This window comes from Peromyscus eremicus, chromosome 3, assembly GCF_949786415.1.
Source record: "Peromyscus eremicus chromosome 3, PerEre_H2_v1, whole genome shotgun sequence".
NCBI lineage: Eukaryota > Metazoa > Chordata > Mammalia > Rodentia > Cricetidae > Peromyscus > Peromyscus eremicus.
The window spans coordinates 65063259-65135117 of NC_081418.1; the positions used below are offsets into that span (position 1 = coordinate 65063259).

The window sequence follows — 71859 nt, forward strand, 5'->3', positions numbered from 1 at the left end:
GGTCCCATTTCCTGGAGAATTAGTTGGAGGACAATTGGCAGAAACATTGGGGAATGGTGGACACTGGCCATGAGCACCCCCCGCTTCTCACCCCTGATTAGATACATGAAGTGACCCAGGCTGATGACTGGAAGCCTTGGCTGTGCCTTTGGTCCGAAGTCTGCTTCCAGAGCTTCATTTACCTGTAAACCATATGGTCATCCTCAGTGTCAACACTGACCCTGCTGTGACCCTGGGTCTATGGCCTTTGTTTCCCCGGCTGTAAAAAGAGTTAAAGGATTTATACAACCCTCTACCTTGCTTACAGCACAAGGCCACTGAGTAACCGTCAGCAAATATTTGTGGAATTCAGTTTGCAGCCAGGAAACTAAGATGGGGACTGTCGATTAGGGACCACTGCTCTTTGAGAAAGGCTTATGGACAGCCCAGGGTCTGGAAATACCACAGGTGGGAACCACAGCCACATCTCTCCCAGTGAATCCCAGTGGACCCACCCTACTGTGGCTGTCACTCAATGGTAGAGTGCTTTGCTTGCCCAGCTATGCAGCAAGGCTGGGTTCAACCCTCAGGGGAGGAGGGGACAATGAACAGATTTTTTCCCCCTTATTTTAAATAAATGAGAAAAAATTGCCTCTCATATCACTCACTTTGTGCAATCAAGACATTTTATAGAATGTCCTAAAAAAGTACAAGAGAGGAAGGAATTACTATGGGCTGACACTGGGAGACCGTGCATGGTGGAGAGAGGGAAAAGAGAGTTTATGAGGAAGGCAAAGAAGCAGAAGCGGTCCCCTGTGAAGTGTCCCTCTGTCACAGACCACTGTCCTGACAGAAAACGGTAAAACAACTCATCTTCACAGAAGAGTTCCCTCTGTGTTCCATTTTTATTTAGAAAATAAAGTTATTGCCATAAAACAATTTAGAGTGAAGATAAATGCACACAAATAATAATCATCAAATGTCAAATGACTAGGTGGTCAATAATGGGGATGTTTAAAATTGCTTTTCTGCTTTCATTAGTTTTTTTGTTTTGTTTTTTGTTTGTTTTTGTTGTTGTTTGTTCATTTTGAGACAGGGTTTCACTGTGTAGCCCTGGCTGTTCTGGAACTCGATCTGTAGACCAGGCTAGCCTCGAACTCAAAGATCCAACTGCCTCTGCCTCCCGAGTATACCACCAAACCCCCGCTTTCCATTAGATTTTTAAAGACATCTCTTTTTATGTTTTAATTCTGTAGAAACTATGGATCATTAGGAAAAAAAAAAAACAAAACCTATAACCTGTTGAAACCAGTTGAAAGATATTCTAGTGAAAGCAAGTCTCACTGTGTGCTTAATTTTGTTGTTGGTTTTTTTATCTTTAGATTTAGACTGTAGGTATTGAACTTAGAACACTATAGTACTCAGGATAGGTACCTGTGTTCACTTTATTCTTGCTGTTTTCTTAAGCATGACTTGGTAAGAAAAATAGATATAGAAAGTTCATCTGTTTTAATGCCAGCACTCAGGAGGCAGAAGCAGGTGGATCTCTGTGAGTTCGAGGCCAGCCTGGGCTACAAATTGAGTTCCAGGACAGCCAGAGCTACACAGAGAAACCCTGTCTACAAAAAAAAAAAAAAAAAAAAAAAAAAAACAACAACAACAAAAAAAAAAACAAAAAACAAAAAGGAAGTTCATCTGTGAATCAGTGAATAGCTCTGGCTTACCCTGTCTTCCTATAAAACTGAAACGTTCATTGGAGCAGCATTTAAGAAAGAGTCAAGACATTTTTCATAGAGTTAGAGAATTTCGGCACAGTCGCTGCTTCTAAGTAAGTTTCACCAAAGGAGCTCTTGAGAATTGCGAGAGCAACGGAGGAGCAGGGCGCTGTGAGGGAGGAGATCCTGCAGGGGGCTCAGACTCGGGGTGAGTACAGTCATCAGCGCTCTGACCGAGGGGGAGCAGAGCACAGCAGAGCGCAGGTGATTCGTTCTCAACGTGAAAGCCCAGCGTGATGGAGAGAATGGAACGGCTCAGGAGCCATCTCTTCTTCCTCACTTGCTTAAAACTAAAGGGGGAAAAAAGCAGATACTGGAACTTACCGGAAGTGATTCAACTGCTGGTTTCACCAGGGATGTTTAACATTTTTGGAGGGACTAAAATTTGCAGAGTTTAGGCAGGCTGAGAAGAGATTTCGTTAATGCCAATTTTATTATGCAAATGATAAGAAAACGGTGAGTTAGTAGAAAAGCTTAATTAGTTTATAGCCCCAAATGCCAAGTAAAAATAAGACACTTGGCTCTGCTACCTTGGAGTTATTATTAGTAATACAAACAGAAAAAAGAAAAAAATATTCTATAAAACTTTTATTCTACCTCAAAAACAAATACTTTGCTGCTTTTTTTGTTTGTTTGTTTGTTCTGAGACTGGATCTTGCTATGTAGCGCTTTACGTATAACTTGTAAGAAAAGAGTCAGTATCATCTAAAATCAGAAATAATAATGAAGAAAAAGACAACCAAACTTGTCTTTACTTCGCCTTAATTATTAGAGCTGACAGTTTTTGACTTGCTAGATATTTCAAACTGAAAATCTTTCAATTCCGTGACCAGACTATGGTGATATTTTATTTGTACTGAAATGTGATTTTTATTTGTATGTTAATAAATAAAGTTGCCTGGGGGTCAGAGCTAATAGCAAGCCATAGCAGAAGCCAGGTGGTGGTGGCAGAGCTATGCGGGTCTCTGTGTGTTCAAGGATACAGCCAGCATGGAGACACACGCCTTTAATCTCAATACCAACCATAGAAGACCTGGAGGTCTGTACAGACAGGCAGTGACGAGGAGGTCATATGGTTGGGTTTACAACCAATGAGAAAGCAGAACAGAAAGTCAATAAAAAGACAGACACACAGGAAGTAGGTCTCTTTCTGAGGGGAAGGACAGCAGCGGCAGTGAAGGGTAAGAAAGGGTTTTTAGCTCTTAGCTATTGCTCTGACCTCTTGGGCTTTCAACTCTGCGTTTGGCTCTGTGTTTCTATTTTAATAAGACGGTTACATCTACGCCAGACAGATGGTGCACCTGCAACTTTAAGCTCTTTATTTTGTAGCAAAGGACTATAAAACCAACTAAGCACCAGTCTTGCCAGCCTGTGTTTGTAGGAATGCCTCAACTGAGTCACTCTATTGGAACCTACACCGTCTTTTTCATAGGTAAGTGAACTCAGTGAGAGATTTTTTTCATCTAAGTTCTTAACTCCTAATTACCCGGTACTTTAAATGGTGCTTCATGTAAAGTATATGCCTAACAAATATTTGTTGAATGAATGTGCGATGTTATTTAATAGCCACCCTTCAATGTATAAATTCTCATTAAAAGTGGTTGGACATCTAATTGCTGGTGTATGTTTGAGTATGGCAAGTGCATATTCCCCTGCCCTCTAAAAGCTATGTGGTGCCTTTTAAAATGGAAGCCACGGGGTGGCATGTGTCTATACCCCAGCTACTCAGGAGACTGAGGAGGGGCTCTCTTGTGCACAAGAGTTTGAGCCCCATAGAGAAACCCTGATTCAGGAGAAATTTTTTTTCACTTTAAGATTGAGGATACAGACCAACTTTTTCAACTCAAAATATACTTAACTTTTGTTTTTGTTTTGTTTTGTTTTTGTTTTTTGTCCCAAAGATACCGAAAACCTTAGTCCTGACAGTGGTACCACAGAGCATCATGCTGTTTCATCATTTCCTAAGTTAGGCATCTTCTGAGGACTGAAGTCAGAACTGAACTGAAGGGCAGGACAGTGTAGAAGATCTCACCACACTTGGATGAATGCAAAGATACATTTGTTTGATATATTGAGTATAATCCAGACTGTATTTCAAGTCTACAGTTCTCTCTCTGCTGTAATAAAAAAAAAATGATGTGCTGTTTACTTACTTATTCAACAAATATTTGTGTCCCCAAACTGCAGCACTTTGGGGGTAAGAAATGGGAAGGTTTGGTTAGACCCCGACGCTCCTTAGCATGCTTAGAAGGGGGCACTCTGCCATGCTCGTTATCTTAAAAGACATCAGTGATGTGCCCAAGAGGCTCTTAGCTTTCTCTCTCTCTCTCTTTTTTTTTCTTTTCTTTCTTTCTTTTTTTTTTTTTTTTTTTTGGTTTTTCGAGACAGGGTTTCTCTGTGTAGCTTCGTGCCTTTCCTGGATCTCGCTCTGTAGACCAGGCTGGACTCACAGAGATCCACCTGGCTCTGCCTCCCGAGTGCTGGGATTAAAGGCGTGCGCCACCAGTACCCAGCTAATAGTAGCTTTCTCTAATGACCCCCTTTTTTTTTAATTTTTAAAAAGATTTATTTATTATGTATACTGTACAGTGTTCTGCCTGCATGTATGCCTGCAGACCAGAAGAGGGCATCAGATCTCATTACAAACAGTTGTGAGCCAACCGTGTGGTTGATGGGAATTGAACTCAGGACCTTTGGTAGAGGAGCCAGTGCTCCTAACCTCTGAGCCATCTCTCCAGCCCCTAATGGCCCATTTTAAAGCTTTTCTTTGGTGAGATTTATCTAGATCCTCCCTTTCCCCCAAAAGTTGTGGGACCGGTGCACACCAATATGCACATGGAGTCCAGTAGAGGGTACAGTGTCCTTTGGAGTTACAGGCTTGAGGGTAGACACCTGGCTTGTTCCATGGATGCTGATCATCATGACTGTGCTGTCCTAGAGGAACTGGTAGTGAGGAGCATGGGAAACTCCATTACCACCTAAAGGACCTTTTCCCTCCCTTGCATCTGGACTGAAAGCCGGTTTTCTAACTTTAAATGCAGGATTTGGTGAACAAGTTGCCAATCATCCTGTTTCCTGTCAGCAATTTTGAGCCTCAATTATCGACCCTTTGAGTTCAGCTTTCCAGATTAACCGTCTTGATTCTCAGTGTGGTTTCACAAAAGGGTGCATTTTATCGGAAAACCTGTTTGTCACCTTTTCCCAGATTTTTGTTTTCCTTGTGTTTTTCTGGGTAATATTCCACACCCAGGCATTATAGGGGAGAGAGAGAGAGAGAGAGAGAGAGAGAGAGAGAGAGAGAGAGAGAGAGAGAGAGAGAGAGAGAAAGAGGAACAAACACTGTGGAGGGACAGTCCATTTCCTGATAAGCGTCTCCCAGGGAGATCTTTCTGGCTGCTGATTGAATGTCATACTACAGAACTTCACCTCTCTCTCTCTCCCCCTCCCTCTCTCTTCTCTTGTTTTTTGTTTTTCCAAGACGTTTCTCTGTGTTGCCCTGGCTGTCCTGGAACTCCCTCTGTAGACCAGGCAGGCCTTCACAGAGATCCACCTGCCTCTGCCTCCCGAGTACTGGGACTAAAAAGTCTAGCACCACCAGGCTTGGCTAGCAGTGAACATTTAATCTGATTGTTCTTTTACTTTAAAGTGAGGTGGAGTGAGTAACCTTTGAGAAGGATCATCTGGCCTCTAGCTCACACTCTTCCTGCATCGACTTCCTGAGCACTGGGATTATAGTGTGTGCCACCACACTCAGCTGGCAGAAACGATAGGAGGCAGGAGGGGAGCAAAGAAGTGGATAGAGGCCAGTGGAGGCGGCCGCGGGGCTCTGATGGAGCAGGTCAGGGGGTGGAACAATGGCTGAGCTGCCTTGTAGGGTGTCCCCGATGACTGTGGTTTTTTTTTTTTAAGCCCTTTCCAGCTCTAAAATTTGGATAATTCTGAATTTCTTACCTCGGAGTTACTCTTTTTGTGGTATGTGTGCACGTATGTATGTAGGTGGGTGCCTGTGGAGAGCCAAAGGCTGACTTTGAGAATCTTACTTGGTCACTCTCTGTCTTCTTCATTGAAGTAGGATCTCTCAGTTGACCTGTTGACCAACATGATTCGTGTAGCTGGCCAGCTTGCTCCACAAGTCCCCATCTCTGCCTTAGGAGTGCAGAAATTGTAGGTAACCTGCCGCATCCTGGTAGTTAAACGGGAGCTGGGGATCCGAACTCCAGTCTTGCACAGCAAGCCCTTTACCTGCTAAGTCATCTCCACAGCCCCGCTTTTTCATTTTGTTTTTGAGATAGGATTTAGCGTAGCCCTAGGGTAGCCTTGAATTTCTGATCATTCTGCCTCTACTTTCCAAGTCCTGGGATTACAGGCATGTATTCCCGTGCCTCCAGCTACTGCTTTTAAAATATGTAAACAGGATCTAGCTAGCTGTGTTGCCCTGGCCAGCCTCGGAGTCTCAATCTTCCTTTCTCAGCTTCCCAGTTAGGATTATATACATGAGCCACTGTGTCTGTCTAACTGGGGGCCGGGGTTGGGGTGGGGGTGGTGAACCAGAGGTGGGCATCCAGTTCTTCCTCTATCAATCTCTACCTTATCACTGGAGACAGAGACTCTGCGAATCTGGAGCTTACTGATTAGCTAGACTGTCTGATCAGCAAGCCCCTGGAATCCTCCAGGTTCCTCCTATCAGTGCTGGAATGAGGGCCGGCCACGCACTTTGACTCGCCCTGCTAGTTTTCAGGTGGGGGCTGGGGATTTGAACTGAGGTCCTCATGCTTGCACGTCAAGCACTTACCCACTGAACCATCTCCCTAGCCCCATATCTAATGTTTTCTTTTTACAGATTTTTGTTTGTTTGTTTGTTTTTGTTTTTGTTTGTTTCAAGGCAGGGTTTCTCTGTGCAGTTTTGGTGCCTGTCCTGGATCTTGCTCTGTAGACCAGGCTGGCCCTCGAACTCACAGAGATCCGCCCGGCTCTGACTGCTGAGTGCTGGGATTAAAGGCGCGTGCCACCGCCGTCCAGCCTCTTTTTACAGATTTTTAAGTGTGTGTGTGGTGGAACTGAACTTGGGTCCTCAGCAAGATCAATATGTACCCTTAACCACTGAGTAATCTCTCCAGCCCATCTCCTTTTTTTTTTTTTTTTTTTTTTTTTTTTGGAGGCGGGGTTTTCAGTGTAGCTTATTACTTACTTACCTTACTTACTTCCTCCCCTTGCAACTACCCTGTGTTTGGTTCCCAGTGCCCACATGGAGGCTAATGGTCAGTAACTCTAGTTTCAGGGGATCTAGCACCTTCTTTGTCCTTCTCACACAGTAGGCATACATACAGAGCAAAAACATACATGAAGCAAGACATTTGTACATATAAAAACAAATCCTCTGTAATCCCAGCACTTGGGAGGCAGAAACAGGTGGATCTCTGTGAGTTTGAGTCCATCCTGGTCTACAAAGTGAGATCCAGGACAGCAAGAGCTGTTATATAGAGAAACCCTGTCTCAAAAAAAAGAAATCCTTTGAGGTTTCAAAAGCCCAAGTCAGGTCCTGTCCCTCTGTCTCTGTCTCTGTCTCTGTCTCTCTCTGCTTCCTGCCCGTGGATCAGGATGTAAGCTCTCAGCTACTGCTCCAGCACCATGCCAGCCTTCCTGCCTGCCATTGTGTTCTCTGCCTTGATGGCCATGAACTAACCTACTGAAACTGTAAGTAAGCCCTCAATGAAATGTTTTCTTATAAGCTGCCTCGGTCATGGTGTTTCTTTATAGCAATAGAACAGTAACTAAGACAGCGTCAGAAGAGGGTATCAGATTCCCTAGAATTGGAGTCACAGATGTTCTAAGACATCATGTGGGCTCTGGGAACCAAAATTAATTCCTCTGGAAGAGCAACCAGTGTTCTTAACCACTGAGTCATCTCTTCATCCCCACAACTAGCCTTGTTTGTTTGTTTGTTTGTTTTCATTTTTTGTTCTATGCTCATAGGTGTTTTCCTGTGTCTATTTGCGCACCCCATGCATGCAATGGCCTTGGACGCCAGAAGAGAGCATCAGATCCTCTAGAACTGCAGTTACAGAGGGTTGTGGGCTGCCAGGTGGGTGCTGGGAATTGAACCCTGTATGTAGCCCAGGCAGGCTCTGAACTTTCAATTCTCCTACCTCAGCCTCCCAAGTATCTCTAACTACAGGTCTGTGTCACTGGGCCAGGCTTTTTGCTGTGTAGCCCTTGTGGACTCACTTCCTAGTATTACAGTTGCCTCTCTCTTGCTGATCTGTTTCCAAGCCTACGGCAGGTGGTGACAGGCTTCTGTGAAATCAAGTCTCATAGAGGAAGGTGGCTCAAATCCTGGATGGGAAGTGCATTCAGTATCACAGAGTTGGCGTGCCCCAGATACCAGCTTGCAGGACTGAGATGTGAGCCTTGGTGGGCAGCAGAAGGCAACCACAATTGAGGGTTGGTATTAGTCATGAGCTACTAAGCCCAGCTTAAAAAATTTAACACTGGGGGCTGGAGAGATGGCTCAGAGGTCCTGAGTTCAATTCCCAGCAACCACATGGTGGCTCACAACCATCTGTAATGAGATCTGGTGCCCTCTTCTGGCTTGCAGGGATATGTGCAGACAGAACACTGTAGACATAATAAATAAATCTTTAAAAAAAAAAAAATTTAACACTGACTGAAAGAAGAAATTGTTTCTTTTGTTTTAGTGAGACAGGATCTCTTAATGTAGCCCCAAGCTGACCTCAAGTTTGCCAAGTAGCTAAAGTAGCTAAGAATGACCCTCCAGCCTCAACCTCCCAGTGCTGGGATTACACCCACTTTAAAAGTTGAGAAGACAGGCCGGGCGGTGGTGGCGCATGCCTTTAATCCCAGCACTTGGGAGGCAGAGCCAGGTGGATCTCTGTGAGTTCGAGGCCAGCCTGGTCTGCAGAGTGAGATCCAGGACAAGCTCCAAAACTATACAAATAAACCCTGTCTCCAAAAAATAAAAAAATAAAGAGTTGAGAAGACAATAAAAGACAGAGAAAAGATGTTCCATGCTCATAGATTGGCAGAACATTGTGAAAATGGCTATATTCCTCATAACAATCTATAGAGTCTGTACAATCCCTATAAAAATTCCAATGACATTCTTCTCAACGCTAGAAAAAAAAAAAAGTCCTAAAATTCACAGGAGAGTGGGGCTGAAGAGATGGCTCAGAGGTGCTCTTCCAGAGGTCCTGAGTTCAATTCCCAGCAAATACATGGTGGCTCACAACCATCTGTAATGAGATTTGGTGCCCTCTTCTGGTCTGCAGGGATACATGTAGGCAGAACATTGTATACATAATAAATAAATAAACCTTTAATAAAAACAAAGTTCACAGGAAAGCATAAATGTCACCAAACAGGCAATAGCATTCTAAGCAGAAAGAGCGATGCTGGGGGAGTGTTGCTGGCTGCGCAGTATCTGATTCTCAAGTTACATTACAGAGTTAAAAAAATAAAGCAGTGTAGAGTTGACACAAAACAGACACATAGGGCAGGCACAGTGGTACATACCTTTAATCCCAGCACTCAGGGGACAGGGGCAGGCAGACTGAAGAGGGCAGCCTGGTCTACAGAGTTCTAGGTCAGCAATGGCTGCATAATGATACCCTGTCTCAAACAAACAAGCAAGACACAGACTGAAGAATGGAAAGAGAAGACCCAGATGTGTCCATCAGAGAAAAGACAAATGATGCTGAGAAAAACTGGATTCCAACATGTAGAATGAAATGGGATTCATGTGTGTCCACCTACACAATGTCAATTGAAAATCAATCAAAGACCTTAGTGTAAGACCCCAAACTGTTAGGGGAAAACACTTAAGATATAGGCAAGCTGGACATGATTGCACATGCCTTTAATTCCAGCACTCAGGAGACAGAGGCAGGCAGATCTCTCTGGGTTCGAGGCCAGCCTGGTCTACATAGAGAATTCTAGGCCAGCCAGAGCTACATAGTAAGACCCTGTTTCAAAGAACCAAAAATAAAAATACAGGTATAGATAAAGACTTTCCAAAAAGTACTCCAATAGCACAGTAAATAATTCCAAGAATCTTTTTTGTTAAACATTTTTATGCAGTGAGTGTGGTGTCTCACGCCTCTAATCCCAGCACTCAGGAAGCAGCAGCAGCAGGGGGATCTGAGTTGGAGGCCAGCCTGGACTCTGAAGCAAGTTCCGATAGGCAGGCTACAGAGTGAGACACCCTGTCTTAAAAAAAAAAAAAAATCAAAACCAACCAAACAAAAAACATACAATCAATAATAAATGAGCTAATGTTCTCAAAAGAAGAAATGCCAATAAATACTTGAAAACTTGTTCATCATCCTTTGTCATCAGATAAATGCAAATTAAGAGGCCATTGAGGGGGCTGGAGAGAAGGCTCAGTGGTTAAGAGCTCTGGCTGCTCTTCCAGAGGGCCCAGGTTTGATTCCCAGCACCCACATGGCGGCTCCCAACGCCCTGTACTCCAGTTCCAAGGGGTCAGACAGCCCTTGCTGTCCTCTGCCAGCCCTGCATGCCGGTGCACAGGTATAAACACAGGCAAAACACTCAAACATAGAAAATAGAGATAGAGAAGTCTAAGGCCAGGAGGGTGTAATCCCAGCACTTGGAAGGTGGAGGCAGGCAGATCTCTGAGTTTGAGGCCAGCCTGGTCTACAGCTCTAGCTCCAGGACAGCCAGGGCTACACAGAGAAACTCTGTCTAGAAAACCAAACATAAACAAACAAATAAATCTAAACTAAAATGCCCTAAAGGGTAAGGACGACAAACTGCGTTGAGATTCTGTCTTGCCCCGGTCAGAATGGCTGTAACAAAGGGGGAAACTGACGAGAACGTGAAGAAAGAGGAAATATCGTGCATTGCTGGTGGCATGTAAACTGGTGCACCACTGTGGAAATCAGCATGGAGGTTCCTCAAAAAACCTAAAATAGAAGCACCATGTGATCTCGATGTATGACTTCTGAGTATATACCCAAAGAACTCCGAGTCAGCATATCACAGAGATACCTGCACATCTGTGGTTAAGGCTGTACTGCCAAGATATAGACTTGTCCAGCTGTTCACTAACTCATGAATGAGCAAAGAAAGCAAGGCAAATGTCCACCCTTAAAAGAGGGTAAATCTATATATCTAAATCTATACACACACTTATCTCATACACACATGAGCCAGGAAAGCAGAAGAGGCACTAACGGAGCAAAGAAAGGGACTGATGGGGGTGGGGAGGAAAGGACAGTGGGGGAGGGGCAAACAGGAGCAAGCTACGATGATGTAAGCATGGTAATGTCATAATGAAATGATTTTCATTAGATCTTAATTTTTTCAAATACAAATTATCATAAACATTTTAATAATCCCCACACACCTTAAAATCAGCCTAATTGTATTTTACTTTGGACATTGCTGAACCTTTAGTACATTTCTGCAGACTAAGGGCCATAGAATAAAACTTCTCTAAATAATGTTCTGTTAGTCACGTTGCTCGCTAATTCTTTTGTTTAATTTCTAAGATTGTGTGTGTGTGTGTGTGTGTGTGTGTGTGTGTGTGTGTGTGAGTGCAGGCTCATGAACGCCATAGTGCACACGTGGAGGTCACGGGACAACTTCCAACTTCCTCGGGAGGCGGGTTTTACTTCCACCTTGTTGACACAGGGTCTCTTCCTTCTGTTGCTGAAGCCGGGTCTCCACACCCCGGTCTCCACACAGCAATGCCGGCATTACAGATGCCCACCACGGAACCCGGCCTTTACTTGGGTTGGGGGATGGAACTGAACCGACTTCCCAGCCCTTCCCTCCCTGTCCCCACCGTGGGGAAGCCTCCCTAGCAGCCCCCTGCCCATGTCGCGTGCCTCTGGAACTCCTGCTGCCGCCGCTGAGCAAGGAATTCCCTGGGTGCTCTGACTTAGCTCAAGGTCCCCTGCTGGGATTCGAACTGCTGTGATACAGTCCAGCCTCTTCCCTAAGGTGGCCCGAGCCTCTCTCAACTCCTGTTTGACAAGCACAGGACTCAGAAATCTGAACACCCGTTCCTCCTTTGTGGTATTTTCTGTTAGCTTCTGCCCCGACAAGAATGTACTCAAGTCCTGGTCTAATTGTTGATTCTCCACTTTTCCCTGCAGCTTCTTTCGGATCTAAGCTACCTACCCTTTCTGGCCCTTCTCCCCCTTATTAGCCTTTTCTTTCTTTTTCCATCCTTCTCCTTTTCTTTTTTCTTTTTTCTAGACAAGGTCTCACTAGGAAACCCTTTGCCCTAGAACTCTGTGGACTGTTTCAGCCTCCAGAGTGCTTGGATTAAAAGCATGCACCTTGAATCACTGTGAATTCAAGGCTAGCTTGGTCTACATAGCCTGTTCCAAAACAGTCAGAGGTGTTGGAACTCTGTCTCAACAAACAAACAAAACAGTAACAACAAAAGCATGCCCTTTGCCACAACCACCTTTCCCTGTTTTTTAATTTTTCTTTTCTTTGTTTCTTTTTCTTTTTTCTTTTCTTTTTTGGTTTTCCGAGACAGGGTTTCTCTGTGTAGCTTTGCGCCTTTCCTGGATCTCGCTCTGTAGACCAGGCTGGCCTTGAACTCACAGAGATCCGCCTGGCTCTGCCTCCTGAGTGCTGGGATTAAAGGCATGGGCCATCACTGCCCAGCTATTTTTTTTAATTTTTAAAAGATTATTTTATGTGTGTGAATGTTTTGCCTGTATGTATGTATATGTCTGCATCAGCCACATGCCTGGTGACCTCTTAGGTTCAGAAGACCTTCAGATAGTTTTGAAGCACCATGTAGGGCTGGGAATTGAACCCGGTTCTCTGTGCCCCTTTTCTTGGTGTTTAGGACAACATCTCACTCTTGAGCTCAGGCTGGCCTTGAAAGCACGGTGGTCACCCCCGTTCTGCCTCCCAAGTGCAGGGATTACAGGTGTGAGCCAGCGTGCTTAGCCTTGACTTATATTCTCATCTATTTATCACCTAAAACTATTAGTAACTCTCACTTTACCAAAGGCTTAAGCCACTTTTACTTAAAATAGAATTTAACGTTCTTTTCCCCACCAATTCAGTTGATCTTAAAATTCACAAAATTAATTCAATTCAAATGTAGTATTACAGAAGTTCTGAGAATAATGAATGTGAAACGATTTCTGCCAATGTAAACATCAGAATAGATTAAAATCAATGTAAACCCCAGCTGTAAACATTTCATCAATGTTCACCAAAATATTTAAAAGGAGGTCAGGGTGTGGCGGCACACATCTGTATTCCCAGCCTTTCGGCAAGGGAAGCAGGATTTCCTGCTCGACAGAGCAAGACCCTACTCAAAGAAACTTCAGCAAAACCTCACCATACCTCCCTCCCCCATTTGTCTGTGTGTATGTGACAGAACACATGTGTTCCAGGGCTTGAACTTGGGTCATGGGCTTGGCAGCAAGTACCCTTACCCCTGAGCCATCTTGCTGGCCCTGGATGGTGGCTTTTGTATCAACAAATTGTACTTCAGTACAGGTGGCTTTCCGAGATGAGGGCTCCAACTCCTGAGTCATGAAGCCTTTGCTTCATTCTTCTTCCTTATTTATTTATTTTGTTTTTTTGAGACAGGGTTCCTTTGTGTAGTCCTGACTGTCCTGGATCTCGCTCTGTAGACCAGGCTGGCCTCGAACTCAGAGACCCTCCTGCTTTTGCTTCCTGCCTGGCCCTTATTGTTTTTAGTAGTTTAGTTTAGTTTCTATGTATGGGTGTTTTGCCTGCATGTATGTCTATGCACCACTTGCATGTCTGATGCCTGAAAGGGCCAGAAAAGGTCATAGGATTCCCTGGAACTGGAGTAACAGATGGTTGTGAACCACCGTGTGGATGCTGGGAATCCAACTCTGGTGCTCTGGAAGAGCAGCTAGTGCTCCTAACTGCTGAGCTATCTATGCTGGCTAGTTTTATGCCAACTTGACACAAGTTAGAGTCATCAGAGAGAAGGAAACCTCAACTGAGAAAATGCCTCCATAAGATCATGTGGTAGGAAAGCCTGTAGGGCATTTTCTTAATTAGTGATTGATAGGGAAGGACCCAGGCCATTGTGGGTGATTCCATTCTTGGGCTGGTGTTCCTGGGTTCTTTCTATAAGAAAGCAGACTGAGGGGCTGGAGAAATGGCTTAGAGGTTAAGAGCACTGACTGCTCTTCCAGAGGTCCTGAGTTCATTTCCCAGGAACCACATGGCAGCTCACAACGATCTATGAGATCTGGCGCCCTCTTCTGGCCTGCAGAGATACATGCAGACAGAACACTGTATACATATAAATAAATAAATCTTTAAAAAAAAAAAAAAAAAAAAAGGCAGACTGACCATGTCAGTAAGTAAGTACCCCTCCATGGCCTCTGCATCAGCTCCTGTCCCCAGGTTCCTGCCCTGTTTCAGTGCTTGTCCTGACTTCCTTCGATGATTGACTATGATGTGGACGTGTAAGCCAGATAAACCTTCCCTCCCCAAGTTGCCTTTGGTTGTGGAGTTTCATCACAGCAATTGTAACCCAGACTAGAACACCAAAGGGTGATTTAAAAATGCTTAAGTTTATTTTACTTTTTCTTTAATGTATTATGGTTGTTTTGCATTTATATATGTATGTGTATATATGTATGTTTGTGCGCTATGTGCATGTATTGCCTATGGAGGCTAGAAGAGGGCATTGGATTTCCAGGTACTGGAGTTAGAGGGTTATGAGCCACGTGTGCTGGAAATCAAACCTGGGTCCTCTGCAAAAGCAGCAAATATTCTTCACCATTGAGCCTTCTCTCCAGGTCTATGAAAGGTGATTTTAAAGAGAAGATAGAATAATATCTAATAATTAATAGTATTATTTCCTATAATAAAAAAAAACATTAAAGCCTGGCCTGTGACACAGGCCTGAAATACCAGCATGTTGGAAAGCTGATACAGGATTACAATTTAGCAAGATTCTGTCTCAAAATAGAAAAAGGGTTTGTGATGTAGCTTAGTTGTAGAACACTTGCCCAGCATGTGCAAACCCTAGGTTCAATTCCTAAAACCATTTTTTTTTTTTTTTTTAGGTTTATTTATTTATTAGGTATGCAGTGTTCTGCCTGCATGTACGCCTGCAGGCCAGAAGAGGGCACCAGATCTCATTACAGATGGTTGTGAGCGGCCATGTGGTTGCTGGGAATTGAACTCAGGACCTCTGGAAGAGCAGCCAGTGCTCTTAACCTCTGAGCCATCCCTCCAGCCCCTAAAACCATTTTTAAAATTTAATTATTAATTTTTTGAGACAGGGTTTCTCTGTGTAGCCTTGGCTGTCCTGGAACTCACTCTGTAGACCAGGCTGACCTCGAACTCAGAGGTTCACCTGCTTCTGCCTCCTGAGTGCTGGAATTAAAGGCGTGTGCCACTACCACCACCTGGCTCCTTTTAAAACATTATTTGAATTTTAAATTATTTTTTATAATAATTTACTTATTTTTAAAATCATAATTGCATCATTTTCCATTTTCCCTTCCTCCTTCCAAAATCTCCCATGTATCCCCTTACTCTCTCTCTCAAATTTGTGGTCTTTTTCATATATGTATACATATATACCTAAATATATAAACCCAACTTGCTCCGTCTGTCTAATGTTAGCTGTCTGTACATGATCTCAGAACTGGATAGCCAGCCCTTGGTACTGGATAACCAGTTGGGGGCTCTTCTCTGGAGAAAACCATTTCTCCCACTCCTATCATTCCCCAGTTCCCATGGTTCTCTGTCTAGGGTTGAGCTCTATGAGCTTTCCTCTTTCCATGTTATCACATCTATTGGCGTCCTCCGTGTTCAGGTCTTGTTTAGGCAGTCATGTTGATGAGACTTGGTGGGTGTAGTCTCTGACATTTCCAGATGACACAATCGCTCAGCAAACTTTCTGTTCCTCTGGCTCTTAGAATCTTCCACCACCTGTTCCACAATGATCCTTGAGCCAGCCTTAGGTGCAGGAATTTGTTGCAGATTTATCCGTTGTGACGGTACCACATGATCTCGTCTTCCTTTTGATCAGTTGTGGTTCCTTGTAATGGTCTCCATCTGTATCTTTAATGAGTGATTTAGATATAGATAACTATACTTATCTGTAGCTATAAGAGTAAGTAAGCATTTAAATTGGGCAGTGGTGGTGCACGCCTTTACTCCCAGCACTTAGGAGGCAGAGGCTGGAAGATCTGTGTTCAAGGCCAACCTGGTCTAGAGTGAGTTCCAGGACAGGCTCCAAAGCTACACAGAAAACCCTGTCTCAAACACCAAAACCAACCCCAAAAACCAAAACAAACAAAGTAGTTAGGAATTATGCTGGTTTAGTAAAGTGGTGGTTGTAGCATCACCTCCAAGATCCATGTCTTCACTAGTGGGTAGTTGGCTAGGTTTCCAGTAACAGGCATAGTTTCCCCCTTGAGCGGGCCTTAAAACCAGTTTGAGAGCTGATGACTGCTGCCAAGGTATGAGTGCCAGGACTGCACTCTTTGGATCATCATGCCATTCTGGTGGTTGTGATGGTCCGTAGGCATCACAACTAGTTAGGACTATTGGTTCCTTTCCTCCCTTGGAAGATTGCATGGTACCTTCTGGTACTATGAAAGGTAAACTCACGGAGACTTTCAGGTCAGAGCCAGCTCGGGTCCTCTGGGTCCTGTGTCCAAAGTACATGTGTCTTCGGCAGCTGGGACTTACCTTCCACCTCCAGGAGGTAACCAAGGGCAACAGCAATAGCCCACAATGCTTTGGGAGTCCTTTGGGCAACCCTAACCAACAACTCAAAAGGCAGCTTTCCATGCCCAATGTTGGGGTTTTTGTTAAGAGTTGATGGCTCTTGGGGAAGCACTGACAGCCTAGATGGGAAATTTTATTTAAACTATATATGTATAGGTAGTTTATGTGTAGACATATATGTATTGTATGTAATTTAAGGTAGATATATAATCGTATTGATTTTTTCAGATATTTTACCCAATTCCTCCTTCTGTATTTATACCCCCTAATTAAAACCATCCCACCTTCCCTACTTCCCCCTTCAGATCACTTGTACCCAGCTATCTCCCTCCATTGCTCCCCCCTCCTCCTGTGGCCCCTTTTTACTCCAGGTTATATATTCCTGTGAAGACTTGGAGCTAGGAACTACAGGTGAAGAGAACGTGTTCCGGGTCACCTCACTATTATCTTCCTGGTTCCATTCATTTATGTGGTTAGGCCCTGGAGAAAACTGAAACCATCTAAGTCATAAACTACTAGACCATGGTTTGCATTGTTTGTCATGTTTAGACTCTAATTTGGACTGCTCCTCAATCCCCACGCCCCATTTTTGAAGGGGTCCTGCTGTTAGCCAGCAAGCTGGTTTCTCTCCTGGGCTCAAACAATTCCTACACTCCACCCAGCTTCCCGTTAGGTGAGATGATGGGGACGCTATGCTGCATGCTAGGATACCCTTCTATTTTCCCTTCATCTTCAGGTCTGTCCACCTGACTTTTCTGATGATTCTCTAGTGTGGTGGAATACCACAGTGATGCTGTCCTAAGTGTTTCTTGGGAAGCACAGTGTTGTCTCATCACTTGGTCATTTAGTTGTCTACCCAGTTTCTTCAGTCTAAAACTCTTAAGATTTTCCCTTTGTAGTTAGTACCCTGAGTGGGACATTCTCAGAGCATGTTTTAGTATGGACACCATCATTCTCACCTTGACTATCAGGGCAGTAAAATTTACAGCTTTGTTGTTTGAAACAGGGTCTCACTATGTAACACTGGCTGACCTGGAACTCCGTCGTGTGTATACTAGGCTGGCCTTAAACACAGAGATCCCCCTGCCTCTACCTCTGCTGGGATTAAATGTACCACACCTGGTTATAACTTTACTTTGTATGTGTGGTCTATGTACACATGTTCATGCATGCATACACCTATGAACTCAAGGATGTTCAAAGAGGACACTGGGCTTATTATTCTATCATTGTTAGTTTTATTTCCTTGAAACAATGTCTTACTGAACCTGGAGCTAGGTTGGCAGCTAGCATGCCCCAGCTATCCTCGTCTCTACCATACACAACTTTAGGGATACAGGAGTGCATGTCAACATCTGTTTTTTTACTTACATGGGCAAGTGGGGTTTTGAATTCAGGTCCTTATGCCAAGCACTCTTATCTACTGAACCAATTTCACTGCCTCCACCTTTTATATTAACCCAAATGTAACTTATACTGTTCTATTTCTATTTGACGTCTAGTCTAAGTCAATCATACAAAGACATCTTACTTGCATAAACCTAGCCCTATGACAGTCAAGGATGAGAAGGGACTCATGGGGCTCTTCTACTCAAGTACCTCTCAACTGTTAACTGACAGACCCTGGAATGGAGAGATTACTGTCTTAGGTTGTGTAACCACTGCAGAGCCCCCCAGGCTCCAATGGAGAGCCCCAAACCTATGATCACACAGATGGCCCCGGTTAATCTTGGTGGATTATGGGGCCTGGAGAGAGGCTCAACAAGTTAAAAGAGCACTTGGCTGCTCTTCCAGAGGACCCAGGTTCAATTCCCAGGACCTACATGGCAGTTCCCAACTGTCTGTAACTCTAGTTCCAGGGGACCCAATACCCTCTTACAGACATACATGCAGGCAAAACATCAATGCACATAAAAAAAAAATTTATTTTATTTTTATGTGCATTGATAAAAAAAAGATAATTTAATTTATTCTTTTCAAGCAGGGTTTCTCTGTGAGTCCTGCGTGTCCTGGAATCACTCTAGACCAGGCTGGCGTTGAACTCACAAAGATCTGTCTCTGGAGTGTTGGGATTAAAGGTGTGTGCCACCACTGTCCAGCACCTTTTGAGAAAATGTTGAGTCCCCTCCCCTCCCCATGTAGGCTTCCAGGGGACATGAGCCATCTATTCTTTCAACATGTTGCTTCCACATACTCTTGGCTCACAGACAAAAAAAGAACAAAAACACAGGTCTCAAACTAGGGGTTTTAAAACTCAAAATACAAGTCCAAGAAAAAAGTACTAGGAAAAAGTGAGGAAATAGTAAGTTGACTCAGGATGAAATTTTTTTTTGTATAATTATTATATATTACAAAAATGTGAGGACAATAAAAAATTGGTTTCCACAGGGCTGGCGAGATGGACAGCACTGGATGCTCTTCCAGAGCACCTGGTTCCACTCCCAGCATCCACAGGGTGGCTCACAACTCTGAACAGTTCCAGAGGACAAGGTACTGCATGTACATACTGCAGATAAACATGCAGGCAAACAGTTATAAAATAAAAATAAATAGCTTCCAATACAGTTGCATTTTCCATTGTTACCAAATAAAGAGACAATCACATTTTCAAATTAACTTTTATTTGAAATTACTCTTCCCCACATGAATTTTAGGATCCTATCCAATACAATAACCCACGAAACCAATAACCAACCAATACCAAAATTTCTAACAGCAAGTTATACAATTGTTCTAGGTAATAAATAAAGGTTTTCCTTCAGTGATTAAGGGAATACTTAAGTTTCTGTAAATTTAACATAAAAATCACACTTTAAGTTTATAAGGTTTAACATGTAACTTCAAATATAACAAGTTTTATAGGAATCTACAAGCTTTTAATTCCTAAAAGGTAACTTAATTTTTTAGGTTCAAAGTTACATTCTTCATATTTTTCTCCTACAGCTTCAAACTTTCTACACTCAACTAATCCTGTTCCATGCCACTCCAGACAAACTTGACATGACTGATCTACTTCAAGTGTTATTTACCTTTCCCCAAAGAAGGTTAAAAAGCAGTTTGTTATAACTGCAGATTTCTAATAAAAGGACATCTACTACAATATTCGTCACAAAAGCTTTCAAAAGATCATTTTTTCCTCATAGTAAAGGCAGAGAAGAACCACAAAGTCTAACACTGGGCTCCTTTTTACTCAGATGTTCAAGGACTTACATGACAATTACACCTTTAAGAGTATAACGAAGGGTGGAAAACAGCAACACAACTGGCCACACTATAGATGAAATAAACCAGGTTTTTGTTTTGTTTTTAGGACTAGGAAGCATTGGAAGCTTGGAAATCCAGAATCAAAGGGGGAAGGGGGGAAATAAAAGGGGGGGGGCAGAGAGTCCTTGGCCACAACCACTCCATTATTAATAGCGTCCTGAAAGAGAACAGAAACAATTATAATTATAGTTTGATGTGCTTAATATTTTTCCAACTATTTTTTTTAAACTTATTTTTATTTTATGTGCTTTGGTATTTTGCCTGCATGTATGTCTGTGTGAGGGTGTCAAATCACTTGGGGCTGGATTATAGGCAGTTGAGAGCTGCCATGTGGGTGGGGTGCTGAGAACTAAACCCAAGACTTCTGGAAGAGCAGCTAGTGCTCTTAAACCACTGAGCCATCTCTCCAGCCATTTTTCCAACTACTAACACCCACCCACATATCCAAGTATCTCAAAATCACTGTTTATAGTTTCAACACCACAAAAGCAAATTTTACGTACTTGGGCTATAGGAACGAGATCTTGACCGTGACCTGTATCGACTGTAATAAGGAGAAGGTGACCTTCTTCTGTAAGAAATGAGAGATGAATGAGCATACCACATAATCACTTTACCGAGTCAGACAAGAACTAGCCGCTGTGGTAGTGCAGGCCTTTAATCCCAACACTGGGAAGACAGGCCTCAGTGAAGGGAGGCCAGGCTGGTTTACACATCCAGTTCCAAGCCAGCCAGAGCTCCATAGGGAGACCCTGTCTTCAAAAAAAAAAAAAAAACCAAACAAACAAACAAAAAAAAACCAGCACAACCCACATAATGTATTTTTAAGCAGTACTAAGGATTGAGCCCAGGACCTAGCACTGGAGCAGTACCATCAAGTGACACTTAGCCCTAAAATTTTCTTCAACTCTTACCCACCCCAACCTGAAATATGTAAAGTCACCATGTTGATAGGTTAGACTCAAGTGATCCTCTTATCTTCGTCTCCCAAGCAACTACGACTATCCAGCCACCTACCCAGCTCAAACATCTAGTTTTTATTGATACATGCCAACATTCAAGTGCTAAATAAAGCCTCCAATCCAGCACAGACTAGACATCTCAGATTAAAACATTACCTGTACCGGTAATCATAATCTTCATATCTGTCATAGCCTCGATCATATCCTCTATCATAGTAAGAATCCCGTCGTCTACCACCACCGCCGCCTCCACCGCCACCGCCGCCTCCTCCACCTCCACCACCACTACTACAGAAAATGAAGAAAAAAAAAAAAAGAAAAGGTCATCATCCAGGACCACTGAATACAAACTAGAAAAGTGAGGGAACCTCCCTTGCCTGGCCAATGTCCTCCCACCTCACCTTGCTCACTTCCATGGTGTTCTGCTTTGGCTCCTTATGCTCTAACACAACTCTCTGAGATATGGCCCAGCAGTTAAGAGCGTACTTGTTACTCTTCCAAGATTCAGTTCGGTTCCCAGCATCCACTTAGGGTGGCTCACAATTGCTTGCCACTCTAGCCAAGCCAGGGAAGCTGACGCCATCTTTTGGTCTCTAAGGGCACTGTACTAATGTGCATACACCCCTCCCCAAAAACATAAAAACAAAAACAAACTTTTAAGCCCGGTGCAGTGGCACATGCCTTTAACCCCAGTACTCGGAAGGCAGAGGTAAGAGGATCTCTGTGAGGCCAGCCTGGTCTACAAAGTAAGTTCCAGGACAGCCAAGGATCTATACAGAGACTCTGTACCACCACCACTTCCCCCCAAAAAGCATGGGAAATAGGAACAAAATGCACTAAACTATGCCTAAGAAGAATGGAAAGAAAGATAATTAAGAAATAAACAGCAAATGTAGAGGCTGGAAAGATGGGTCAGTGGGCAAAGGCACCTGCTGCTATAAACCTGTATCTGCCTCTTCCCACCATTTGCCATTTTTTTTGTGACAGCAGTCCTAGCTGGCCTCAAACTACAGAGATCTGCCTGCATCTACCTCCTCTGTATTCTTTAAGGAAAAAAAAAAATGTATGTTTTTGTTCAATGTGAAAATCATGGTATTTTAAAACAAATACCAGCACCAATACGATCTGTCCTACAAAGAGGCCTCCAAGAATGCATTTATTTTGATCTTATGGAGACAGAAAGGTTCTCACACCACATGTAGCCAAGGCTGGCTTCAAAAGTAGTAGCAATTCTCCTTTGCCAGCCTACTAAATGCTGGGGATTAGAGGCAAGATACCCACCCAGCAACACCTAATTATTTTTTCTATTTGTATATAACTAAGAGTAAAAAACATACAGATATTTCGTTCACTTGCTTAAATAAATGCATGAAATAGTATAATTAAATTAGGTATGTTCAAACTCATGTTCTCTGCAGGAGTAGCATGTATTCTTAACTGATGAGCCATCTTTCCAGTCCCCTTAAATGATTATATACTGATAAAAATAAAATTATATGGAAGGAAGGGGGATGTATTTCTACATTTCTGGAATGCAGTTTAGACTTAGTTGGAAGCTGGATTTGCTTTATAGTCTGGGCCCTATACTCATGCTCTGAACATGCTGCTAGGCACTCTATCGCATAAAATATGGAATCTTACTGAGTTGGTCTGCCCATGTAAATGCCTGGTGTAGGCGTGTGTGCTCTCTTGGTGATAGAATAATCCACACGAATTCTTCTACCGTCCAGCTCCATCCCATTTGCCCTTTCCATAGCCTAAAAAAGAAAAAGAAAATCACTCACAATTCGCTCATCTTGAAGCCATTTTTAGTTAAAATGAACTATTCATAATCCAAATAAACCCACTTTTGAAAATGGAGCTTGTATAGAGGACTGTTAGCATTTCCAGAGCTAAGTACCATCCAGAACATATTTAAGTTGCCCAGACAATGCCACTAAGATCTGTTTTACTTACAAAGATCTTCAGATATTCAGAAGAGCTTGCTAAGCTTAATTTTTTTTCTTTTACTTATAACCCCTCCCACACACCTTAAGACTAGTTATCAATGTCACCCTGAATAGACTGGGACTTACAGCAATTCTGTCTCACAAGTGCTAGGTTACAGGTATACAACACCATGCCCACACTAACCTACCTCTATTCTTGCTTTTCAGTTTGTAGTTCAGTATTTGTTGGTAAAACTCACTAAGTAGCCAAGAAGTGATGACTTAAACGGATGCAAAAGAACAATTACAACAGCTTGCATTCTCTTGTTGAGAATTACACAATTCTAAGCCAGCACTGCCCCCTAGTGTAAAGTGTAAAGAAGGAACATAACCTGTCTGCACCTGAGCTCATCATCCCACTCTTGGTTTTTGAGACAGGGTCTCTCTGTGTAGCCCTGGCAGTCCTCAAACTCACAGAGGTCTACCTGCCTCTGCCTCCTGAGTGCTGTAATTAAAGGTATGTGCCACCAACTACCTAGCTCCAACTCACTTATTTATTTATTTATTTATTTATTTATTTATTTATTTATTTATTTATTTATTTATTTATTTACTATGTATACAGCATGTATCCCTGTAGGCCAGAAGAGGGCACCAAATCTCATTACAGATGGTTGTGAGCCACCATGTGGTTGCTGGGAATTGAACTCAGGACCTCTGGAAGAGCAGTCAGTGCTCTTAACCTCTGAGCCATCTCTCCAGCCCCACTTTTTTTTTTTTTTAAGGCATAATAATGTATGATAGTTTAACTATTTCAGTAAATGGAAAACTTTGCAAGTATTTAAGCTGCCATTTTATGTTATAAAGGAAATAGCTGAAAGAATAAAAAGCTAAGACTAACAAGTTTACATGAAAAAAGTGTGTGGAGACAGAATCTCAGATTCTATCTAGCTTAACTGAAGATGCTCCTGCCCTGGCAGGTGTGGAAAACAAGGCCTAGCATGAAAACAGGTTAACTTTCTAACTCTTATCATTCACTTTATAAGGTCAGAATTCAATTAGCATGTAATTATACCAGGAAGCATGAGCTGAAAAGCAAAACTAGCTTTTTAACTGCAACACTATGAGTTGAGTGCCAATCAAGTCAGACAGAGTCAGGAGGCATGTTTACAGAAATGCTATTAACAGACTTTTAATAGTAATGCTGCATCATTATCATGCAAACAAAAATTCTTCCAAATGAAAATTGTAAAGCAAGACTTACCTCCTTAGAGTCATCTATCCTCTCAAAATACACAAAAGCAAATCCACGTGACCTTCCAGTTCGCTGATCATAAACTACATTGACACCACTCAATGGTCCATATCGAGAGAATACTTCACGAAGATCTCTCTCTGTTGTGTACAAACTGAGGCCAAAGACACCCAGGCAAGTGTTGGGATCTGGATTTGCCTGTTGAATAAAGGTAGATTTAAATTTTAATTAAGACTCCAATATAAGATCAAAACACATAAAGATCTTCTTTGAAATACACTTATAGCTATAGCCTGTACAAAACTATTCCCCTCCCTCTAGTCTAGCTCAGCATTTTTCTGAACATACCTAAAGAATTCACCTTTTGCATGCACTACTTAATGTGCCTCATTTCCATTTTTCTAGTAACCTCAGTGCTGGGACTGCCCATGCACCACACACCCAATTTCATGTGGTGCTGGAGACTGAACCCAGGGCCTCATGCACAACGGCTAAGTATTCTTCCCACTCAGCTACCATCCTAGCCCTCTATTTTCATTCTTTTAAAGATTTATTTTAGGGGCTGAAGTATTGGTTAAAGGTACTTGCTGCTCTTGGAGAGGACCCCATTTCGGTTCCTAGCACCCACAAGAACCACCTCTAACTCTACTTCCAGGGCATCCAACACCTTCTGACCTCCCAGGCAAACATGGTGCACTGTATACATAAAGGCAGGCACTCACAAACACATTAAAAAATTTTAAAAGTCAATTCTACCCCCATGTCCACAGAGGACAGATGGGGTACTAGATCCCAACTCTGGTCCTTTGGCAAAGCAGTAAGAATTCTTAGCCACTGAGTCTTATGTCCAGCCACCGTTCTCATTCTGTAGCAGGATCCAGACTTAACTACTGACACAGTCTACCATGGTTGTCAGCAGCACTGGCATCACACAGGGGAAGCACAGCAGAGAAGGACTTCAGAGTAAGCCAACCCATTTGAAATCTGGGCTCTGTCACTATTTAAAACAACTACCAAGGGCTGGAGAGATGGCTCAGAGGTTAAGAGCACTGGCTGTTCTTCCAAAGGTCCTGAGTTCAATTCCCAGCAACCACATGGTGGCTCACAACCATCTACAATGAGATATGGTGCCCTCTTCTGTCCTACAGGCTGAACATTCACTGTATATATGATAAATAAAATCTTAAAAAAAAAATAAACCACCACCAAAACCAAAACCAAAACAACACATTTATTTAGTGTGTGGACACACTTGTGCTAGGAGGCACATATGGAGGTCAGGACAACTCTTTCTACAGTGTGGGTTCTAGGTTTAAACTCAGGTCATCGGGTTCAACAGCCAAGTGTCCTGATGTACTCACTTACTGAGCTATCTTGCTAGCCTCTCTGCCAACTCTTAAACCAAAACAAAACACTTCAGTGTTTCACATCCAAATAACAGCACATAAAGAGTATTACACACGTTCAGTAAGAATATAAGTTATTGCCGGGTGTTGGTGGTGCACACCTTTAATCCCAGTACTCAGGAGGCAGAGCCAGGCGAATCTCTGTGAGTTTGAGGCCAGCCTGGGCTACAGAGCGAGATCCAGGATAAGGCACCAAAACTACAGAGAAACCCTGTCTCGAAAAAACCAAAAAACAAAACAAAACAAAGTTATTACATAGAGATTTTTGGTATTTTCTTATTTCTTCCCTGTAATAATAAAACTTTTGAGTAGAAAAGAAACATACAGCAAAACTTGAGTGTATCACATCTCAGTTTATGAATTTATTTTAATTGGTGAACATACCCCCCCCCCCCAAAAAAAAGAATTTTTAAAACGCATGGAAAAAGCTGGGTACAAATGTGTACATCCCAAATCTCAGCACTAAACATACAGGAGGACTACTGGTCTTACTGTTCAGCCAGCATGACCAACATGGGAGCTCCAGGTTCAGTGAGCTCTACTTCAGAAGATAAGGTGGTAAATAACTAAAGAGGATAATGGATAGGCCCTCTGGTTTCTACATGTACACCTGTGCAGACACATAGCACACACAAACTAAAGACGACTCAAAGGGTTGGAGAGACACCACTCAGCAGAGGTGCACTTTCTAGCACCCATGTTAGGAGGTTCACAAGTGACTGTTCATTACTCTAGCTCCAGAGCAATCAACGTCTTTTCTGACCTCCTGGGAAAGACACTCACACAAACTTTCTGCCTTAGTAATCACAACACTTAAGAGGATGAGGCAGGATTGCTGAGTTTTGAAGTCAACCTTACTTACATGGCAAAAACCTGTCACACACACAAAGTCAAGAAAATGGACTTCATTTGTAGTAGGTTCATGAAATTATGTAGGCTTGTTAAGAAGGTAGCATTTCCTTTATTAGCAAATGCACAACATAAAATGATTCACTTTTTTGTTTTTTGAGGTAGAGCTTCACTATGTACCCCTGGCTGGCCTGGGCCTCTGAGATCCACCTACTTTTGCCTCTTGAGTACTGGAATTAAAGGCAAGTACTAGCACATGCAGCTAAAATCTGTTCTTTCTGCAGTATCACTTCTTTCATAACAGCAAGGCATTTTGCCATGACTACACCCTGGAGGAAGAGAAAACCGAGTTTCCATTGACTCTTATTTAGACACATACCCTGCTGCCTGTATGTCTTCTGCGATTGGACATTGGAGAGTGACTCCGGCTTCTTCGTCGACGATACTCTGGAGTATAGGATCTACTTCGAGATCGTCTTCTATGAGAGTGGGACCGGGACCGAGTGTAGCGTCTATGAGAATGCCTCCTTGACCTTGACCTTTAAAAGAAATAAACTTAGGTTAAATATTGCACCACAGGGATGGGGAACAGTTAAGAGCATTTGCTGTTCTCCAAGAAAACACAGGCTTGGTTTATGGTGGCTCATAACCATCTGTAACTCCAGTTCCAGGGGATGACTCACTCAACAAAATAAAACAAATATAATAAAAATAAAATAAATACATACAAATAAAATAAAATAAATACAAATAAAATAAAAACTCAATAAAACAACAAAAAACTTACCTAAATAAAAAAAAATTTTTTTTTGGTTGAGTTATGTCTCAACTCCTCATCTGACCTGAGAAAAATGTATTTTTTTAAAAGATTTCTTTTTGGAGGGGTGGGGGCTAGAGAGATAACTTGGTTGTTGAGAATACACACATCTTTCTCTCTCTCTCTCTCTCTCTCTCTCTCTCTCTCTCTCTCTCTCTCTCTCTCTCCAGGGTTTCTCTGTGTAGCTTTGGAGCCTTTCCTGGAACTCCCTCTCTAGCACAGACTGGCCTCGAACTCATGGAGATCTGCCTGCCTCTGCCTTCTGGAAGCCACTACCGCCTAGCTATTTCTATTTAGTCCATCCCTTCACTCTCATTTTACCTTCTGTCAAAAAGGTTAAAGGATACGTAAGAAAAGAAAGGCATACACAGACAAACAGAATAGGGCATGGCGCTCAGGAGACAGACGCAGGAATATCTCCATGAGTACGAGGCTGGCCAGAGCTAGTTAGACCTTGTTTCAAAGAAAACAAAGAAAGAAAAAGAAAGGCAGCAGCAGCAGGGCATTACTATCACCAGCACTCAAGAGGGACAAAACCACTGAGTTTCAGGCCAGTCAGGGCTAGATAGGTAGTGAGACCTCGTCTAAATTGAAAAGAAAAAGAGTGATGAAGATCCACTTGGAGAATAGCAAAAGAGTAAAATCTGCTATACCTAAAAGGAATTAAGGACGAGCGAAGAGTATTGAGGCAACCTGGTACCAAGTGCTTGAATAAACAGACTTCGGAGAAAGGGATGAAATAAATCTAATGGCGTACTACCAGAGAAAAAATCATTTGAGTGGGAACAATACTAATGAAGATATCCCCCTCTCCCCTTTTTGGTTTTTTAAGACAGGGTTTCTCTATATAACAGCCTTGGCTGTCCTCGAACTCAGAGATCTGCCTGCCTCTGCCTCTTGAGTGCTGGGATTAAAGGTGTGCACCACCACCACCTGGCATGAAGATATTCCTTAGTCTTCTTAATAATCATTTTAGTGCAGTCTACCACCACCACTACCAAAAATAAATTAAAAAAATTAAAAAAAAAAAAACTTTATTTTTTTTGGCTTGGGCAGATCAGGACGTAAGGCAGAGAACTAGGCATACAGAGCTTCAGAAGCCCTGTGAATGTTGGCCAGGTGTGGTAACTGGCCAGTAACTCCAGTTTTGGAAGGTAGCGCCTCGGGATCCTCAGAACATGATGTTTGGCTAGAACAGTCACACTGGCAAGCTCTGGACTGACTGAGAGATTCTGCTTCAGACAGTTAAGGTAGATTAAAGATGTGTGTATCTAGCATTTTAAAAAATCTGTGTGTCTGGGCTGGAGAGATGGCTCAGAGGTTAAGAGCACTGGCTGCTCTTCCAGAGGTCCTGAGTTCAATTCCCAGCAACCACATGGTGTCTCACAACCTTCTGTAATGAGATCTGGTGCCCTCTTCTGGCCTGCAGAGACACATGCAGGCAGAATACTGTACACATAATAAATAAATCTTAAAAAAAAAAAAAAAAAAAAAAAAAAAAATCTGTGTGTCTGATGTCGTTGTGTGGGTACATGGGAAGAGGTCAGAGGACAATTGCAATAGTCAGTTCCACCATTTGGCTTCCATGGATTAAACTTAGAGAACCAGGTGTGGTGGCACGGGCCTTTACCCAATGAGCAGTAGCTAACAGATAAGCCAAGGAATGACTCTAAATTTTGCAGTCGGAGCCATCGGTGAACCTTCTATATGAAATGCAGCTAAAAGGAGATCTGACAAAACCCTCCTGCTGTGAAGAAAGCAGCCTACACATTTTAAACTTACCTGGATTTTGATCTTGATCGAGAATGGGATTCAGAATGTTTGGAAACTCTTGATGGACTACGAGATCCTGACCTGCTCTCTGATTTTACGCGAGCAGGAGTTCCCGTTGGAGATTTTGACTGAGAGCGAGACTCCTAACAAAGAAGACAGTATTACAAATGGCACTGGTCACGTAGATGCCTACCACCTAACATTTAAAGTACCGTAATTATTTATATTGATTGCTCCTGAAAAACAAATGGTTAGGCAACACCCTCCAGAAAAAAAAATTTCAGCTCATTAATATCCCATTGTTAATACTGCTAACTGTCCTCAATAATTCCCTACTTGAACCAGATCACCAATTTTCTATTAACTAAGTAATCATGCAAATTCATCTACAACTTGATCATACAGACACTGGAACATAAACCATACATTTACTTAACCTAGGACCCATTCATTCTTCCAGATTCTTTTAATTCTACTTCACTCTTGCTTTCTACTTCTCTTCATTCTTCATTGAGTTTTTCATTTTTCATACTTCGTGTATTCTTCCCCAATTCAAACAATTCAAAATAGCCTTAAAAAAATATTCAAGTGCTTCTATCTGACCAATCTTCTGTTCAATTTTTTCCCCCATTCAATTTTAATTTTCTGATCTTTAATACTTTTCATTAGCCTTCTTTTATCTTGATTTATCTTCCACATTCTTGGAAAAAACTCTTCAATTTCTTCACGAACATTAACCTTAATGGAAAAAGAACATTTAGTATATTTAAGCACGTGGGGATTATAAAACTCTGCTGGAGTTCAGAATGTTATCTACCAAATGGAAAGGCCAGCAGGTAAAGTGCAAATAACTAGTTTATTTAAAAATAAATTAAAAAACCAAATTTTTATAGTATTTAAAAATGTTCAAATGTGTAGTCTAACAGAATTTACTGAATTTCTCTAAGTTTTTAACCATACTCTTTACCCTCCTCCCCTTTCATGTCCATTCTAGTCCCTAATTTAAATATAAATGTAATTCAAACATAAACTCCAATTCCCCCCACCTAAATATTCATTTTCCACTATTTTACAGGCTGAAGTCTTACTGATCTTAGAAGTAACTTTCAATAAGCCACCACACTAAGAAATTCAGGCACAGCTGAGGCAGAGCATCCCAGGCTGAAAGGGCCATGCACACCACGTGAACTCACAGGACAGCACACATGCCGGAGGGAGATCAGGACCTAACAGATGAGTAAGACTGCACCTCCCAATTCTGACTGCCATTTTCACCGTTCCGATTACCCAGAAAGATGTGTTTTGAAGACAAGCGTATAAAAACTAAAGGGAAAGAGCACAAAGTTTCTAACAGTCCTTCCTTTAGCTTGTACATTCCTGAAATACATGCTGTTGCTGTTTTATGAGACACATCTGCACTTTATAACCCAGGATGGACTATGGTTCACAGAAATAAATCCTCCTGCCTCAGCCTTCCAAGTGCTGGAATCACAGAAATCTCCCACCCTTGTACCACTTAAATACCATACAGTACAAACAAAATGTGTATGTATCACAACAACTGTCTTCGATCCCACTGCATTTGCATTTATGCACATCTGCATTCCTTGCAGGGGCATCTGTGTATACTATCGATGAGAAATAGACACCTCCTTCATGGCAAACCAGTTTCTGAAGTTAGTTCTACATAAAAACTCACCAAATAATTTATAACTGATTAAAAAGCATGGTAACTTGATTGATATTGAGACCCACATAACCAAAATAGAACCCAAAATTTGGTTTCTCCATCCACTTAAGATTCAGTTATTAATGCAAAGAATTAGCCCAGTCTTACAAAAGTATATATTCATGCCAATTTTCACTCATGCCGTAAGATATCCCAAATCTCCTGCCTCCATTTCCCTGAGCTATATATAACCCTGGCTCCTTTCCTTGAAGTTTAATATCAAAAGATTTACTTATCAGGAACTCTACCCATTATCTCCCTGGTCAATGATAACCTTTCCAATATTTTTTTCTTTTCCCTTCCCCTGAGACAGGGTTTTCTGCGTAACAGCTCTGGCTGTCCTGGAACTTGCTTTGTAGATCAGGCTGGCCTCGAACTCAACAGAAATCTGAGTGCATCACCACCACCCTGCCAATCTTAACAATGTTAAGTTTTTCATATTTTACACTCTAAATTTCTAGACAGCTGCCTGGAGCAACATAAAATTTTGCTTGTAACTGAAGTCTTAAGGGGCTGGTTCAAAATCTGAACCAAGAGAATGTCTTTTCTTTTAGCTTTCCTTCCTATAAAACAGACCCTATAGCATAACATTCAATTATGCTGTGGTGGAAGTACAGTGGTCACAACAGTGTTTATGCAAACACCACAGCCTTTTTATACATAAGTAGAAGAAAGTTTTGCTGAGATACTATAAACCTTTAGTTTTACTATGATTAAACAAAACAAAACCTTGGATAAGCCTAAAATTTACTCTTAACAAATCCTCCAGTATGACAAAAACATAATGGCCCAGATACATTTCTAGTTTCCCAAGCTTCTCAAAAACACTGTTATTGAAAATGACTTCTTTAAAAGATTACATTTTAAATTTATTTTGTGGCCAGAAAGCAACTTGTTGGAGTCCATTTAGAATTTGGGTTATAAGGTGTGGGAGCAAGTGCCTTACCCATTGAGCTATCTTGCTGACCCCAAAAATTACTTCTGGAGACTTCAGTAACTCAGTAATGTACGTATATGTGTATGTACATGTGTGTGTGTGTGTATATATTTAAACTCCAGATCTAGAGTCACAACAAAATACCACAGTTTGGCAGAATATCTTTTAAAGGTGTTCTAGGGATTGAACTGAACCCCAGGCTGTTGCATGCTAGGCAAGCACTGGATAATGACTTACAAACCCAGGCCAAAAACATTATTTAACATCAGGGTGTCACAAATATCTAGAGCTGTTTTATCTGATCTCTTTACCTTCAGAATCTTCTCTAAACAACTTTATAGACTAGTCAGTCCTCTTAGCTGTCTGCTAACAGCTATCATAAGTGTCACAAACTTAAACTAGGACCAAATCACACATTTCAGAACATGGCCTGTTGTTCTAAACAACTGGTGATACAAAGAGCAGGTCATACTAATGTTTATCATTTAAAAGGATCTTATTTCTCAAACACTAACTAAATAAATACCACTTTCACTAAACTCTGCATTAGAAACCAGGCTACAGTAGTCATTTATGGAGGACAGATGCCAGATAATCTTTTTTTTTCTTACTCTTTGACCATCTTTTTAAATGAAACAATTTCAACAAACTTAAAAAAAAAAAAAAAAAAAGAAAAAGAAAAAAAAAAGAAGGGTTTCTCTGTGTAGTCCCGGCTGTTCTGGAACTCACTCTGTAGACCAGATTGGCCTCCAACTCAGAGATCCTCCTGCCTCTGCCTCCTGAGTGCTGGGATTAAAAGGCCACCATGGCTGGAACTTTACACCCCCCACCCTGTTTTTGAAATGAGATTTCATTATGTTGCCCAGGCTGATTTCAATCTTGTGAAACTGGGACTACAAGCATGAGTGAGCATATTTGGCTAATTTTAAATTTCAAAAAAGAAATTCTTAAGACTATTTAGAATTTGGAAACTTAAATTGCAAGGAAGAAAACAAATGCTGGTACAAGGTGGTTATCTGTCTAGTCTCACTAGACTAACCAGCTCTTAAAGCTATCATATTTAAGGCTGTTAAAATCCTTTATAGGCTTCCCTCTACCTTTAGATACTACACACCAGAAAGAAGCCAGGCAGAAGGCATTCATAGCGCGACTCACTCAAACAGGTTCTGGTATTTGCTATATGGACAAATGGTTGTGGAACATAAGCAAGCAACAGGAAGCTCAGTAGTGTAGATGCAAAATAGAAAACCTAAACACTTAAGTAAAGATAAGGAAACTATATAAACACTACAATAACCCTTTTAAATACTAGGACCAGGCAATGCTGCCAGGTTATAGGGACAAATTTACACATATTCAAGTCTGTACATCATGTGGAAAACTTCCTGTTATTTCCCTAGTACTTTATAAAGTGGGAATTTACACAGAAATAAACTAGTGAATTTAAATCATATGCCCCAAGAAGAAGAAAATGTACTTTGGCTGTCCACATACTGGACTTACTCTATTAACTGGTCTACAGTAGGGACACTTATGCTTTCTCTTTCTCTGGGATACAATGGGGCTGGTTTTTAATAGAAATTAGGAAAAGCAAACATATTCAGTTTCTTATTAAACCAAATTGCTATTAGAATCCCTGAAAAACAAACTATACAGGTCATCCATCTCTTTTAAGATATTTGTCATGATGAAGTCAATGCAGTCTTTGTCTACAAAGGCTCATGGATGACTCAACGTAACCTATGCCTATATTCTCTAAAGTTTGGAATAACTGAAAACTTATCATAAATGACTTAGTAACTGGCAGTCAGTCAAAATTTAAAATTAAGCCACAGTTATCATGTTTTCTGTAAAACTTACATCTTTTGGTAAAAACTTTAAAGGTTGCTCATACCCTGCCAGCTTACGTGTTCTGATAAAACGTTGCGTTTGAATCTGGTATAAAAAAACCATTTCAAAGGTACATGTTTAGGGCTGGGATGGAGCTTTCCTAACATGCACAAAGCTGAGTTGATGCCCCATACTTGGGTGTGGTAGCACGTGTACACTCTTATGATGCTTCAAGTTCAAGGTCACCTGGACTACATGGCCCCTCTTCCCCCAAGTTTATACAGACTACATTGGCTGGTATATAAATAAAGCCAATAAATAACAACTAATACCAAACTAAAAACCACTCACCAAATTCTCCACTCACAGTCTCATCTTCTGGTGTCATAAAGTAGGTATGAATCACATGACAGGGCCTTGGTTTCAAGGGGAAAAGTCAATTTTCTTCTATCAGGACTACTTACACCTCTCATGAATACCACAACAAAGACTATAGACAAGTATATGTACAGCTCACATTTCCTTTGACTACTGGCCTTCCACCTTTTAACAATCAAATCTCTTCCTCAATGTGACAGTTACTATTTTTTCACCTCCACTTCTTTCCTACTAAACCTGCTAAGACTTATGAAACAACAGCATCAATTCACTTAAGCATAGAAATATAGACCTTTTACAAAGGTCTCAGGTTGATCACGATGCCTGAGCACCTACTGACAATACCCAACAGTTTTTAGTTAGCCAGGTTCAAGGAAACTACTATGCTGATTATTCATCCCGTTTTTCCTCTTGTTAAACTCATCCATATTTGCTCTGCTAGTCTCTGAGATCTCAAGGCTCTGGGGGGTGGGGCAGGAAGCTAAGGCAAGTTCTCACAATAGTCACATACCACTTCATAGCTCTTTATTCTCATTTTAGGAGTGGTACAAAGTGCAAACACCTTACATCTATAAAATTATAGCAATGCATTATGCATAGAATTACAGGCACTGCTTCTTTTCAGAAGTCTGCCTTTTACATGAAAGTAGATGGGTTAGAGAAAGAACAGTAGAACATACAACTGGTTTCATGATAGCATGTAGCAAAATAAACCCAAAACCAAATTCAGGGTTAGTACTATTCCTACTACAAGACAACAGCTTTACCTCCCCGCCTACTTGGTTTTCTGGTATTTCATGCTATCTGGAACTCACTATGGGCTGGACTTACAGCAATTCACACCTTCAGTACAGATTATAGGCTTGAGCCACCACAGCTGGCTAGCCATTGTCTCCCTCCCAAGGAAGACTGATTTCAATCTTTCACTTATGTTATCTCTTAGGTTGCTCTGGCTATCCTGAAATTCACTGTGTAGACCAGGCCTGCCTCTGCCTCCAGAGTGCTAGAATTAAAGGCACGCACTATCACGCCCAGCTTTAAAAAAAGATTTTATGTGCACATGTCTGTAATAGTGTATGTGGGTGCCTGCAGGACAGAAGAAGGGGTTGGATTTTTTGGAGTTACAGTTGTGAGCTACCTGGTGTGGGTGCTGGGAGCCCAACTCAGGTGCTCTGGAGAAACAGCAACACTTAAAACTTAACCATTTTTCTCACTTCCACTCTACCCGCCCCCTTAAGCAAATTAATCTAAGAAAATGTTTAAAATTAAGTTGCTGAAGCTTAACTAAGTCTAAATTTCACAAATTTTCATTAAAATTCTGTGTGCATGAATTATGTGCACCATTTGCATTCAGGTGCTACAGAGGACGGAAGAGAGCGCTGGATCCTTTGGAGACTGAGGTTAAAGGTACTGTGGAGCACTTCATGCTGATGCTAGAACCTGGATCCTCCTCCAGATCAGCAAGTGCTCCAAACAACTAACTGTGCCACCTCTCCAGTCCTCATAAAAATCTTAAATCCCAAATGAAAACTGTTTTTAAAACAAGCTAGTAAATCAATTCCAGAAGGGGAGAGGGCTCTTCCTTTTTTGAGACAAGCCCCCCAATTTCTTTATGGGTGTGGGTGTTTTGCTTGCATGTATTTCTAAGCACCATGTGCATGCCACACCCACAGAGACCAGAAGAATGTCTGAACCCTTGGGGTTGGAGTTGCAGGTGACTGTGAGCTGCCACGTTGAGTGCTGGGTATTGAAACTGAGCCCTCTGTGAGGTAAAGGGTGAGAGAGTAAGATACTTGACTTCAGCCTCTGGCCTGCCTTCACAGGTATGCAAGCATGAAGACACACACAAAGTTGTATGTATTAATATCTTAACATATGGAAGACATAGTCATGCATGAGGGTCTATGCTTGTAACCCTACCACTCAGGAAGTGATGTCAAGATAGCTACCAGTTTGAAGTCAGCCAGGAGACTCCATACTGACTCTTTAAAACACATTTCTGTTTTCAAGAAGCCAGAACAAGAACTGAAAAAGCAGCAAGACTAAACAAAAGTTTTGTGTCCATTATTCTCAATTTCTACAAAGGATATTAATTAAGATCAAAATTCTAACTTTGGGTTGTTTTATAAAGCAAACAATCCATCATTTTTATTAAGGTGACAAACAGATCACAGCACTCTGAGTCTGAGGTCAGCCAGACAGACTGAGCCACTTTCCCTCATTCTCAGCTTCAAAGGAATGTTGGGTGAAATTGGGTGTGGTGGCCCCTAGCTAGAAATTCCAGGATCCAGAAGCTGAGGCAAGAGGATCTTGAATTAAGGCAGGCATGAGCTTCAGTACCCTGTCGCTTCCCCTCCCCCCCCCAGACATTTTCCACTACTTGTTAAATTGATGTAGACACCCACCAAGTAAATTGTTTATGGACCTACTTGCTTTTTTTTTTTTTTTTAAAGGCAGGGCCTTACTGTGTACCTTGACTGATTTGGAATTCAGAGGTATCTGTCTGCCTCTGCCTTTCAAGTGCTGGGAATTAATGGTGTGCCACACAATGTGCCCAGCACTGGACCTATTTTGTTCTAATGGCACAATCATTCTCCCTCTTCCTGAAATAATCAGTTGAATCTGTTGCTCCTGTACCAGTCCTTTTGGTCTTAGGTCTCCTTTTATGGTTCTCCCTACCACCAAACTCTAGAATTCAAAACCCTTTCATTATCTAACTACACATTGAATCAAACTTATCTGACACTATTTCAGCACTTACCCTCATATACTTGATGACAGTGTTTTAAATCCAGATTTGAATTGTCAATTATCTGAAACTAGGGATGCAAGTCCTTGTTTAAAAACACTGAAGTATGGGCTGCAAAGATGTTGCAGCAGTTAAGAACACTGGCTGAATTCCAGAGGACCCAGGTTCAATTCCCAGCACCCACATGGTAACCTGCAATCATCTGTAACTCTAGTCTCAGAGGATGTAACTTCCTCATCTGGCTTCTGCAGGCGCTGCACCTATTTGGTATGCAAGATATACACGCAGGCAAAACACCATATACATACAATAAAATTAAAGGGGGTGGGAGGAGAGATCATGAATATACAACGAGTAGTAAACTGGGGCTTATGTGGTCTTTGGGTCTTGGTTCTCTTTCTTTCTCTTGGTTTTTCTCTGTGTACCCCCAGCTGTCCTGGAACTCACTCAGTAGACTAGGCTGGCTCACATTCAGAGATTCTAGATTAATAATGGTTAAAAAACAACTGATAAGCCCAATATTTGACTACTGACCCATGAAAGCTTCCCCTAATTTACTGTATTGAGACAAGTTGAAAGTGATTAACTTCAACAAATACATTATCTGAAAATCTTTTAGAACTGTTACCCTCAGACATCTTTAGAGATAATGAGAATGGGGCACAGCTGCTGTTACATGAAATTTCCTAACTGCTGATTTATGGTCAACAGAAAACAAACAAACAAACCCAATGTATTTAAATACCCAATTGTTCTAAGAAGAAGGAGTGGAGCACTTGCCTGGCATGCACAAGGCCTGGGCCCACTCCCAGCAAACTCAGAACCACAACACACAAAATGCTGTCTCTACAAATGGCAGAAGAGGGGAGCTAAAAAAACCTTTTGTGTTAACTGGGTTGTTAAGGCCTAAATAAATTTTAACTGAGAAGTGGATTCTGGAATATTAAGTATTTTGGGTGGGTAAGGCGGTAATTATCTACTCCTCCTCCTTCCACTAGATGACAAATCAGAAAGGAACCAGAGCCATTAAAGTCACACGGGTGCAAACCCCACAAACCAAACCCAGTATTTATATAGGGGGGGGGGGGAGAAAGGAAGGAAGGAAGGTAGGAAGGAATAAAGAAAAAGGAACCGACAAACTGACAGAAAAAAAAAAAAGTCTTTTCCTAAGTAAGTATCTTCACAGGTAACACAACTACCTCCAAATATTTTTATTTCATGATCTTAAAAGTTTTGTTAGGATAACAAAACAATCTTAAAACTGTAAGCAGGTTCAACTATATTCAGTCTGCAAATCATTCAAATGATTCAATCAAAGATAAACATAGTTTGGATCTAGTCCTAGTGCATACACCACCCCCTCAAACAAAACAAAAAAGCCCTCTTTTCTAAAAAAAGAAACAATAAACTCCAAAAACCTAACTGACCCTCTGACTTGACTGACAGATTACAGGTGTCTGTATCTTGAGCTTCTAAAAGGGACAAATTCTTCCTTCCAACAAACCCCTCAAGTGTTGTTTTCTTCCCCTCATCCGCCCTCTCGCCATCAGAATAAATACCAACACAACAGCGGGAACACTCAGAGCCTGGGACTTTTGTTTCCTTTTTCTCCCCCTTACAGAGCTTCACCAGGACTCACTTCCATCAATTTCCACTACTAGGATAACTTCGGAAATAAAGCTCAAAAACCGGTAATAAACGTTGTAATATATTCAAGCTAAGAATAACGTATTCTTTATGCTGTTTACACTCACAGGACCTCAAATAAAGAAAACCTCGAACCCTTTCCTGGGGGAGGGCCTGTAAATCTCAGGTAATCTTTTGAGTTAACACTGACTAGCTATTTTTTCCCCCTTAAAAACTGAGCCATGAAATTCGCTCAGTTACGTAAGGTGAAATTAAGTTGCCTCGACAGTTTAACCATAAGAACCTGCGAAGGAGTTCTCAGATGGAAGGTCATAGATAGGAAAAGAAAAGCATGAGAAGCTGAGCCACGAAGGACCCAACGTCGAGCAGTTGGAAGGACAGGCAGGCGTGAGTGACTGCATTTCCACACTCATGTCCAAGGGAAAGGAGAGGGGACATTAAGGGGAAAGGCTCTTGCGTCGTTTTCCCTTCCCAGCTCTCGTCTTAAGAACTCCTAAGGGTCGCGGCGGTCGCTGACTGACCACTTCACGGGGCTCGTCCCACCTCCAACCTCAAGGCTTTCGCCTTACAGACGCAACGCCGCCGCCGCCGCCGGTTCCGACGGGAGACGCGGCCGCTCACTGCAACAGAGAGCCAAGGAGACACAGGCCCCAGCTAGTCCCGCGACAGCCTTTCCCCGCCCGGACCAACAGCCCCGCGCACTTCCGACCCCGAGACCCCGCTGCGATGGCCGGGGCTGGGCTGGGCCGGGCCGGGCCGGCCCGAGATGCCACCGCACGAAGCACCTACCACTATCCGGCCGGAGGGAGCGCCCCGCCGCCTCCTGCCCCACCGCGCCGGGGACCCGCACCTCGGAGCAGAGATGGGAAGCTGAGAGGAAAGGGAGCGACAGGAGAGGATAGGACCAGGCCAGGTACCGGTCAGTCGCCAGAATCGAGCGCTGCGGGCTAGCGGGCCATCTGGACAGGCAGGGGGACCCCGAAGCCATCTTGGGACGGGAGGGACGCGCTCGCGGTGGCCCTCAAGGCTGCTCCCGCGGGGCCCCGTAACCTCGCCCGACCGACCGCGCTCGTCCCCGAGCCCCGGAGCATCGGGCCGCCGCCGAAGACGGCTCCCGCGGCTTTGTACTCACTCTGCCCTCGAAGTTGTTCTCCTCTACATCACTCATGTTGGCCAGGAGTTCCCGAGAACTAAGTAAGAGACAAGTCTCGGCTCGAGGGCCGGCGGCCTAGTCACCCCGCTGTCTGGAGTGTGGGGAGGCGGAAGGCGACGGCGACAACGGCCGCTGCGCTCCACTCCCACTAGCTCGCACGCTCAGGCAAAATGGCGCCGGCACCGCCACAAACCTCCGGGCGTCCCCGGCGCCCGACGTCAGGGGGCGGGCTCCTGTGACGTATCTGGCCCCGCCCCCGCCCCGGGAGGCTTTGTGTCCGCCTATCTTGGCGCGGGAGATTGGCGGGCTTCTCGGGAGGCTGGCTCCTGGAGGTCTGGTCTGTTTGTCCTCCACGTGCTGGTATTAAGGGCTCCTGGAGGTCTGGTTTGTTTGTCCTCCACGTGCTGGTATTAAGGCGTGCGTGTATATTTGCCCTTTTTAACGCTGAACTAGCAATACGTGCACAGATGGGAGTGCTGAAATGCTGCGAGTTCCTTATTCTTCCCTGATTCTAGTCCCCCCTCCTAGTCTATTAGTTTTGGTTTTGGTTTTGGGTTTTTTTTTTTTTTTTTTTCAAGACAGGGTTTCTCTGTGTAGCTTTGCGCTTTTCCTGGAACTCGCTTTGGAGACCAGGCTGGCCTCGAACTCACAGAGATCCGCCTGCCTCTGCCTTTTTTATAATGCTTAGTTCTCCACTGGTTCTTGTGGAGTCCATTATTTTAGAATGGACTCCTTATTAAAAATGTTTATTGGACCTGTACTGCGGGCCGCAGGAATGTATCATTAGAACTCAGCTGGTTATGGCAAAGTCACTACCTGGAGGGATCAAGGAATTCCTCCAGAGGAAGCCAAATTCCAAGGAGCTTTTAGTGTTATTTGGCTTGTTATATATCAGCTGTATTCTGTTATGAAAATCATGTGTGCTGTCATAGTTTTCCTAATTGATTTTTCCCTAAGAAGGGCTAACAGTGTGGACTGATCACTCTCTGGACATACACATTCCAGGTTTTTGGAGAACAGCCTCAGGAAAGGCTTCCTCTGGAATCATATCTCCCTTAGCCACTTTCAAGGACTAGCAGTAATAACAGTCCACATGCAAGTCTCCTGACTTAAGATAAATTCCACAAGGAGACACTGCCTAGGTCAGGTGGATGTTGAGTAATAGCTTTACACAATTTAGCTCAGACCCTCCTTTCTTACATCCTTACTAACTTCATAGACTGCTAACTCCTTACCTAACCACTTCTGGGAATATTTAGATAACCTTCTGTGCTGACAGCTATGCTCAGCCAGAACCCCAGTTCAAGCCTCCCTGTAATTATCATCATTGGCAGCATCCGGCCAGGTCCATCCCCAGATAGAGGAAAGTACCTTATCAGAGATACCTCAGTAGTCTCTAAGAACAGACTTAAGCATTCAGGCTACCTATTTGAGAAGGCCTGGTGGATGTGCCAATTAACTTCCCCCTTTCCCAACTCTTAACTTCTAGTTCCAGATCTCCCTTTATCATCAGAGGCATTTAGCTGTACACAGGTTGCCTAGCGATTGAGCACACTTTCCCCCACCCTGCAGAAAAATGGAAGATAACTTGGACAGATAGGAGCCACAGGAAAAAAGAAGGCAGTTTTATTTTCTCCCATTGACCTAGCAACTTATATAGTCTTAACATTTTTCTACCAATCACATTTAAGACTATAGTGGAGCATATAAGATCCCTCTTCTTAGATATTACCTGAATTTAGCCTTTAGTTAATTCATTGCCCCATTAGTCACTTCCCTTTGGGGTTGCAAATGATAATTAACAATTATTGCCTCTCTGTGTGATTCTTAGCACCCTTCCGTTTGACCCTGGAAGCCTGGCTTTCACTGCCAAGGGATTACTGCTTTTTTTTTTTTTTTTTTCTCAAGACAAGGTTTCTCTGTGTAGCTTTGCGTCTTTCCTGGAACTCACTTGGTATCCCAGGCTGGCCTCGAACTCACAGAGATCCGCCTGGCTCTGCCTCCCGAGTGCTGGGATTAAAGGCGTGCACCACCACCACCCGGCGGGATTACTGCTTTTAAGTGTATATTTACTGGGACTTCCGGGGCATAAGAGGACGGAGAAGAGAAAAGAGAATGGAAAAACTAGATTGGTAAGAAATTGAGAGGAACAAACTGAGTCAGGGAAGAACTAGATTGAAGGGCTAGAAGAGAGTACTAGAGGAATGAGATCGAAGATGAGGAAGAGTAAGATGGGGAAGTCCTAGCTGGTTATGAACAAAATGAAAAGGACCTAGATGAGGCAGAATTAAGACAAGAGAATTAAGATAGAACTTAGAGGGAGCAGTAGATAAATATAGAGAGAAATCAGACAAGAAAGGAGCTAGGCACGAGAACAGAACTGAAGCTGTCTATATAGGATGTTATGCCAGAGGAATTAAAGCAAGTGAACTACAGAGCTTGGTGTGCTGAGATTTTATTTCCCAAAAATAGTTTTCGCCGTTAGTAGTTATCTCTCCTGAGCCCCTGGGATGTGTAATATTAAGGCTGGTCCCTTTAATATTATAGTAAAGAGATGGGTCCGTGGGTAAAGAGCATGTGTAAGGAGTGGAATTTGGATCCCCAAAACCTACACAAACGCCAGGTGAGTATATGCTATTATCCCAGCACTCGGGAGGCAGAGCCAGGTGGATCTCTGTGAGTTTGGGGCCAGCCTGGTCTACAGAGTAAGATCCAAGACAGGCACCAAAACTACACAGAGAAACCCTGTCTCTAAAAACCGGAAAACAAAAACAAAAACAAGGTGTCCAGCTAGATTGGTGAGCTCTAGGTTCCAGTGAGAGACCCTGTCTCAATAAGAGAGACAGAGATCAATCAAGGAAGACATTTTGCGGGGGGTTGGTACAGGGTTTCTCTGTGGAGCTCTGGTTGTCCTGGAACTTACTCTGTAGACCAGGATGGCCTCAACTCAGATTTCCATCCACCCACCTCTCTAAAGTACTGGGATTAAAGGCTTGTGCCAACAATTGCCGGGCCACTTACAATCTCAGCCCTTAGGAGGCAGAGGCAAGATCTCAATTTCTCAGGCAGTCCCAGATCAAACTGGCCTACAGGACCCAGTCTCAAAGCAATAACAACAAAAATACCCAAAATAAACCCCAGAAAAAATAACAAAGACTCCAATATGCAGCTTCATAGTGACAGAAGTCCCTACATCTGTTTACGGAGACCACGAGCAGTGGTCTTCCTGTGCCACTGAAGCCTGTGTAAGCATACTCTGAGATTTGCACGTGTTGTACCCGTTTCTCGAAACCCCCAGAGACCACCAAGGAGCTGGTTTCCATAAGGGTCCTTTTATTCAGGTTCAACCTGGGCCGCCTAATGGCAGATGGAAGGAAATGTGGTGACAGCCATGAGCCCAGGTGTAGAGGATTTTTATAGGGAAAAACCGCTAGCCGGGAATTGGCAACTTGAGATTGGGTAGAAGGGGCAAGGTGATTTTTTGAAACTATTGGTCTAGACTTTGGACTCGAAACCACAACCCGCTGAACAGGATTATCTGGACTGCTCAGCAGGATTATCTAGATATCTCCAAGGGCCATAAACCACAGACAGGATCTTGTTAAGCTTTCCTTTCATGTATAAACAGCAGACAGGATGTCTGCAGGAGGATACTGCTCTGTATCAATTTGAGTTATCATGGCATATTCCTGAACCTGTAAAGTTAAGTCTAGGCCTTCACACACGATGATGCTTAACAATGCTATTCTCAGAGCATTGTGCTCATTATTAAGTGACACACAACTGGCTAAATGTCACCCAATTGTAAGTTTTAGAACTTTATGTTCAACATTATGAACCCTGGGGACATTCAAATCAACACTATGATGAGAGTCTACTTCACATCTGCCTGATACTAATATTAATAATATTTAAAACTGAAGAATCACATGTTACATGCTATAAACTTTGAAAGAGATCAACAGAGGAAGAGAACATATAAACAAACAATAAATATATAAATAATAAACTACACAATGGAATATGAAGCCATTGTGTTGACAACCTTTAAATAGTTCCCAAACAAAGCCAGACAAAGTAGCCCCAGGATGGGGTTGGAGAGATGACTCAGTGGTTAAGAACACTTGATGCTCTTGCAGAAGACCTGGGTTCAATTCCCAGCAGCACATGGTGGCTCACACCAGTCTATAATTACAGTCCCAGGGAATCCTAAGGCTTCTGCAAGCATCAGTCCTGCTTGTGGTGCATAGACATACATGCGTGCAAAATGCCCATATTCACAAAATAAACATAAGTGAAAAAGTTGCCAGGCAGTGATGGCCCACGCCTTTAATCCCAGCACTCAGGAGGCAGAGGTAGGGGGATCTCTGTGAGTTCAAGGCCAGCCTGGTCTACAGAGTGAGTTCCAAAACAGCCAGGCCACACAGTGAAACCCTGTCTTGAAAAATCAATCAATCAAACAAACAAAACAAGAAAAGAGGGGAGGAAAAAAAGAAAGAAAAAAATTGCCCCAGGAAGCCATGATGAATCAGTGATAATGATGTTATATGTGGATGTATATACATGTGGTTTTTTTTGTTGTTGTTGTTTGTTCGTTTTTCAAGACAGGGTTTGTCTGTAGCCTTAGCTGCCCTGGAATTCACTCTGTAGACCAGGCTGGCTTTGAACTCACAGAGATCTGCCTGCCTCTGCCTTCAGAGTTCTGGGATTAAAGGCTTAGGAGCTTCCAGTGGAAGCTCCATCTCAGCCCCTGGCACCCTGGCATACCCAAAGAGTCTGGAATGCTCTGGTGGAAGATCCATCTCAACTCCCCTCCCCTATCTCTTTCCCCAAATCTGACCCTTCAAAGCCCACCAAACACGGCTCCTCCCCCAGAGATGCTCAAGACCACTCCCACAGGGTATTTAAACTGCATCCCAGAAAACAGACAGGTGGTTTTTTGGTCTCTAGTCCCTGTCTTCTCTCTGGGGGCTGGAGAATCACCTGGGAATGCTTTTCCCATTAAACCGGGGCTTTTTCTAATTCAATCTGATTTGATTTGATTTGGACTTTTGCATCAGCGGAGAGGCTGATGGGATGCAAAAACCTTTCAGCCACCACTGCCTGGCCAGATTTAAAAACACAAAACAAAAGTTATATGGCTTGGGATTGACCTGAGTGGAAGAATATGATCTTAACAAGTGTGAGGCCCTGGGCTTGATCCCTAGGGCTGCAGGGAGAAAACACCTGGGGGACAATACCTTGTTATCCCAGACCTGAGGTTCCCAGACCTTAGCACAACTGACCCCATTCAAGCCATAAATGTTTGTAGACAGCTGTTGGAACACAGTCCACGAATGGAGCTGTGTGAGGAGAATTCTGAGTGCTTGTGAGAAAACTCCAAGAAAACAAGACAAGAGTCTTGTGACCTCAGTTTCTTCAAAACATGGGATTGTGCTGTGGAATAATCCTTCTGTGCACTGTGTGACTATATGTTGCTATGATTGGTTTAATAAAAAAGCTAGCTGGCCAATAGCTGAACAGGATAACATTAGGCGGGTAAGCCAAACTGGGAATGATGGGATGAGGAAGGGTGGAGTCAGAGGAGTCGCCAGCCCGAGAACGAGTCAGACACACACAATGAAATAGTAAAGCCACGAGCCTGGGGCAGCACACAGATTAACAGAAATGAGTGAAGTTGTAAGAGCTAGTTAATAACAAGCCTGAGCTATTGGCTGAGCATTTGTAATTTGTACTAAGTTAGAAAGAAAACTTCAAGAATGAGAGAATAAGGAAGAAAAAAAGAGTTGGAAGGAGAACATCAAGAGAGTTGGGAGGAAACATCGAGAGACAGAAGTGACATTTCTGGAAGGAGATAAGAATACAGAATCATACTTACCTGGCAGGGGAGATACCATGACCACGAAGGTGGTTTTCCCAGGGCGAGGCTTATCCATTGCACTCCGGATGTGCTGACCCCTGCGATTTCCCCAAATGCGGGAAACTCAACTGCATAATTTGTGGTAGTGGGGGACTGCGTTCGCGCTCTCCCCTAAAAAGAAAGAGAGAAAAAAAAAGAAAAAAAAAAGAAAAAAAGAAAAAAAAAAAAAAGAATACAGAATCAGAATACAAGAGAAGAATAAAGAAAAGGTCCGAAGGAAACCATCAAGAGTGTGCAAGTGTCTTTTTCCTAAGCCCTCAGATTAATGAAAAAAAGTTATAGTAGGCACCAACTCCATGGATTCCCTTTGAGCCCTGAGCTGCTGGGGCCTGGTACCCAGGCAGCGAAACCTGACAACCTGGGTCATTCCTCAGGACCCATGTGGGAGGAGAGATGACTCCCCACTAGCTGTTCTCTGACTCCCCACACACATGTACAGCAAGCAAGTAAATGGATCTTTCATGAACAGATTTAGCCAGGCAGTGGTAGCGCAGGCCTTTAGTCCCAGCACTCAGGAGATAGAGGAAGGCAGATCTTGGAAGTCAAGGCCAGCCTGGTCTACAGAGAGAGTTCCAGGATAGCCAAGGAAGGCTATATAGAGAAACCCTGGCCCCCCCCCCCAAGAAAAGAAAAAAATATGTTGGGGATTTAGCTCAGTGGTAGAGCGCTTGCCTAGCAAGTACAAGGCCCTAGGTTCGATCCTTAGCTAAAAAAAAAAAAAAAAAAAAGAATCAGAAGCCAGGCATAGTGGCACATACCTGCAATCTCCCTAAAAAGAAAGATGAGGGGGGCTGGAGGGATGGCTCAGAGGTTAAGAGCACTGGCAGCTCTTCCAGAGGTCCTGAGTTCAATTCCCAGCAACCACATGGTAGCTCACAACCATCTATAATGGGATCTGATGCCCTCTTCTGGCCTGCAGGTGTACAGGCAGATCGAACATCATATTACATAAAATAAATAAATCTTTTAAAAAATTATTAAAAAGGAAAGAGACGAGGAGCATGAGGAACAACTCAGGACACAAGCTTTTTCTGATGGTTAACCACGAAGCTTAGAAGGTGAAGTAGACAAGTTAGATATGCATTTAAACTGAGAAATTTCTGCATGCTTCAAATACCATCACTGCAGCTAAGTGATGAAAATTGGTCCTACTCAGGTCTTTTAAAGTGCCCTAAACTTTGTTGTCTGCAAAGCTATTAAGCTACTGATTACCAATCTCCTTCCTTCCTTCCTTCCTTCCTTCCTTCCTTCCTTCCTTCCTTCCTTCCTTCCTTCCTTCCTTCCAATTGCAGATACAAATGAGATCACGGAGCACTTTTCCTTCTGCCTTCTCTCACTCATGGTGCTGTGGGGTATGCACCAGAGAAGACTACTTGGACACAGGTTTAAGCCAATAGAAAGTCTTTATTAGCCAGCCAGAGACTACACTGGGTGTTCGGGATCCCAGTGTAGCCCCAGGCCTTTCTCAGGGTTAGTTTTTAAACATAAAACCACATCCTGGTTTGATACACTTCAGTTAACAAGAACAGTTAGCAGGAAGCGAAACTACAGAAGCCAAACAGCAAAATTAGCAAATTTAGAAACTTTCCTGGAACTATGGATTTTGATGGGTTAGGTCTTTAGTTTAGCAGGTGGTGCTGTCTGCCATAGCTCCAGAGGCAGTGGGACCATGGGGAATGGAGCTGATGAATGAGGTGGACTAAAGTCTCATACAGTAGCCACAAAACTATATTAGAACATCAGACAACCCTCCACAACTTTGAGGGTTGCAGCAATGGGTAATTTGAATCGAACCCACTCCTATCTGCTACACCTGGGAGGAGCATGAAAACACATTAAAAGAGCAATCCTGTAGGCGGAGTTTGCCTGCCCCCAGTAACTGCCAGCTGCTTCCTGAATAACTCTCTCATTTTTGATGTTTTACTTCTAACGAATTTTAACTCTCTCCTTATTTTTTCTCTTACAGCTTATATACCCCAACAAAATCTTTCAGGCAATATAAAAATTACAATGTGGTTACATTCTGTTTTTCAAGTGAATGATTACAATGAAGACAAGTAAACAGCATATTTTTCATTTTCCTTACATGACTAAACATGTATTTTATGTATTACAGGTGAAAAACAAATTATCCCAAGAACCCATATACATTCATATCCAAGCAACTTGTTATAGATTAACAGTGCATAAGCAAGCAAGATATTCTTTTATTGGCAGGCTGCATTTTGCAGTCACAAAGAAAGGACCAATCACTTTATTACTTATCTTGAAAGGTAATCTTATAAGGAATCTTAAAAGAATCACAAATCTAAACTTTTATATATGAAAAAAAATCAGTCAGCTCTTCTTTAAATCTTTAGGGTGCATAATCTTCATCAATAGTGTCTTATATCAGGGGATTGAGTGCAGAAATGGGTATAAGGAATTAATCATCACCTTTGTTCATCAACCAATCCTAGCAAGGAAAGTATGTCAGCTAATGATAATTGAGCTGCTTTGTTCTTGTTCCCTGACCTTAACAAGTTCCTCAATCGACTATGTGCCTTTTTAAAACTTTAGATTGTCTTCTTGGGTTTTTCACCTCAAAACTATTTAACAAAAACATCTTAGTCTAACTTTAAGTTATTTTCAAAGCTTTGTTTCAGCTATGATGCACTCCCAAACCTGTGAACACATCTCCCAACATTAAGGTTAAAAGAATTTAAGTTAGCTGGGCAACTGGGACTCATTTGTTTTTCTTAGTCATTAACCTAAGCCACAATCTATATGACTTCTCAATAGAAACTCATGTGTTCTAACTGTATGACACTTCCTCATCTTTATTTTATTTATTTATTTATTTATTTTTTAAGATTGATTTATTATGTATACAGCATGTATGACTGCAGGTCAGAAGAGGGCATCAGATCTCATTACAGATGGGTGTGAGCCACCATGTAGTTGCTGGGAATTGAACTCAGGACCTCTGGAAGAGTAGTCAGTGCTCTTAACCTCTGAGCCATCTCTCCAGCCCCTCTTGTCTTTATTTTTAATAATCAAAACTCTACTTAAACTAACATTATTATTATCAATTAGACAGTACAGCTTAAGAAGAAACCATCTTCATAATAATCCACAGATTAAAAACGTCCAGTAGAATGGGATGTTTCCATGAGATAAACACGCATTCACAGCATGCCAGATCCCAGAGAAAGATAGCAGCAGCAAATATGTAAAGGTACAGCAGAAGCAAAAGACATTCTGGAGTCTGTGGTCTCAGGGCCTTGTCTATCTGAGATTCACCCATCAGGGATTTTCCTCCTGGTGGCTGACACCTGAACTTCAGTTGCCACCGGCTGCTCCTCTGACATGGCCACCAGCAGTCAGATTTGGTGACTAGTGCCTTTACCCAATGAGCCATCTTGATTGCTCAATGCTATTTTCATCTAGTGGGTAGAGGCCAGAGATGCTGCTTAAGGACCCTGCACTATATGGGAGAACCCTCAAAGCAAATAAGAAGCTTCTAAACCCACATGTCAATGATAGTGAGCTGAGAAATGCTTACAGCCCTGAGGGTGTACTGCTTGTCTAAACAGTCTGTTGGTTTGGACTTGGACTTGGGGCAAGGATGTTAGACTGACTTGTTTCTTTTCTTCTTCTTCTTCTTCTTCTTCTTCTTCTTCTTCTTCCTCCTCCTCCTCCTCCTCCTCCTCCTCCTCCTCCTCTTCCTCCTCCTCCTCTTCTTCTTCTTCTCTTCCTCCTTCTTTCCTTTTTCTTCTTTTCTTCAAGACAGGGTTTCTCTGTGTAGCCCTGACTGTCCTGGAATTCACTTTGTAGACCATGCTTGTTGGGGAATATTATTTTAAGGTGTGTTACTTTTGTTTATGTTATATTTATTTAACTCTGTGAAGCTGTGTTGTGCCTAAAACACCTGATGACCTAATAAAGAGCTGAAATGTCCAATGGCGAGAGAGGAGAAAGGATAGGTGGGGCTGGCAGGTAGGGAGAATATATAGAGGGAGATATCTGGGAGAGAGGAGAACTAGGAACCAGAGAAGGAGGAGACTCCAGGGGCCAGCCACCCAGCTACACAGCAAGCCATGGAGTAAGAGTAGGATTTACAGAAGTAAGAGAACAGGAAAAGCCCAGAGGCAAAAGGTAGATGGGTTAATTTAAGATAAGAAAAGCTGTCTAGAAACTAAGGCAAGCTAAGGCCTGGCAATTGTCCATGATTTATTTGGGAGCTGTGTGGAGGGACCCCAAAAAGAGTGAAAACAAGCAACAACACATTGCTGTGGAATGTCGTTCTGTATGCTGTGAATGTATGCTGCTCTGATTGGTTGATAAATAAAGCTGTTTGGCCAATGGTGAGTCAGAATAAGGTTAGGCAGGACATTCCAACTAGAGAGGAAGGAGAAAGGCAGAGTTGAGGAGACACTGCTGCCAGGAAAAACAAGATGTAAAGTACCAGTAAGCCACAAGCCACATGGCAAAGTATAGATTTATAGAAATTTAAGATGTAAGAGCTAGCTAGTGAGAAGCCTAAACCGTTAGGCCATATAGTTTGAAAAAAAAATGTAAGCCTCTGTGTGTTTATTTGGGTCTGAGCGGCTGTGGGCCCTGGGCAGGACCAGAGAAAACTCCAGCTACAACACATGCTGGCCTCAAACTCATAGAGATCTGCCAGCCTCTGCCTCTCAATTGCTGGGATTAAACGCTGCCACCACCACCTGGCTTCTTTTTTTTTTTCTTCCTGTCTTGCTTCTTATTTGAGCCTCTCAGAATCCTTAGGAACCCCACCTTAGCCATAAGGCTTCTATCAGATGTTTTCATTCACTACTTTGCTTTCTTGAAGTCACCTGAGAGATTCTAACTCGTCTTTTCACTCTTTTTCTTGCCAACACGAAACTATCTTGTTTGTTTGTAGTTTTCAAGACATGTTCTCTTTCTATATCTCAGGCTGGCCTGGAACTCCCAATAATCCTTTTGCTTTAGACTCCTGGTGATGGGATTACAGGCACACATCACCACACCCAACCAGCTACACCTATCTCAGGTCTCTGAATTCATTATCCATGCAGGTGATCCTTACTTTTCTAGGGCAAGAAATACAGATACTAATGTTGCCAAACAATGTATTTCCCTGATTTATTTTTATTTATTCACATATTTTTACAGTGAACCCATGGCCTTGTACATGCTAGGTGTGCTTGATAGTTTTGTATCAACTTGACACAAACTAAAGTCATCTGAGAGGAGGGAACCTCAATTAAGAAAATGCCTCCATAGGGCTAGAGAAATGGCTCAGTGATTAAGAGCACTGCCTGCTCTTCTAGGGGATCTAGGTTCAATTCCCAGCACCCACGTGGCAGCTCACACCTCTCTGTAACTCCAGTTCCATGTAGCCAAAACACCAGTAAACATAAAATAAATAAGAAAAGAAAATTCCTCCATAAAATCCAGCTGTAGGGCATTTTCTTAATTAGTGATTGATGGGGAAAGGCCCACCCCATTATGGGTGGGGCTGTCTCTGGGCTGGTAGTTCTGGGCTCTATAAGAAAGCAGACTGACTTCAGTGGTGGTAGTAGCACAGGTCTTTAATCCCAGCACTTGGGAAGCAAAGACAGGTAAATCTCTGTGAGTTCAAGGACAGCCTGATCTACAAAGTGAGTTCCAGGAAAGGCTCCAAAAGCTACGCAGAGAAACCCTGTCTTGAAAAACTTAAAAACTTAGAAAAAAAAAAAAAAGGCAGACTGAGCAAGCCATGGGAAGCAAGCCAGTAAGCAGGTCCCCTCCCTGGCCTCTGCATCAGTTCCTGCCTCCAGGATCCTGTTTTGAGTTCCTGCCCTGACTTCCTTCAGCAATGAACAGCAATGCTGAAGTGTAAACCAAATAAACCCTCTCCTCCCCAGCTTGCTCTTTGGTCATGCTCTTTCATCATAGTAATAGAAACCCTGACTAGGTAAGCACTTTGCTATGAGCTCTTATATCCCCAGACCTAGATCTCTGTAACTTACTTTCTTCTCTAGGTAACTATTTTACTTTTCCTTCTTTACATTTGGAAATAAATAAATAAATCTTATTTATTTATTTATTATGTATCCAACATTCTGCCACCATGTAACTTTGCATGCCAGAAGAGGGCACCAGATCTCATTATAGATGGCTGTGAACCACCATGTGGATGCCGGGAATTGAATTCAGGACCTCTGGAAGAGCAGTCAGTGCTCTTAACCTCTGAGCCATCTCTCCAGCCCAAAAGACTTTTTTTTTTTTTTTCCAGAGCTGAGGACCGAACCCAGGGCTCAACAACTGAGCTAAATCCTCAACCCCATAATAAATAAATCTTTTTTAACTGTACATTATGGATTTACTATAGTGTGTTTTCTTATATACCTCCCCACAATATTGTGAGTTTTGAGATGGTGTCTCCATGTGTCATCCACAAAGGAGTTAAATATTTCATCATCCCGTGTCAGCCTCTCACGTGCTAGGATTATAGGCATGTGACATCACATCCCTCTTGCTCACAACATTGTGATAATAAGATGCATTGAAGTTGATATGTGCAACTCTCATTTATTCATTTATGCTACCCTGCTTCACCCTGCAAGGATGTAAGCTCCATAAAGATATAAATGTTTCTAAGAAAACAATTTTAGGGCTGGGGTTGTAGCTCAGTGGTAAAGTGTGTGCCTAGCATGTGTATCAATTTTTTTCTGTCCAACACGACACTGGGGACCTGCAATTTCTGTCCTTTCAAGGGGGAAGCAAAAGACTTGCCACAGGTTTGAGTCCAGCTGGGGCTTCACGACAAATCCCAGGGTACATAGTGAGATCCTGCCTCAGAGCAACAGCAACAAATTAAAATTTTTAGTTAATGTAAAAAGTAATAGGTTTCAGAGCTGGAGAGAGGGCTCAGCAGTTAAGAGCACTGGCTGCTCTCCCAAAGGACCTGGGTTCAATTCCCAACACCCACATGGTAGCTTATAACCATCGATAATTCCAGTTTCAGGGGACTCGATGCCCTCTTCCAGTCTCTATGGGCGACAGGCATGCATGAGTGCACAGACATGCAGACAAACACTCAGACACGTAAAATAATTTAAGAAAGAAATAATAGTTTTGGTATGACATTTTCATACATATAGTGTATGTGTTTGTTTATATTCTACAAATATGGGGGCTCTCTGCAACCACTGAGACTAGCAGAGTGTCACTCCATATGAGGCAAGAAGAAAGTCGGGTTCAACCCGACTCAGTAGCTGGTATTGGTTTAAACTTCTAGAGTCTGACACTGGGCAGTTTATTTTGGGCATATTTAAGTAAGTACCATTTGGAAAAAAAAGTTTTCTGGTGATAATTAGTTTAGTCTGGTGTGCACAATAAAGCTTAAAACATGCATTGAGCCGGGTGGTGATGGCACACACCCTTAATCCCAGCACTCGGGAGGCAAAGCCAGGTGGATCTCTATAAGTTTGAGGTCAGCCTGGTCTACAGAACGAGATCCAGGACAGGCACCAAAACTACACAGAGAAACCCTGTCTTGGAAAAAAAAATGCATTGAAACTATTTGTAAAGTACATGTGACCTCTTCCACAATGATGGGTTCTATAGATTGACTACATGTGACATTTTAAGGGTCTGGGGGAGGTGTGGTCTTGGTTATACATACAGCACAAAGGTCATCAGGCTATAAGTCACCTTTGCTCCCATTTGTAAGGTACATGTGCCATCTCCCATAAGGATGGGTTCTATAAATTGAGAAACAATGCTCAAGGTAAGGGTCCAGGGAGGATAACTGAAAAAAGAGTCTGGGAGATCCAGCTGTGTCCTGGCCTTACGGATAGTGCAGAAGTCAGCAGGCTATTAACCACGTCCATTCCCAGCCTTCCCGGTGGGAAACAGGTGTACACCCCTTTCTTTAAAGAGACAACCTTGAGCGTTTAACATTCCTGCTGGTTTCCCGAGGGCTCGTCTGTGAACACAAGGACTCTGTGCCCCCCACATACATATGAGAGAAAACATGACACGCTGTATTTCCCCATTTTCTCTCTTGTCCCTCCTTCCTCCTCTACTTACCCCTTTCTTCACCTAGCATAGTCCCCCTCACATTTTCATATCCTACATACTGGATATGAGAGAAGACACGATATTCGTCTTCCTGTCCAGTCTATTTTGCTTGATGGGATGATCTGCAGCACCATACATTTCCTTGCAAATGATATGATTTCAGTGTTCTTTATGGTGGGATAAAACCCCATTGTATGTACCTAGCACATTTTCTTTATCCAGTCATCTGTTGATGGGTATCTTGGACGGTTCCATGTTTTCGCTGATGTGAGTAGTGCTGGAATAAACACAAATGTGAAAACACAGATTTCTACTAGTTTTAGTCTTTGCTGTGTTGATGGAGCTTGAGACAGTGACTAGCACAAGGCAAACTCCAAAGACATTAGTTAGTAGAATGAGAGGGTATGTCTGAGGCTTGACTCCTTCTCTGCGGCCCTTCTCTGAGTTAAGTCCTCCCTTGGTTGTTCTGTGCTTTCTAGACATTGACCTGTTGGTTTGTCAAACCCTGCCGAGACTCTCATTTTACTTCCCTTCCAACTAGAAGAGGTCAAGCTTGAAGAGAAGAAATCGCGAGGAAATGGAAATGTCCTCAGTGTAGGGCTCCGCCAGGTTTGGAGACCCACGGCCACCAGATGGCAGTAGGCGCACACTGGAAACCAGGCTGCCAGGGCTCTCTCCAACAGGTGTCTTCAATTCACACGTTTTCCCCGGTTTGTTTTCTAGTCCAGTGGCTGAACAGCTTGAGCATTGTTGTGACTGCAGTTACTTTTCATTCTGATCACCTTATTAGCATTCCCTTCTGCAGGTTTATGCAAATGTTCTTTCTTCTTTCTTTCTTTCTTTCTTTCTTTCTTTCTTTCTTTCTTTCCTTCCTTCCTTCCTTCCTTCCTTCCTTCCTTCCTTCCTTCTTCCTTCTTTCCCTTTCTTTCTTTTTGAGGCAGGGTCTCCCTGGCTGTCCACTGGAACTCACTCTGTAGACCAGGACTGACTTGAACTCATGGAGTTCTACCCGCCTCTGCCTCCTGAGTGCTGGGATTAAAGGCATGTGCCTCTATGCCTGGCTACAAACGTGTTTTGTATTTTCTCTTTCGTTTGATAATACGAAATGCTAGAGCAGAACAGAGGGTGCTGAGCTAAAGTCACGTGACATAATCCTTTTACAGTGCATCATTTAAACGCACTTCTGGGAGTTTTAGTGAGTTATCATTCACTAAATTCATTGAGGGTTCAGTCCTGCAAACACTATCACTGTCTAACCCAGAACATGTGCACCGCCCTAAAAGAAACTGTCTGTATGACATGGTCACTCCCCACTTCCCATCATAGCATCTCCTCATAACCACTAATCTACCTTATGTCTCTGCAGATACACCCTTGTGGGCATTTTAGATGAATGGGTTCAGTATGTCAGCCAGACTTTTGCAATCTTAAGATTTTCCTATGACATTAATGATAAAACTTGTTTGTTTGTTTTTGTTTTGTCTAAAACACTAAAGTAGTGTACAAAAAAAAGCAGTTTGGAATTATCAGTAACCTTAATTTAATTTAATACTTCATAATACAATTTTTTTGTTTGCGTTATCTATTGGACTTGTCTGCCCTCTTGGATTGGAACACTGTTTTTGTTTGTTTGTTTGTTTTTGCTTGTTTAGGTCTTTGTTTATTTGGTTTTTGGTTTGTTTTTTTTAGTTTAGTTGGGTTGGGTTTGTTTTGCTTTTGCTTTTCAAGGCAAGGTTTCTTTGTGAAGTTCTGGCTGCCCTGGAACTCGCTCTGTAGTCCAGGCTGGTTTGGAACTCAGAGATCTGCCTGCCTCTGCCCCTGAGTGCTGGGATTAAAGGTGTGCGCCACCACCTCCCAGCATGGTGTTTTTATTTGGCTTTTTTGTTGTTTTGTTTTTGGTTTCTGATTTTTCGACACAGGGTTTCTCTGTGTGACAGTCCTGGCTGTCCTGGAACTCACTCTGTAGACCAGGCTGGCCTTGAACTCACAGAGATCCACCTGCCTGAGTGCTGGGATTAAAGGCATGTGCCACCACACCTGACTGTATTTTTGTTTTTTAATTGTGATAAGTTAGGGGCAAAGAGATGCAGGTGACTGAGAAAGATTGGCAGGTTTCAGGGCTTTTTAATTCTCTAGAACATAAAAAGCCAAATAATAGCCAGATATTTACCCATAATGCTCTCTAGCTTCTCTCAAAGGTGAGATTTTTCTCACTGTTTTGTTGGCTCTGGGCCCAGAGCTGGCCCAGGTGTTTTTGGTGGGTTTAGCCACAGCCCACAGCACAGGCATTTCTGAGAACAGCTGGGCTCTTTAGCCAATGCTAGGGGAAGCAGGAGAGGGGGCTGTCTCTGTTTGTAGCTTCCCAAAGGTAACAGTTATGAACTCATAAGATAAACTTGGTTTATCTTACTGGGGAGAACAGGAAACAGATTCCCTCAGCATATTGACAGAGCTAACCACAGCTAGAAGAAGAGTAAGCAGAATTTGTAACACAAGGTACAGGCAGGGGGCTGGGCTCTCCTTCAAATAGTCCCTGATACAGAAGAGCTACTTCATTTCTTAGAAAGAACACGTCTTCCTTCAAAATGTTTGTTCCTGGCTGTTGATTCCTCTCCTGCCTATGAGCGAGATAACAAGCCTGTGTGGTCAGGCCCCAAGGGTTTAGAGGAGCGCATGTGCTTTTAGACTGGAATTCACTTGACGTGACAGTCACAGGAACATAGGATGAAAATGGGCACCTAAAGTTACAATTGTTACCGTTTTTATGACAATAGGAGTAGCCAGGTATGTCACAAAGGTTATTTTAAAAGAAATTTAGCTGGCATGGTAGCACATGCCTGTAATTCCAGCATGGGGGTGGCAAGGCAGTAGGATTAGGAGTTCAAGACTAGCCTAGGATACATGAGACCTTGTCTCAAAAAAGATCATTCCCTGCCAGGCAGTGGTGGCACATGCCTTTAATCTCAGTACTAAGAGGCGGAGGGAGGAGGATCTCTGTGAGTTTGAGGCCAGCCTGGTCTACAGAGCGAGTTCCAGGACAGCCAGGGCTACATAGAGAAACCCTATCTCAAAAAAACCAAAAAAAAAAAAAAAAAAAAAAAAAAAGAACATCACTTCCCTTCCAAAATGAAAGGATTTTAAAATTTCTAAGAAAAGATAGGCACAGAATGAGAATTCTATTCATGTATTATCACTCATTAAATATTTACCAGGTGCCTATTCTTTGCTTTGTACTGTATCACAGGTTCCGTGATCAAGAGAAGTGAATTGCCTTCAAAAATTCAATTACAGTTACATAACTTAAAGTGACCGAGTAGAAGAAAAATGCCCGAAGAAGTCATTGGGATAGAATGGGACATTTTCTTATTACGCCTGCTTTTAATAGACAGTGTAGACATAATAGGACAAGGAAGCAGGACTAAGAGGGAGAGAGATGTCACCAGGGATGTTAAAGCCCCAGTGAATGGAGGCTGCAAAGTCGCCAAAAGCAAAGGAGTTTTATGTGACATTTAGAGCAGGAGAATAGGTTTGACACTTGGGGCTGACTGCGTCACATGGATAAGTGATAGGTAAGCTGGACTCTGAGTTTTTCTTCTGTGTAAAAAGAATGGCCTTCAGATTGAAAATGACCAAATAAAAGTGTGTGGAGAGGCTCTGGGGCCCCACATGGGTAGGAAAGAAAGACTCTCTAAAACTGTGCAGAGATCCAAGGGATTTTCCTATTGTGTTGTAATAGGGCCCCAGATCTTAGTAGGCCCCCAGACTTCAGCACACTGACTCCGTGATGGAAGTACCATTCAGGCCACAAAACTCAGCATGTAGACAGCACCACCAACCAAATGAAAACAAAAGACCTAATCCATCAGAGTCCATAGTTCTGAGAAAGTCTCAAAACCTCACATTTTGGTGTCTGTAGTTCCAGTTCTGCCTAACTGTTCTTGTTAACTGAAGTATGTCAACCTAGGACATGATTTTTGTGCTTAAAAGCTCACCCTGAGAAAGGCTCGGTGCTATACTGGGATCCCAAACACTCAGTGTAGTCACTGGACAGCTAATAAAGATTTTCTATTGGCTTAAACCCATGTCTGTGCAGCCATCTCTGGAGGATACCCCACAACAATATAATTTCCAGTTGGCTTTCTTTCTTTCTTTTGATTAATTTGTAAGTAAATATATGAAAAAAATTATTATTAATTTACTTTATCATTAATAGTGTGTGTATGTATGATGTGTGATCGCAGACATGTGCATATCATGTCCTGAAACAGGACAAGTTTCAGAAGTTGATCCTTCTTTCATGTTGAATCTTAGGAATAGAACTCAGGTAGTCAGGCTTACATAGCAAATGCTTTTACCTACTGAGTCGTATTACTGGCCCAAGTATTACTTTATTTCATGAGAAAGAGGTGGGTAAATAAAAGCAAGTTTGACTGGCGTGGTGATGCATGCCTTTAATCTCAGCACTTGGGTGGCAGAGGCAGATAGATCTCTCTGAGTTTGAGGCCAGCCTGGAGCTCTGTAGACCAGGCTACAATAGTGAGACCTTGTCAAAAACAAAACAAAACAAAACAAAACAAAAAACCTCCAAATAAATAACAAATTCACCTACTATCAAATAAAATTAAAACTAATAAAAAGAACACAATGTGGCTGTGATGGCTCATATTTGCTATCCCAGCATTTAGCAAGCTGGGATCATGAGTTCAAGGTCAGCCTGAGCTACACAGAAAATTTCAGGCCAGATAAGGCTACAAATAAACAGAACCCCAGATTAATGAAGACTATTGGGTTCCAGGCCCTCAATACCCTTCTCCCAAGGTCCGTGGAAGAATCTACAATCAGCTGATAATCTCCTTTTTTTTTTTTTTTTTTTTTTTTGGTTTTTCGAGACAGGGTTTCTCTGTGTAGCTTTGCGCCTTTCCTGGAACTCACTTGGTAGCCCAGGCTGGCCTCGAACTCACAGAGATCAGCCTGGCTCTGCCTCCCGAGTGCTGGGATTAAAGGCGTGCGCCACCACCGCCCGGCTGATAATCTCATCTTAGACGATATGAAATGAATCTACGTTCACAAAACTCTTTAGTCCATTCACTTTATTCTTCTGGGTCAATTCTCTCTCTACACGGCTTCTATTCTGCTCTCTTATCTAGCTCCTTTCTTGCCTGATTCGCTCTACATTTTTCTGCTCTTCCCTCTGTGTGCCATCTTAATTCCTTCATTTAGTTCTGTCCCATCTAGGTTCTCATCCTTCTAGTTCTTTCCATCTTAGCTCCTCTCCCATCTCCTCCTTTTTCATCTTGTCCTTCCTCACCTGGCTCTTCTTCATCTTCCATCTCGTTCTTCTAGTTCTCTCTTCTAGTCCTCCAATCTAGTTCTCACGTCTCTGAGGTTTACAGTTACATACCCATGCAATATTAATGCTCTGGCTAAGGCATGGTCACTAGGCTTGAATTCCCTCAGGGTCAAAAGGAGAGGCAATAAGATCCACACAAGAGAGCAGTAATTGTCAACTATCATTTACAACACAAAAGGGAAGTGACTAATGGGGACTAGAATCAACCCAGGGCTAAATTCGGTTAGAAGGGAAATTATGTGCTCTAACTGTATTCTTAGAAGTGGTTAGGTAAAGTGTTAGGAGTCTATCAGTGATGAGTTTCATGTAAATAAAACTGCTTTATTTTCCTTTGGCTCCTATCTCTCCAAGCTATCTTGCCTGCCTGTTTTCTGGCAGGGAGGAGAGTGTACTCTGTGGCTAGGCACTCTGAGTCACAGCTAGATGCACCCAGTAATTGTTAAAGGGAGATCTGGAACTAGAGATAAGACTTGGAAAAGGAGAAAGTTAAGCTTAATTAGTACATATGCCTGGCCTGGGCAATTGTCATTGTAAATCTTTACCTTCTGTGACAGATGGTCTGTTCTTTTTTTTTTTTTTTTTTTTTTTTTTTTTTTTTTTTTTTTTTTTTTTTGCTTTTCGAGACAGGGTTTCTCTGTGTAGCTCTGTGCCTTTCCTGGAACTCGCTGTGGAGACCAGGCTGGCCTTGAACTCACAGAAATCCACCTGGCTCTGCCTCCCGAGTGCTGGGATTAAATGTGTGCACCACCACCGCCCATCTCTTCCTTCCTTCCTTCCTTCCTTTTTTTTTTTTTTTTTGTTTTTGTTTTTGTTTTTGTTTTGTTTTGTTTTTTTGAGACAGGGTTTCTCCGTGTAGTTTTGATGCCTGTCCTAGATCTCTCTCTGTAGACCAGGCTGGCCTCAAACTCACAGGGATCCACCTGGCTCTGCCTCCCCAGTGCTGAGATTAAAGGCGTGTGCTGCTGCTGCTGCTGCTGCTGCTGCTGCCGCCGCCGCCGCCGCCGCCGCCACCACCACCACCACCACCACCACCACCACCACCACCTGGCCCAGATGGTCTGTTCTTAAAAAGTCTGGGAAGTTTTTCAGATAAGATACTTTCATCTGGAGAAGGTCCTGGCCAGATGTTGCTAGTGACAATAATCACAGAGAGGCTTGAAATCGGGTGTCTGGCTGTGTTGCTGCTTTTAGCCCAGTTGGGGAAGGTGGTCCAAATATTCCAATAGCATAGGGGAAATTGTGCCCAATGAATGATCAACACACTGTTCTAGAAATGGAGAAGCTACAATACCACACAAGAAATTCATTGTAGGAAAAAGGCTAATACTCAAGAACCAATATCACCAAGACTTCTTGAGTCTTGACTTTTATTCTCTGGAAATGCTCTTGGCTTCTTTTAGGTATTAGCTTTTGCCATAGCCAGCTAAATTCCTACTTTATATTTCTGCGGCTCCCAGCAGTTCCAGTTTTTTTTTGTTTAGTAAAAAAAGGAGAATGTTTAATTCTCTCTAGGACAGCGAGTAATGTAGATAAATTTAAAGTTTGGAGATGACTGGAAAAATAATAAGTAATGGTTATGGAGAATACGTTGTCCTGTGCTCCCTGTTCCCAGGACAGGCTTCAGGGCTAGGTTAAGGATGGAACCCCTGCATAGTGGACCAAATTGGCTACCTAATGCCCATTGACATACCAGGAAACTGGACTCAATATTGTCAATTGATATTTATTAATTAAAATGGTTCTGCAAGAAGACAAGACACTTGACCTTTATGCAGATCAAGAGGAATTATATAACCTTAAGAAATTATTTCTATACAAATCATTCAGGATGTAGTTTCTGGTCCACTGAGAGAGAGTCCTTTTCCTTTTCTCAGAGGGTCCTTTTCTCAGAGTTGAGCTGCACCTTGACTCACAAGCCCCTTTCTCCTGTTTTTATTCAGCCTTGGGATCTTCCCCCTGTCGTTCTTCTTTGCCTTCTCAGGAGACAGAAAGTCCTAGCCTTATGGAAGCTCTTAAGATATGGGAGACTCAGGGAATATTAGCTGATAGTCCGCTATTCGTACCTAGTAGACAAGCAGTCCTCAAATGCGCAGAGATCTGCAGAATATGACATTTAAAATGTTAACCAAAAAGCTTATTATATCAGACAGATCCTAACAGTGACCCAAGGTCTCTGAAGAAGATGTCTCCATCTGGACGATGGCAACACTGACCTCTGGGCAAGATGCCTCATTTTGTGACACCTGCCACCAGGACCCGGCCCAGACTGTGGACAAAGAGCAGGACATCAGGGAATTGATTACAGCCCTTTTGCCTAGACAAAGTAAGGCAAATGTCCCTATGTCCCTCTTCCACAGGAAAAACTCCCACCTTTTGGTCCTGACGAGTCAAAGGTTGATGGTGTTCTGACAACAATATGGAGAGCTGGGTATGGACTGAATGGATTTGAAAGCTGCTTGGTCTGCACTCAGATATGACTTATCCTTCTCAGATCTCTGATTCCATTTGATAACCAGGCTTTGCTTCAGCTGCCTTCTCAGTTCTCTATATAAAATTCACAGGTCTCCCTCTCCTAGGACTAATGCTGGGTCTAGGCACAATTTACCTTGTTACCAGATCAGATTAAACTCACAGAACAGATTCCAATATAAATTTTTACTATTGACTGCTCTCTGTACATCCTGGTTTGTTTATACGAAGATAAAAAAGCTGTCTCACTTCTTTTTAAGTTTATCCTTCTCAGATCTGATGGTGTTTGATGACTAGGATGCATCATTTTAACAGCTCCAATCCCAAGACTACAGGCACCTTGATAGCTCATTAGTAAATTTCCTGTTAAAAATACAGACATGTATGCCTCATTCACAAACTCCATGGTACAGGTTTCATATGTAACTATGGAGGTTCAAAGTTTGTTTTTGTTTTTGTTTTTTAAAGATTTATTTATTTATTTATTTATTTATTTATTTATTTATTTATTTATTTATTTATTATGTGTACAGTATTCTGCTTGCACATATGACTATAGGCCAGAAGAGGGCACCAGATCTCATTCTAGATGGTTGTGAGCCACCATGTGGTTGCTGGGAATTGAACTCAGGACCTCTGGAAGAACAGCCAGTGCTCTTAACCTCTGAGCCATCTCTCCAGCCCTGGAGGTTCAAAGTTTTAAATGCAGTTTTGATAAACTAATACAACACTGACTACAAACGGTTCTTAAGAATCCTTAAATTTCTATGGCTTTTTAACCCTTTTGCTATGATGAAAATCTATTCCAGCTGTCTTACAGATACCTGCATATTCCTGGGTAAAGTTCTGCTACTGTATCAAAAAGTCTGGCCCAATGAAAACTAACGATCTCCAGAGCCCATTTCTGACCCCGCCTATTTTTCCAGCATATTTTGCAGATTCACTCTTCCCGCTTGACCTCCAGAGAAACAGCAGATGCCATGGCTTCTATACTCCTGATTTGGTATGCCATTCCCAAAGCTCCTGGGACACCACTGCTGCAACCTGTCTCCTCAGTTCCTGCAAGGAACAGACGCCTGAGATCCCTCCGCCATGCATGACTCCCGGTTTCCCTCTCCCCATTTCGTTCCCTTGTCAGCTTGAAGCAGTCTCAGGAATTCAACGCCCTTGTTCCCCCACTTGCTACCTATAACTCACCTTTTTATAATAATCAAAATGGAGGAATGGGGGCTCCCTGCATCCTGATGTAAAAGTCTCATTTTAAGGAAAAAAAAAAAAACCCTCCCCTTCCTCTCTCCCTTCTGTTTGCTGTCTCTCTCCATTCCCACAAGGTGTGCACACCTCTGTTTTCCCTCCCTTCTCTTTCTTCCTGTCTCCCTCTTTCCTTTGTCTTCATCTCTCTATTATAATACACTCTCTCCACGTGGATGCAGCGCCGGGGTGTGACTGTTCCATGTGCCGCTCGCTGCCCACCAATGCATCTGCCCGCCATGTTTCCCTGCACAAGTGGGATACCCTGGCACGGCCAGGTGCCCCCCCCCATGCAATATATCATAACAATGCACCCTAAAGATTTAAAGTAGAGCTGACTGATTCTTTTTCATCTTTAAAGTTTAGGTTTATGATTCCTTTAAGATTCCATATAAGATTACCTTTCAAGATAAATAATAAAGTGATTGATTCTTTGTAACCACAGTATGCAGCCTGCGAACAAAATAAGGGGCTGAGAAAAAATACCCTCTGCTTGCTCATATTCTGTTAATCTGTAGCAAGTTACTTAGATATAAATGTATGTGAGTTCTTGGGATGACTTTGTTTTAAGCATGTAAGGGAGATCAAAAACATGTTTTTTACCTGTATTCATTAAAATCATTCATTTGAAAAATAGAATGTAACCACATTGCAGTTTGTTTTTTTTTTTCTTTCTTGGAGCTGAGGACCGAACCCAGGGCCTTGAGCTTGCTAGGCAAGTGCTCTACCACTGAGCTAAATCCCCAGCCCCACATTGCAGTTTTTATATTGCCTGAAAGATTTTGCTGAGGTATATAAGTTGTAAGGGAAAAAATAGTTTGAAGGAGTTAGAAGGAAAACAACAAGAATAAAGATAGAAGGAGAAGGAAAACATCAAGAGAGACAGAAGGGACATTTCTGGATACTGCTAAGAAAAAAGAATATAGAACACAGACAAGAATACAGAAGAATAAAGAAGGAAACCATTGAGAGGGAGAGGGAGTGTCCTTTTCCCTTACCCCCTCAGATAAAAAAGTCATAGTACATGACAACTTGGTGGATTCTCTTTGAGCCCTGTGCTGCTGCGGGCTGGACCCCCTGGCAGTGATAAATTAGATTCATTTCAATTCGATTTTCTAAGTTCAAGAACATTTTTTGTTTTGCTTTTTTGTTTTTTTGAGACAGGGTTTCTCTTTGTAGCCTTGGCTGTCCTGGAACTTGTTTTGTAGACTGGGAGCCCACAGTGACTCCAGCTTGTGGCTTGTTTCAATCTTGACTCAAGGTCAGAGAGTTCAAGCTTGTCTTTGCTCCTTAAGGCTGTATAACAGAATGTTTGGCCAAAGGCGTGGTTACCAGATGTCTTGAGAATTAAGGAGGTGTTTAAGCTTGCTTATTCCTTGAACCATGGTGTCCTTGAGAGGGAGAGGTCTTTTTTGCCTTCTTGCTTCTGTATAAAAAGGTGATGAGAAATAAACTCAAGGCTGCCGCAGTATTGACTGAGCCCTCCCGAAGCTATCCGGTGTCTCTGTCTTTTCTTTTATGTCTCCGTTTTTTTCTCTTTTTCCTCAATTCTCACTCCCCTATTCAAGACTGTTCAACAGATTGGGTGAGATCTGGACAGTAGACCAGAGATCTGCCTGCCTCTGCCTCCCAAGCTGCTAGGTGTAAGGGTGTGTGCCACCACCACACCTCACTTGTTTTTGTATGTTGTTTTTTCTTTTTTTTTTTTTTTCAAGACCTGATTTCTCTGTGTAACAGTCCTGGCTTTGTGTAACAGTCCTGGCTGTCCTGGAACTCACTTTGTAGATCAGGCTATCCTCAAACTCACTGAGATTGGCCTGCCTCTGCCTCCCAAGTGCTGGGATTAAAGATGTGCACTGCCCAGTTTGACTTCTTTTTTGAAGTGCTCTTAAGAAAATTATAGACAAGCTGGGTGTGGTGGTGTATATCCATCCTAGAATTTGGGAGACAGAGACAAGAAGACTTTTAGGAAGGCCAGCCTGGGCTATACATCGAGACCCTGTTTCAAAACCAACAAACAAATAAACAAGGGATTGTAGGGGTTGAGAGGATGGCCCAGTAGTCAAGAGCACTTGGCCTGTCTCTGCCACCCAAGCAAGTTCTGGGTGGGATTAAAAGTATGTTCTGCCACGGCCCTGCACACTTTTTGCTGTTACTGAGGACACTGGTTCATTTCTCAGTACTGTGTCACAACCATCTGTAACCCAAGTACTAGGAGATCTGATACTGTCTTTTGACCTCTGCAGGTACCAGGCACATACATGGTACACACATATATGCTGGCAAAACACTCAGACACACAAAATAAATAAGTATAAAGATAATTTTTACAAAAAGAAATTGTAGACAATTAGCAGACTTTTGGCATTAACAGGTTAACACAGGCCCTCCCCTTCTCTGAGGAGCTATTGGCAGTTAATGGCTGCTGGGAGAAGGGAAGTCATTGTCGTTAGTGGTACACCCACTGGTGAGTCCTTCATCTCCAGTGGATAGTTTCATAGAAAGGCCATGTGGGCAGGCCTGGTTAAACTCAGTGGATCACAAAAAAATTGAACTCAAAAAGTCAAGAAAGAATGAGGGGTGCTGGGTGGGAATGGCAGGAATTAGTGAGGGGGCAGGGGGAGAGGGATGTGAAGAATATGGGGGTGAGCACAATCAGAATGCATTATGTACGTGTATGCAGTTGTCAAATAATAAATTTAAAAAACAGGTCAACACATACATAGCCTTTAGTAATATACATTGAACATAGTTTTTTTTGACTAGTGACAAGGTGAACATGCTTGTTAGCAAAATCAAAAAATTTAAAATTCTGGGACTGGAGAGATGACTCAGCAGTTACAAGAGAGAACTGCTTTTGCAGAGGACCTGGGTTCGATACCCATATCCACATGGAGACTCTCTACTGTCTGTGACTCCAGTTCCAGGGGATTTGATGCCCTCTTCTGGCCTCTTCGGGCAGTAGACACACATATGGCCATGCCTTCCAGATGTGGTATGCAGATCATCAGAAACATGCAAGTCCTGGAATAACTGTTAGATGGCACAGGGAAGCAGAGGCAATCGCACAGGGTTTTATTTTACTGAGATCCTCCTGCCTCTGCTTCCAGAGTGCTAGGATTAAAGGTGAGCGCCACAACAGCTGGCCTCCTAGGATTTTACGTGAATAGGCCTTATTAGATGCTGTCATAACTGGAATAAGGCTAGAGCCAGAGCCAGCAAAGAAGCAGTAATCAGTCATATGTCCCAGGAGGAGAGATGTTTGGTCATTCATGTTTTCTCTATGTTCACACATGACAAAGGAATAGTAATATTTTGTCTTAATCCATCACAGCCACAGAGTAACTTATCTGATGTAAGCATTCTGTGCAATTATTTATTTTAAGCAGGTCACTAAGGCTTAATTGTGAGTTCTAGGCTAGCCAAGGCTACACAGTGAGACCTGTCTCAAACAACAACAACAGCCCAGAAACAAAGATCCCACAGCTGGAACAAGGCTCATAATAAAAATGAGAGGACGGCCAAGGACTCCTGACGAAGACTATATAGTACAAGATTTGCATTCAGGGCTGGGCGGACGCTCAGTGGGCAAAGGCACTGGCCAGACAAGCATGCGGATCTGAGCTCAGGTCCCTAAAGCACATGTAAAGCTGGATGGGGTATCTCATGTCTGGAGTCTCAGTGCTCCTCTAACCAGACGGGAGGTGGAGACAGGAGAGGCCCCAGCCAGCCTGCTGTGTGCAAGTGAGGAATGACGAATGATTCTGTTTCAAACAAGGTGGAAGGAGAGACTGACACCTGAGATTGTCCTCTGACCAACACCTGCACACCCTAGCACATGTACACCTGCACACCATAGCATATGTACACCTGCACACTCTAGAATATGTACACCTGCACACCCTAGCACATGTACACCTGCACACCATAGCACATGTACACCTGCACACTCTAGCATATGTACACCTGCACACCCTAGCATATGTACACCTGCACGCCCTAGCACATGTACACCTGCACACCATAGCACATATACACCTGCATACCATAGCACATGTACACCTGCACACCCTAGCACATGTACACCTGTACACCCTAGCACATATACACCTGCATACCATAGCACATGTACACCTGCACACCCTAGCACATGTACACCTGTACACCCTAGCACATGTACACCTGCACACCCTAGCACATGTACACCTGCACACCCTAGCACATGTACACCTGCACACCCTAGCACATGTACACCTGCACACCCTAGCACATGTACACCTGCACACCCTAGCACATGTACACCTGCACACCCTAGCACATGTACACCTGCACACCCTAGCACATGTACACCTGCACACCCTAGCACATGTACACCTGCACACCCTAGCACATGTACACCTGCACACCATAGCACATGTACACCTGCACACCCTAGCACATGTACACCTGCACACCCTAGCACATGTACACCTGCACACCCTAGCACATGTACACCTGTGCACCCTAGCACATGTACACCTGCGCACCATAGCATATATACACCTGCACACCATAGCATATATACACTTGCACACCATAGCACATGTACACCTGCACACCCTAGCACTTGTACATCTGCACATGCACACCCACATACAGACACACACACACACAGAAAGAGAGAGCTTTTTAAAGAGCTTCAGTCTCACACATAAATTACAAATGCTGATTTGTGTTTCTTTCCAGATAGGAAGATAAAAACAACAATGTAAATCTTTTGTTTCTCTTCAAGCTCTGAATAACTACTTGTACAAGCCAGAGATTTTTGCCTGGATCAGTCAGTAGTGGGTTGCCTGTGAAAGGGGAAGGGGAATTTAATTACTTACACAGGGGTTGGTCCTGTTAGTTTCTGAATTGAGACCACTTCAGAAACTTAAATACCAGAATCACTATCTAAGACTTACCTGATGATGTGCCTTAGGGCCAGGAGACAGCTCTGTCAGTGAAGTGCTTGCCTTACAAGCACAAGGACCTGAGTTTGAGTCTTAAAATCCAGGCTTAAGAAAAAAGAGGTGTGTTGTAAAATATTATTTTAAGGTGTGATACTTTTGTTTATGTTGCATTTGTTTAACTCTGTGAAGCTGTGTTACTTTCCCTGTCTAAAACACCTGATGGTCTATAAAGAGCTGAATGGCCAATAGTGAGAGGTGGGGCTGGCAGGCAGAAAGAATATAAGAAGGAGCAAAAGAACAAGGGAGGAGGACTTCAGGGGCCAGCCACACAGCAAGCCACAGAGTAAGAGTGAAAGTAAGTAAGATTTAAAAAGTAAAAAAAAAAAAAAAAAAAAAAAAAAAAAGGAAAAAAGCACAGAGGCAAAACGTAGACAGAATAAGCTAAGAAAAGCTGCTAGAAACAAGCCAAGCTAAGGCTGAGAATTTACAATTAAGAATAAGCCTCCATGTGTGATTTATTTGGGAGCTGGGTAGTGGGCTCCAAAAGAACAAAAACAACCAACAACAGAGGTGGGGCTGGAGAGATGGCTTCTAGAGGACCTGAGTTCAATTCCCATACCTACATGGCAGCTCACAACCGTCTCATGCCCTCTTATGGCCTTTGTGGGTACCAGGCACACACATGATGCACAGGCATACATGCAGGCAAAACACCCACATACATAACAAAAAAAAGAAAAGAAAAAGAAAATAGAGGTGGGTATGGTTGCCCATTCTTGTAATTTCATGGCTAGGCAGGTGAAGACAGGTGGATCTCTGGGGCTTGCTGATCAGACAGTCTAGCCTACTTGGTAAGAGACCTTGTCTTAAAAATAAATAAATAAAATAAAACAGTGAATGGCAGCCAGGAAATGACATTCAAGGTTGTTCCTTGGCCTACACACCCATACACACAAAGGCTTGCTTTAGATTTTACACCTGTAGCATGGGAGTTGGTTGATGATGATGATGTTTTTGTTTTTCTAAGACAAGGTCTTGCTGTGCTTTGAGATCCTCCTGCCTCTGCCTCCAAAGTGCTGAAATCACAGGCATGTGTGACCATATAGTCCTTTATAGAACAGGTTTGAATGGAAAGTAGAGAAAGAAAAGACTTTCTTTTGCTGTGATGTCTTAGGAATCCTGCCTCTGAGTAGACTATGTGTAAGACAATGTACCTAATAGGACATAATAATAGTACACAGGTAATAGACTGTTCAGGAGAGTAAGGGGGAAAATGCAAGACACAGTGCTTGGTAGCTAGACCAACAAACTCTCAATAGTACAGATGTCGGTGTTATCATCGCTGTTATCACTGTGCCAAATATTACCAGCATGAGTTATAACAAGAGGAAATATCTCTTAATTGCAGCTATATAGTTAAAGGGATTTGGATATTTCAGTTGGCTTTAGACCAGTGCTTCTCAGCCTTCCTAATGCTGCCACCCTTTAATAAAGTTCCTCATGGTGTGATGACCCCTAACCATTAAATTATTTACTTTGCTACTTTGTAACTGTAATTTTGGTACTGCTATGAATTGAAATGTAAATATTTTTGGAGATAAAGATTTATGAAAGGGGTCATTACCCCCAGGTTGAGAATCCCTTTTCTAGACTGAACAAAACCTGTCATATGTACAGCTCTGGAAAGAGAAAGGGCGTCTGGAGAGCCTCTTGAGCTTATTTCTGGTTGCCTTTCGCTCTAGGAGGAACGAAGACAGCTGGTTTGTGTTGCCAAGACAGTGGCGAGATGGGGAGACGATCCAAAACTCACCGTGACTCTGATCTTCTTCACAAAGGACAGAATATATTTCTTTACCTGCTTTAGTTTGGCTGCCCTGATGATGGTGTCGGCCAGCAGTCTCAGGCAGCATGTCACTGTTTGAGTTCTTAGCCGAGGGTCTTAAAGTCCTCAGGGTTTCTCTTCTTTCTTGCTATGTGGTCACTGCCAGAAAAGAAACCAAAAGTCCTTGCTGACAGGTCATTGTGTGGAGAGGGAAGACACACTGACCACAGGGACAGCTGTCAGACATGTCAGTGAGGCCATCCTTGACTGTCGAGCCCCAGGAGACCTGCCAGATGATTTCAGTGGCAAGAGGGAGTCCATGGAAATCCAACAAAAAACCTCACACAACTGGGCTCAGCCAGAATGACTGAAGCTAGGCACTGAGACCTGGAAAAACAGCAGACCCAGATGTCAAGGAGCGGGACTTCCTAAGGGTATCAGCATAAGGGATAGAACTGGGACCAGGATGCAGACAGGGCAGGAAGTAAGACTTCTTTTCAACATATGGGAACATTTTACATGGGAGAAGAAATAAACTTCAGTTTAAAATGGTTATTATCAGTGGAGGAGGTTCTGTTCTGTTTGTTTGAATCAACACAATGAGACTTTGAGCCAAGGATTGATGTAGGAAGGGTGGATTCAAGGCTTATGTGTGTTCTTCCTCCCTTCACATGATTTGGATCTTTGAGAACTTGTGTGACCAAGCTTGGCTGGAAGTTCAGAGAATGTTTTCCATTTAGTATTCACAAACAGTGACAGCTTTAACGTTTGTTTACAAGATTTACAGCAGCAATGATTCATTGCAAACATCTGTGGAAGCCACTAGTTTTAGACCATTTGGTTAATAAAGAGGCCGAGTTTAAACTCCTCAATAAACTTGTCTTCTGAATTTGTCAGAGTCTTACAAATTTTTGTCAAGGGGAGTGGTGTTGCACTTAATCCCACCACCCAGGAGGTAGAGGCAGGCAGGAGGATCAGTGCATGAGTTTGAGGCCTGCCTGGTCTACACAGTGAGTCCCAGGCCAGACAGGACCACACAGTGAGACCCTGTCACAAAACAATCTCTTCTTCCTTGGAGAAACTGTAAATGGTGGATGTAGCTGGTGCAGCTGGTGGCCAGGAGGACCTGAGGATCTAGGCAAGGAAGGCCACAACGGCTATGGTTATGGCCTCAGGTCAAGGCTGTGAGTTGGTGGAGGCAAAGCTACAGACAAAGAGTGGGTCCCCAAGCTCGGCCACCCGGTTAAGAGTGTGAAAATCAAGTCTCTGGAGGAGATCTGCCTGTCCTGCTGGCCACTCAAGGAGTCTGAGATCATTGATCTTTCCTGGAACATCCCTAAAGGATAATCTCTCTCTCCCTTCCTCTCTCTCTCTCTCTCTCTCTCTCTCTCTCTCTCTCTCTCTCTCTCTCTCTCTTTTTTTTTTTCCAGAGCTGAGGACCGAACCCAGGGCCTTGCGCTTGCTAGGCAAGCGCTCTACCACTGAGCTAAATCCCCAACCCCCCCATCTCTCTTTAAGACACTGTTTCTCTGTATAACAGTCCTGGCTGTCCTGAAACTCACTTTGTAGACCAGGCTGGCCTCGAATTCACTGAGATCTGGTTGCCTCTGCCTCTCCGAGTGCTGGGATCAAAGGCGCATGCATCACCATGCCCGGTCCAAGGATGAGGCGCTAAAGATCACACCGGTGCAGATACAGTCTTGGACTGGTCAGTGGATCTGGTTCAAGGCTTTGGTCACTTTTGAGGAATACATCAGTCAGGTTGGTCTGGGTGTTAAGTGCTCTGAGGAAGTAGCCTCTGCTGTTGTGGGTATCTGTACACTGTGTGAAGATGTACTGCTGTGATTGGTGCAATAAAAAGCTAAATGGCCAATAGCTAGGCAGGAGGTATAGGAGTGACTTCCAGGAAGAGAGAGAACTCTGGGAAGAAGAATGGTGGAGTCACCGGCCAGAGGAAGATGAATGTGCAGGAGGAGAGGAAACAGCCACGAACCACATGGCAAGATGTAGATGAATAGAAATGGATTAATTAAGTTATAAGAACTAGTTAGGGAAAAGCCTAAGCTACAGGCCAAGCTTTCATAACTAATAAGAAGTCTCTGTGTCATCATTAGGGAGCTGGCTGGCAGGACAGAGAAAGACTTGTGACACTGCCATCTGTGGGGCCATCATCTTGGTCAAGTTTCCATTGTCCCTGTGCAAAGAGGTTCCTGGGGAAAAAGATTGTTAAGCCTCACACGGTCCCATGCGAGGGGATGGGCTCTGGGCTGGTGTGCCTCATCCCTGCCACCAGAGCCCTGGGATCTCTTGGTCTCTGTGCCCAAGAAGCTGCTACTGTTGAATGAAATCCAACAGCATCTGCTGTTGACTGCTATACATCAGCCAGGGGTGGCATGCCACCCTGGACAACTTTGCCAAGGCCATCTTTGATATAATCTCCAAAACCCTACCACTGTCTGATCTCACCTCCCACCCCCATCTCCCATCCCCCACCTCTGGAAAGAGTCTATGTTCATCAAGTCTTCCTATCAAGAATAAACCCGCCATCTTGTGAAAACCCACATCAGAGTTCCTTCAGAGGACCCAGGCTCCAGCTGTGACTACAACATAGGATTTTTGTACAAGAAAAAAAAAAGTAAATTAAGTTTTGTTTTGTTTTGTTTTGTGTTTTTTTGTTTTGTTTTGTTTTTGTTTTTGTTTTTTTTTTAAGAATCTTACAAATTCTGGACTGGAGAGATGGCTCAGAGGTTAAGAGCACCGACTGCTCTTCCAGAGGTCCTGAGTTCAGTTCTCAGCACCCACATGGTGGCTCCCAACCATCTGTAATGAGATCTGGTGCCCTCTTCTGTGTACATAATAAATAAATAAATCTTTAAAAAAATAATCTT

At 42.9% G+C, this 71859-nt stretch overlaps 1 protein-coding gene, 1 long non-coding RNA gene and 1 other non-coding gene across 8 annotated transcripts in view; 2 read left to right on the forward strand and 1 right to left on the reverse strand.

Moving 5' to 3' along the window:
• Positions 1–3796, forward strand: part of LOC131905847 (uncharacterized) — a 7422-nt gene extending 3626 nt beyond the window's left edge. Inside the window, exons 2-3 of the long non-coding RNA XR_009378052.1 lie at positions 3084–3186; positions 3656–3796. This is a non-coding gene — a long non-coding RNA (uncharacterized LOC131905847). The remainder of the gene's footprint in view (positions 1–3083; positions 3187–3655) is intronic.
• A 15870-nt stretch (positions 3797–19666) lies between these two features.
• Positions 19667–39397, reverse strand: Tra2a (transformer 2 alpha homolog). Of its 6 annotated transcripts, XM_059257822.1 has the most exons (9): positions 39156–39397; positions 38813–38893; positions 28763–28896; positions 26543–26702; positions 23918–24106; positions 22367–22482; positions 20882–21013; positions 20267–20334; positions 19667–19920 (listed from the first exon to the last, which is right to left on the reverse strand). In XM_059257822.1, exons 1-9 carry the CDS (start codon positions 39189–39191, stop codon positions 19910–19912), a joined length of 927 nt encoding a protein of 308 aa, XP_059113805.1. In that variant the 5' UTR covers positions 39192–39397; the 3' UTR covers positions 19667–19909. The 6 variants fall into 6 exon arrangements, with proteins under 6 accessions (XP_059113805.1, XP_059113804.1, XP_059113801.1 ...); XM_059257821.1 differs by lacking the exon at positions 38813–38893 and having other exon boundaries at positions 20267–20331; positions 20882–21010; positions 39156–39396; XM_059257818.1 differs by lacking the exon at positions 38813–38893 and having other exon boundaries at positions 20888–21013; positions 39156–39396.
• Positions 39398–45046: 5649 nt separating this feature from the next.
• On the forward strand, positions 45047–45210 carry LOC131907572 (U1 spliceosomal RNA). Its single transcript, XR_009378474.1, has one exon. It is a non-coding gene; the product is annotated as a U1 spliceosomal RNA (small nuclear RNA).
• The last annotated feature ends 26649 nt before the right edge of the window (positions 45211–71859 follow it).

Bases quoted from the DNA above. Each gene is read 5' to 3' on its own strand.
- Tra2a (XM_059257822.1), bottom strand. From the start codon at position 39,191: ATGAGTGATGTAGAGGAGAACAACTTCGAGGGCAGA. The intron at 38,894-39,155 runs GTGAGTACAAAG...CTTTCCTCTCAG, and splicing joins AGAACAACTTCGAGGGCAGA to CTTCCCATCTCTGCTCCGAG. The intron at 24,107-26,542 runs GTATGTGTCTAA...TTTATTCAACAG, and splicing joins GAAGACATACAGGCAGCAGG to GCAAATCCAGATCCCAACAC.